Source organism: Rhinoderma darwinii, chromosome 1 (assembly GCF_050947455.1).
Source record: "Rhinoderma darwinii isolate aRhiDar2 chromosome 1, aRhiDar2.hap1, whole genome shotgun sequence".
NCBI lineage: Eukaryota > Metazoa > Chordata > Amphibia > Anura > Rhinodermatidae > Rhinoderma > Rhinoderma darwinii.
The window spans coordinates 342,684,211-342,756,299 of record NC_134687.1 but is presented as its reverse complement, the minus strand read 5'-3'; positions in this window follow the sequence as shown (position 1 = coordinate 342,756,299).

The window sequence follows — 72,089 nt, the reverse complement described above, 5'->3', positions numbered from 1 at the left end:
TGAAATTTACAAATCTCTTTTTTTTTTGTAGAAATTCATTTTTAATCCATTTTTTTTGTAACACAGAAGGTTTTACCAGAGAAACATAAATCAATATTTATTGCCCAGATTCTGGAGTTTTTAGAAATATCCCACATGTGGTCCTAGTGCGCTTATGGACTGAAGCACAGGCCTCAGAAGCAAAGGAGCACCTATTGGATTTTCGGGCCTCCTTTTTATTAGGATATATTTTAGGTACCATGTCAGGTTTGAACAGCTCTTGCGGTGCCAAAACAGTAGAAATCCCCCAAAAGTGACCCCATTTGGGAAACTACACCCCTCCAAGGAAATGATCTAGGGGTATAGTTAGCATTTTTACCCCACAGGGTTTTTGCAGAAATTATTGGAAATAGGCCGTAAAAATGAAAATCTACATTTTTTCAAAGATAATGTAGGTTTAGCTAACTTTTTCTCATTTCCACAAGGACTAAAGGAGGAAGAACACCACAACATTTGTAAAGCAATTTCTCCCGAGTAAAACAATACCCCACATGTGTTCATAAACAACTGTTTGGACACACATCAGGGCTTAGAACGGAAGGAGCGCCATTTGGCTTTTGGAGCTCAAATTTAGCAAGAATGGTTTGCGGATGCCATGTCTATTTGCACAGCCCCTGAGGGACCAAGGATTGATTGATTACTATACTCATATTTATTGATACATTTAATTATGACCCCTCATGGGGGAGGTTCACATGGCACGGAAATGAGAATTATTTGATTCAGTGCGGTACTATAATCCAGTCCGGGATACCATCCTTACAAATATTCTTCATTCATAGTATAATCTATAATAAAAACAAAAAGAAAAAATAATTTATTCAAATATCTAAAAAAATATAAAATAACAGCGTAATGAACCATTTTTCTCAAAATGATTTGTTAGGTCCCAACTTAAGTTACTAAGCACTTTTGGAAACTAAACTACAGCAAACCTCCTGGATTCAGGGAGCTTGGTAACCTTTCTTAGGGATAATCTTTCCGATGTGTTTTGTGCCGCTGAAAAAGGAATGGGGGTGATGTGTGTACATGGGGATGTTAAGGACTATCCCATTGCTCAAGTGATTATAGAGACTGAATGTGGTAATGTCTTTTACAAAGTGGGCATTGTAAAAGACTTAATGCATGCAGTCATAATAGGACGTGATTTTCCTTTTTTCTGGGAGCTGTGGAGTAAATCTCCCAATGTTCCTAATGCTAGCAATGCTAATGTGGGGTCTTCTGTGTATGAACCTGTGAATAATTAAATGCACGCCTGAAATGGTAGAGGAAATCCTCACTGATAATTTTCCCCTTGCTGTTCTGGTAGGAGATGAAGCTGAGACCACAGAGTCTGAACCAGCCCTGGCAGATCTTGAGGTGTCTCGGGTTAATTTTGGGACTGCTCAGTTGCAAGTTCCCACACTAAAAAATGCTTTAGAATATGTGAATGTTCTAAATGGTGTTCCCCAAGGGCCAGGAGCTGACAAACGGTATCCTTATTTTGAAGTTCACAACAATCTGGTTTACCAAAGCTAACAATAAAGTTCTGGAATAATTAGTGGTCCCAGGGGCCTATAGAAAAATAGTGTTAGATATGGCTCATTCTCGTGTTGGGGGGGGGGGTCATCTAGCTACAGATTAGACCAGGGAGCGTATCTTTCAGAGGTTCTATTGGCCTGGTTGCTATAAAGAAATTGAAATTGTCATCGAGATGCCATTTGAGTGGATTGTCATGGATATAGTGGGACCATTAGTCAAATCTGCTAGATGACATGGGTAAATTTTGGTAGTTTGCTAGATTCTGCTACCCGATCATATTGCACAAATGCAGGAAATAATTTCTAAAGTAATGCCAATAGTGAGCGCCCACAAGCTCAAAGAAGTGTATACAATCGCTCTGCTAGAGTTAGGAGGTTCAAGCCAGCCACCATATTACTACTGGTGCCTACCGTTGAGAGCAAGTTCTTGGCTAAGTGGCAGGGACCTTTTGAGATCCTGTAAAAAGTTGAACATGTAAATTATAGAGTGCATCAGCTAGTCAAAAGGAAAGCAGTGCAAATATATCATGTAAACTTGATTAAGCCTTGGAGAGAAAGGGAGTCACTGATCACACTGGTTTGCTCTGCTTCTGTTCCTCACCCAGAATTCCATAAGGTGACAGTTCCTGATATCTTGTCTTGTTCTCAAAAACAGGAGCATAAGTAATTTTTGCAACACAATAAGGACATGTTCTCTAGCTTGCCAGGTTGCATTAATGTTATTGAACATGATATCATTACGGGGCCACAGACAAAAGTGAAGGTAAAACCTTACAGAATTCCAGAAACCCGCAGATGGGCTGTCTCACAAGAAGTCCAGAGAATGTTATCTTTACGAGTAATGGAAAAATCCAAAAGTGAATCTTCTAGCCCAATTGTATTAGTCCCTAAACCAAATGGAAGCTGGTGCTTCTTTAATGATTTTTGGAAAATTAATGAGGTTTCAAAAATGGATGCCTACCCTATGCCCCAGATGGATGAACTAATTGTAAGGTTAGGACCAGCTAGAAACATAACAACTCTGGACCTCACAAATTGGTTTTGGCAAATACTTTTGGCAATAGAGGCACGAGTTAATAAATGCTTTTTCGACTTCTGATGGGTGTTTTCAGTATATCAGGATGCCTTTTGGGTTGAAAGGAGCCTCATCCACGATTTAAAGGGCAATGAATGAAATATTGATTCCACACAAGGAATTTGCAGCGGCCTACTTAGATGACATTGTGATCTTTAGCCTAGATTGGAAAAGCCATTTAAGTAAGATTCAGGTGGAATTACAAAACCTGGGTTTACTGCCAACTCAGAAAAGTGTGCCATTGGCATGGAACATGCTAAGTACTTGGGCTACGTTGTAGGAAGAGCTATGATTAAACCTCAAGTCAATAAGGTAGAGGCAATACAAGATTGGCCACGTCCTCTTACGAAAAAGCTATTGAGGGCTTTCTTGGGCATCATTGCGTATTACCGACAGTTTGTGCCCAACTTTGCCAGTATTGCAGCTCCTTTGTCTGAACTTGTAAAAAGTCTGTAATGATACAATTGTCCGCTGAGGCAGAAAAATCATTTAAAGAGTTGAAAATGGCCTTATGTAGACAGCCAGTGTTGACAGCACCAGACTTTAAGTAAGAGTTTATAATATAAACCGATGCATCAGATGTTGGGCTAAGGGCTGTCATGTCTCAGGAAATCAATGGAGAAGATCACCAGTAATGTACATGAACAGAAAACTCAACTCATGTGTGAAAAATTACTCTATTGTAGAAAGAGAGTGACTGGCAATCAAGTGGGCACTAGACTCTTTAAGATATTAGCTGCTTGGCAAAAAGTTCAAGCTTGTCTCAGACCATGCACCATTGGATGAGTCAAAATAAGGGAAATAATTCTAGGGTAACACGTTGGTTCCTAGCATTACAGGACTTTGATTTTGTGGTGGAACATAGGCAGGGCCGATTCTAGCTTTTCTGCTGCCTGAGGCGAAAATTGAAATGGCGTCCCCCATGTTTTGATTGACAACCCCCTGGCTGTTCTGCATCACTATCAGCCTCCTCAAACTCTTGCACCGTTGCCTTGTAGTACTCCCCTGGCATTCGCGGTGCAGCGATGAAGCCGGCCAGAGTACACCTCGCTGCACAGTGCGTGCCCAATAGTACAAGGCAATGGCGCATCTGAGAAAGTTGTATCAGCCAGGGGGATGTCAATCAAACATGGGAAGGTGGGTTTGGAGGCAGGACTATGTGACTCTTCAGGATAGCGGCACCGCCCCATGACACTTTAATGAGTAATTAGCATAATGCGTGCGTCATTTTCAAAGTTGATTTTATAGATTTTGCTGCATCTGAAAAAAACATACATTTGGAAATATTGTCAGGTCATGGTTGCAGTTCAAGGGGTGAAAACTACCAGAGTTCACATTAAATATACAATGAATTGAAATCAATTCCATCTGCCCTGCAATTTTGTTATTATAAATATATCCTATATAATCACAGCATCAGAACCAAGCTCTGACATATACGGCTCCGTAACCAAGCTCATTACATATATACAACACCAGAACAAAGCTCAGTACATGTATATATATATATATATATATATATATATATATATATATATAACAGCAAAACAAAAGCTCAGTACATACATACAGCAGCAAAACCAAGCTCAGTACATATATACACCACCAGAACAAAGCTCAGTACATCTATACAGCCCCTATAATAAAAAGGTGTATCAGTGTGTTGTGTAACTTTGTAAATACTATTATTAAAAAATATTTTTAACTTTTTTTTAGATACAGCTGCTATTCACTGAATCTGTCAGCCCGCGAAGCTGATGGGTTCAGTTTCGGCGGGAACTGCATGTTTCTGATACGCAGGATCCATATTTAAACTATCACATCTAAGTTATGAACTTAGATGTGATAGTTTACAGGTGGATCCTGTGTGTCAGGGACAAGCGGACCCCATTCCAACCCACTGTCATGCCCATGGCCACAGGCCGTCAGGCTCACTCACCTCCTGACGCCCGCAGTCCTGGATTTGCGAGCGCTGGCCCCAGTCTCCTCCTCCACTTCCGCTCACCTCGGCTGGGTCCCATAGGGTGCGCGCGCTCGTGCCCGCTCTTAAATGGGCAGCGTGCGCACCAGACTTTTATGTTTAATTAGCCCATAGCACCCTGGACTATAAGAAGGGGCCAGCCCCTTCCTCCCACACCTGAGCATTGTTGTCGTACCCTAACTTTGTCTATGAAAATGGTCTCCTAGTGTTACCTAGTTCCCAGTGTTCCCTGTTCCTGTATCCTGTTACCTGTATCCCGTGATATCCTGGTCAAGTGCCGTGCTGAGCTGAAGTCGTACTGTGCTGTACACCACGCCTGTCCTGCTACACCACGCCTGACGTCTACCTGCTGCCTAGTCCCAGCCGAGCCTGCCTTGCTACTGTCCGAGCTGCCACAGGTGCCCTATACAAACTATAGACTGTAACCTGCGCCCTGTTGGCCAGCTGCGATACCGCCAAGGCGGTATGGACCAGTGGGTCCACGAACCCAACGTTACACCCACCCATTACAAAATCCAAATTGAGGCCATAAGGTTTAAGGGTGTTAAGCCTCTCGATCCACTGTAATTCTCTGATCTTGAGTAGTTTGGTCCTATTATCTCCTCTCCTTTGTGGAGGAATATTGTCCGGTATCCAGAATCTCAGTTGTTGCTCATTGTGTCCCATATCAGAAAAATGCTTGGACACTGTTATGTCCAATCTCTTTTTCAATATGGCATAACTGTGTTAGCCTTGTTTTCAAGACGAGTGTAGTTCCTCCAATGTAAATGAGTGCGCGTGGGCACTGTAAAACATACACTACGTAATATGTCATGTAATGTCTGGTAAATCTTTTTTGTCACTGGGCATACAAGGGTAGATCCCTTGTACATAAGTCTACAGTTAACACAACTGACACAAGGGAAACAACCCAATTTCAGTTGTTTGAGGCAAGTTTGCTTACTTACGCTAAAGGAGCCAGTGTCAGCCTTCACAAATATGTCTCTTAGGCTTGCGGACCTGCGATAGGAGAACAGAGGTGGTGTAATCTCGGGGTAGGGAGACAGACAGATGAGCCCTAATCTACCCGCCACTCAGTCCCTGCCTAATTGCACGACCCGTCCTAGGCGACAGCGTACAACTGGGCGACGGTCCCTACGCTTAATACGTGCACGACAGACAAACAGACAAGGGTACACAGAAGCTAAAGGGAAGTGGGGCAGTTGCCCACGGCAACACCGTGAGCAACAAGAGTAGTGAACGAGTCAAACCAGGAGTGTACGAGGTACCAAACGCAGAGCAGGAGCGTAGTCAGTAAAGCCAGGGTCAATGAAGCAAAGGTCAATAGTAATAGCTGGGACAGCAGAGCCAGGAAACAAGATAGAATCACAGGCAAAGGAAGAGCAGGAAATGAAGGTATAAATAGACCGAGGGTGGGAGCTAGCTCCGTCTGGCCAGGCTGTGATAGGTTTTCCCACTCCTCAGCCTACCAGCCTGAGTGTTAGCAGATCGAGTCACTCTATCAGACCTAGGAGCAGATGCAGACTGATTAACCACGGGCGTCGACACAGAAGCTGTGTCTGGCAAATCCTTTACAGGTGGTCTATTAAATTCAGGAACATGGTTCAAACAATTGCCCAGCATGCGCCAATGTTGTTGAATAACAGCTATCAGATAACTAATCTCAGTGTACATGGATATAAAGGGTATATGGTCAGACCTGGGTTTAGGGCCCCTCAGTGTCAGGAACACATCCCTCTTAATATCTGTTACAACCTTTCGATGTATATTCTGAAATTGCGGGGGATATTCACATGTTCTTAACCTCTTTATCATAGTCACAAGGGTCTGTCCTGTCTTGTCAGTGTCACTGACTATCCTCTTTACCCACATCTGTTGACTGGTCGTCAGACTCATTATTTTCCTGGGGTGGTTGCTGCTAAAAAAACGTAAGTTATTACTTACGGTCAGAGTTCAGTTATAAAGTGTCCCTCACTGAGTTTGACTAGGACATCGAGGAACTAGATCTCTGTCTCAGAATGGACCAGTGTGAATTTAACCATCTCATTGATAGAGTTTAGATAAGTGTGAAAGTCAAATAACGTCGTTAAGTAACTTGTCCAAATCAAGAAGACATCATCTATGTACTTCCACCACCTCAGGACATGCCTGAAGTGGTGGAATACAAAGACGCAAGCCTCCTCGGGTGTACACATGTAGATATTGCCGTAAGTGGGCACCATATTGGACCCCATTGCGGTCCCCTGCAATTGGTAATATAAATCATCACCAAACAAGAAATAGTTACACCTCAGGATGACATTAAGAAGCTGTAAAAGAAAAGTGACAATTCTGGGTAAATTCAACCAAATTAAGAAAATGTTCAATATTTAGAGACCCCTTGTATGATTACTAATAGTATAAAGGCTAGTTACATCAAGCAACACCAGTACTGTTTTAACATGTGGGGGTATGGTAACCTCATTGACTTTAGTAAAAAAATAAAAAAATCGGTTGTGTCTCTATTCTAAGAGGTGGCTCCTATCGCCCTAGTATCTGAGAACTTTGTCCAGAAAGATAGAAATATGGCAAAAGATAGTCAGTCCCGGACACAATGGGACGGCCTGTACGATGGATCAATGATTTATGTATTTTTGGTAATACATATATGACAGGGGTCTTGGTTGGTCAACGGTTAGATATTGGCGTAAATCATCGTCGATTATCCCACCTTTTTTGGCCTCATCAAGATTGTTTTTAGTTTTTTTACTTATTTTAAATTTAGGGTCATAGGGAATCTGTTTATACACTTTAGTGTCACTTAGTTGTCTCCTAATCTCATTAACATATGTTGGGGCTGTCCATTACTACAAACGCCCCTCCCTTATTGGCTGGTTTAATAGTTATACTGGTGACATGGGATAATTCACCAAGGGAATCTATTTCTACACTAGTGAGATTGGAATGTGCAGAGCCTGTGTTGGTAGAGTTAAACTTGAGGTGTACCATGTCTCTCTTAACCGCTGTTATTAATACACCTATGACAGGCGTACTTGACAGGGTGCAAATTGACTTTCTTTTGAAAGTCCATACTCCCTATGATCTAGCTCAGAATAATTAGTAGTCTTACTTGGTTGTCATCCTAAGAACCACCACTTCAGCTTGGACTTAATTTACAGTTATAAAGAAGCGAAATGTCATATACTATACGGATATATAAACATCTGCAACAAAAACTATCAATAAAAATAAAAACTACAACTAGTAATGTATAACAACAGATCTTAAAGCAATAGTGGAAGTCAGGGAATACCTCTCAAGAATCAAAATATAGACAACAGTATTTCGAATCAGTTTGACATTTAAAGCCATCTGTATGAAGAGGGTGCAGAGCAGGACCATAATATACAGTAGCGATGCACGATGCATCGAAACTTCGATACTGTTTCGATACTCTGCATCCCCAAACGGTTCGATACCGTTATTTCATGTATTTCGATACTTAGCTGTGCGGCCGCACAGTTCAGTATTGTAACACATGAATGTATGAGAGCGGGGCTGCGGCAGTGTGATACAGTCATTGCCGCGCTCCTGAGTCCTGATAACAAGTGCGCGGGGTCAGGATGATGTGATGCGGCCGGCGCTGCACTAATGAGCGGCGGTACTGAAAACAGAACATGGCGGGGGCACTGCAAAACACCCCCATGTTCTGTCCTCCGTGCCTGAACCCCTGCTCATTAGTGCAGCGCCGGCCGCATCACCTCATCCTGACCGCGCGCGCACTTAATGTCAGGAGCGGGGCAATGACTGTATTACACAGCCGCAGCCCCGCTCTATAACGGCGGAGGTCAGAGAAACCTCTCATCTCCGCCATTATTCCCGTGAATGCTGCCATCAAAGCGGACTGCAGCATTCAGGGGAAAATGAGAAGGGAGGATGCCCCTTGGAAAAGTCACAGGGAATTCCTGTGACGCGATTGAGGGACACACCATATATGGGCAGACAGCCCAGGCTCCATTGAAGGACCCCAGGGCTGTCTTACCATATTTCCTGTTGTTAGGGCATACTGAGGTATGTCCTAACAACTGCCTGTGTACTATCAGTACAGAGGCTAATGTACTGTAATATAGATATATGCCAGTACATTAAAGTTTAAAAAATAAAGTCAAAACATAAAGTTAAGTTAAATACACATACACTTTTTTTTACAATAAACATTAAAATAAGTCTCAATGTAAAGGATCTGCCAGGCACTACGTCTGTGGATACTCCCAGGATTAATCAATCGACACCTGAGGCCAGACCTCTTAGACTGACACCGGCTCCCACCAATCAGGGTGGCAGGCTCAGGAGTGGGAGAGCCTATCGCGGCCTGGTCAGTCGGAGTTAGCTCCGCCCCCTGTCCATTTATACCTGCCGTTTTCTCTTCCTCATTGCTTGTGATTCTTCCTGGTTTCCTGGCCTTGCTACAGCCTGCTTCAGCCTTGCTTCAGCCTTGCTGCAGCTTCCGCTTGTCCTGCTTCGCTCTGCGTTTGTATACTTCATTACATCCTGATCCTGACTGGCTCGTTCACCACTCCGTGTCCTCACGGTGTTCCGTGGGCTACTGCCCCTTCCCTTGCTTGTTCTCTGTTTGTATCCCCTTGCACTTAGTCAGCGTAGGGACCGCCGCCAAGTTGTACCCCGTCGCCTAGGGCGGGTCGTTGCAAGTAGGCAGGGACAGGGCGGTGGGTAGATTAGGGCTCACTTGTTCCCTTCACCTCCTTCCTGCCATTACATAATCACAAGCCCATACCTAGTCTACCATTTCTCCTACGCTGACGCTATCATGGACCCCCTTGAGACCCTGACCCAGCAGATGCAGGGCCTCTCCCTACAGGTCCAGGCCCTGGCTCAGAGGATCAACCAGTCTGACGCTGCCATAGTAGTACCCCTCACCTCACCTCTAGAACCTGACCTCAAGTTACCTGACCGGTTCTCAGGGGACCGTAAGACTTTTCTCTCCTTCCGGGAGAGTTGCAGACTTTACTTCCGTCTAAAACCTCACTCCTCAGGTTTCGAGAACCAGCGGGTGGGAATCATTATATCCCGACTCCAGGAAGGGCCCCAAGAGTGGGCCTTCTCCTTGGCTCCTGACGCCCCTGAACTTTCCTCCGTTGATCGTTTTTTCTCTGCCCTCGGACTCATTTACGACGAGACTGACAGGACTGCCTTAGCCGAGAGTCAGCTGGTGACCTTACGTCAGGGTAGGAGACCTGTTGAGGAATACTGTTCTGATTTTAGAAAGTGGTGTGTAGCTTCTCGGTGGAACGACCCGGCCCTAAGGTGCCAGTTTAGGTTAGGATTATCTGACGCCCTGAAGGATCTGCTTGTTAGCTACCCCTCTTCTGACTCCCTAGACCAGGTTATGGCCCTAGCAGTACGACTTGACCGACGTCTCAGGGAACGTCAGCTTGAACGTTTCAGTGTTTTCCCCTCTGACTTCCCTGCGATTCCCCCCGAGGTCCCGTCTCCTCGCTCTTCCACGGAAGACTCGGAGGTACCTATGCAACTCGGGGCCTCCTTGTCCCCTCGGCAACGTAGAGAGTTCCGCAGGAAGAATGGTCTCTGCTTCTATTGTGGGGATGACAAGCATCAACTGAACACCTGTCCCAGGCGCAAGAATAAGCAGCCGGAAAACTTCCGCGCCTAAGTGATCATCGGGGAGGTCACTTGGGCGCACAGGTATTTCCCGTTAATATGAAACGCAATAAAATTTTGCTTCCCTTTCAGGTCTCGTTTGCTGGCCGGTCTGCCACCTGCAGTGCCTTCGTGGATTCAGGCTCATCTGCTAATATCATATCTGTGGAATTTGCTATGTCTCTAAAAATGCCTTTTATTGATTTGCCTTATCCTGTCCCGGTAGTGGGTATCGACTCCACTCCTCTTGCTAATGGTTATTTTACTCAGCATACTCCTGTTTTTGAACTCCTTGTTGGCTCCATGCATTTGGAGCAGTGCTCTGTACTGTTGATGCAGGGATTATCGTCCGATCTGGTATTAGGTCTTCCCTGGTTGCAGCTGCATAATCCCACGTTTGATTGGAATACTGGGGATCTCACCAAATGGGGTAGTGAATGCCTGACGTCATGTCTTTCGGTTAACTCTATTTCTCCCCGTGAGGAGGTGTAAACGCTACCTGAGTTTGTTCAGGACTTCGCTGATGTTTTTTCTAAGGAGGCCTCCGAGGTGTTGTCCCCTCATAGAGATTACGATTGCGCCATCAATTTGATACCAGGTGCTAAGCTTCCTAAGGGTAGGATATTTAATCTTTCATGTCCTGAACGTGAAGCCATGAGGGAGTATATCCAAGAATGCCTGGCCAAGGGTTTCATTCGCCCCTCGACTTCTCCTGTAGGTGCTGGCTTCTTCTTCGTGGGGAAGAAGGATGGTGGTCTTAGGCCGTGCATTGACTATCGGAACTTGAATAAGGTCACAGTAAGGAACCAGTATCCCCTTCCTTTGATTCCGGATCTTTTTAATCAGGTTCAGGGGGCCCAATGGTTCTCTAAGTTCGATCTACGGGGGGCGTATAACCTTATCCGCATCAAAGAGGGGGATGAGTGGAAGACTGCGTTCAACACGCCTGAAGGTCATTTCGAATACCTGGTCATGCCCTTTGGGTTGTGTAATGCCCCTGCTGTCTTCCAGAATTTTATTAATGAAATTCTGAAAGATTACCTGGGAAATTTTCTTGTAGTGTACCTTGATGACATACTGGTGTTTTCCAAGGACTGGTCCTCCCACGTGGAGCATGTCAGGAAGGTCCTCGAGGTCCTCCGGGAAAATAATCTGTTTGCGAAAACCGAAATATGTGTGTTTGGGGTACAGGAGATACCATTTTTGGGTCAAATCCTCACTCCTCATGAATTCCGCATGGACCCTGCCAAGGTTCAGGCTGTGGCGGAATGGGTCCAACCTGCCTCCCTGAAGGCGCTACAGTGTTTTTTGGGGTTCGCTAACTATTACAGGAGATTTATTGCCAACTTCTCGGTCGTCGCTAAACCTCTTACGGACCTCACTCGCAAGGGTGCTGATGTCCTCACTCCGCCCACGGAGAGTAACTATGATATTGGCAACCGTGAACTTTTAGCCATTAAATGGGCTTTTGAAGAGTGGCGTCACTTCCTGGAGGGGGCCAGACACCAGGTAACGGTCCTTACTGACCACAAGAATCTGGTTTTCCTAGAATCTGCCCGGAGGCTTAATCCTAGACAAGCTCGATGGGCGCTATTCTTTACCAGATTTAACTTCTTGGTTACCTATAGGGCTGGGTCCAAAAATATTAAGGCTGATGCACTGTCACGTAGTTTCATGGCCAATCCTCCTTCTGAGAAGGATCCTGCTTGTATTTTACCCCCTGGTATAATCGTTTCTGCCACTGGTTCTGATTTAGCCTCTGACATTGCGGCTGATCAAGGTTCAGCTCCCGGGAACCTCCCTGGGGACAAGCTGTTTGTCCCCCTGCAATACCGGCTAAGGGTACTCAGGGAAAACCATGACTACGCACTATCTGGTCATCCTGGCATCTTGGGTACCAAACACCTCATTACCAGAAACTATTGGTGGCCTGGGTTGCCTAAGGACGTTAGGGCTTACGTCACCGCTTGTGAGGTTTGTACTAGGTCCAAGACCCCTAGGTCCCGACCTGCGGGCTTACTACGTTCTTTGCCCATTCCCCAGAGACCTTGGACCCATATCTCCATGGATTTTATCACCGATTTGCCTCCATCTCAGGGCAAGTCGGTGGTGTGGGTGGTAGTAGATCGCTTCAGCAAGATGTGCCACTTTGTGCCCCTTAAGAAACTACCTAACGCCAAGACGTTAGCTTCTTTGTTTGTTAAACACATTCTGCGTCTCCATGGGGCCCCAGTCAATATCGTTTCTGACAGAGGGGTACAATTTGTTTCCTTATTTTGGAGAGCTTTTTGTAAAAAGTTGGAGATTGATCTGTCCTTCTCCTCCGCCTTCCATCCCGAAACTAATGGCCAAACGGAAAGGACTAATCAATCCCTGGAACAATATTTAAGGTGTTTCATCTCTGACTGTCAATTTGATTGGGTCTCATTCCTTCCCCTCGCCGAATTTTCCCTGAATAACCGGGTCAGTAACTCGTCAGGGGTCTCCCCGTTTTTCTGTAATTTCGGATTTAATCCACGGTTCTCCTCCGTTTCTCCTGGTTGTTCCAATAATCCCGAGGTAGAGGACGTTCATCGGGAACTGTGCACAGTCTGGACCCAGGTTCAGAAGAACCTAGAGGCGTCCCAGAGCGTACAAAAGATTCAGGCTGATAGAAAACGTTCTGCTAACCCCCGGTTTGTCGTCGGAGATCTGGTGTGGTTGTCGTCTAGGAACTTGCGCCTTAAGGTCCCGTCCAGGAAGTTTGCTCCCCGATTTATTGGGCCTTATAAGGTCATTGAAGTCCTCAACCCTGTATCCTTCCGTCTGGAGCTGCCCCCATCATTTCGCATACACAACGTCTTTCATGCCTCCCTCCTTAAACGCTGCTCCCCGTCCTGGTCCCCCTCGAGGAAACCTCCTGTTCCCGTTCTCACCCCTGAGGGGGTGGAATTCGAGGTGGCCAAGATTGTGGACAGTAGGATGATCCAGGGCTCCCTCCAGTACCTGGTCCATTGGAGAAGATACGGGCCGGAGGAGAGGACTTGGGTACCGGCTCGAGATGTTCACGCTGGGGTATTGGTCAGGAGGTTCCACCTTCTCTTCCCCACTAAACTGGGTCCTCTTAGTAAGGGTCCGGTGGCCCCTCATAAAAGGGGGAGTACTGTAAAGGATCTGCCAGGCACTACGTCTGTGGATACTCCCAGGATTAATCAATCGACACCTAAGGCCAGACCTCTTAGACTGACACCGGCTCCCACCAATCAGGGTGGCAGGCTCAGGAGTGGGAGAGCCTATCGCGGCCCGGTCAGTCGGAGTTAGCTCTGCCCCCTGTCCATTTATACCTGCCGTTTTCTCTTCCTCATTGCTTGTGATTCTTCCTGGTTTCCTGGCCTTGCTACAGCCTTGCTCCAGCCTGCTTCAGCCTTGCTTCAGCCTTGCTGCAGCTTCCGCTTGTCCTGCTTCGCTCTGCGTTTGTATACTTCATTACATCCTGATCCTGACTGGCTCGTTCACCACTCCGTGTCCTCACGGTGTTCCGTGGGCTACTGCCCCTTCCCTTGCTTGTTCCCTGTTTGTATCCCCTTGCACTTAGTCAGCGTAGGGACCGCCGCCAAGTTGTACCCCGTCGCCTAGGGCGGGTCGTTGCAAGTAGGCAGGGACAGGGCGGTGGGTAGATTAGGGCTCACTTGTTCCCTTCACCTCCTTCCTGCCATTACACTCAATACATAAAATATACACACATTCAGTATTGGCGCGGCCGTAATAACTTGCACAACAATTTTTAGCGGCATTTATGATGTGTACGCTGTAAAAAAATAAAATAAAAACTGCTTATTGTGATGAATTTAACCTCCACGTGCCTCACATTAATAGTAATTAACCCCATCATGTACCTCACATATTAACCCATTATGATTGAGAAACATGATGGGGTTAATTACTATTAATGTGAGGCACGTGGAGGTTAAATTCATCATTATTACACCACGCGCCTCACATCAGAAAATGGAAGAACTTTTTTTATTATTACTGTTGGCAAAGTATCGAATTGATATCGAAATCGCAATACTAAACGAAGTATCGGTATCGAAGTCCAAATTCTGGTATCGTGACATCCCTAATATACAGTGACCCAATAGTACAGAACAAAGATCAAATCACAGAGCAATGTGACATAATATGTTAGGTGACTGGGAGGAGGATATCCAGGGCTGCCATATTTTCAAGTATCTTCATAGTAATCACGTTAACTTTTTTATAAATCCTTATGCGGTTAAAGAGGCTCTGTCACCACATTATAAGTGCCATATCTTCTACATAATGTGATCGGCGCTGTAATGTAGATTACAGCAGTGTTTTTTATTTAGAAAAACTATCATTTTTGACTAAGTTATGACCTATTTTAGATTTATGCTAATGACTTTCTTAATGCCCAACTGGGCGTGTTTTTACTTTTTGACCAAGTGGGCGTTGTGGACAGAAGTGTATGATGCTGACCAAACAGCGACCAATCAGCGTCATACACTTCTCCCCATTCATTTACACAGCACATAGTGATCTTGATAGATCATGATGTGCAGACACATACTCACACATTAATGTTTGTCATGTCCATGGCCGCGGGCCGTCAGGGTCACTCACCTCCTGACGGCCGTAGCAATGGGTCTGCGAGCGCTGGCCCCAGTCTCCTCCTCAGGAGACGCCAGCGCTCACCTCGGCCGGGTCCCGTAGGGTGCGCGCGCACGCTCGTGCCCGCTCTTAAAGGGGCAGCCTTAGACCACCCACTGTGTTGCTTAGTTATTGGCTAGTTAAATTTATATAGTTCCTGGGTGGATGACCTGTCGATCGCAATAAATAGGTTGATCACCGACAAGTCCTGAGCAGATTGGGTGTCAGTTGCAAGCGCCGCTTTCAACTTTTTCTGTGTCATTCGGGATGCATTTGAAAACTGCAATGGAACTTGGGAGGCCACAGCCCACTTTAAGCTGACCTACAAAAGGGCAGGTTTCCAGCGTAGGCAGGCGTGATAATGTTAACGTGACTACAGGATGGAGGTGGCCTGTAAATTGGGGTTAGGTGAGTGTTTTATTTGTTACTATGCTTGGCGGGACTATTGCTTTTGGGGGACCTTTGGGGAACCCATGTGGAGCAATATCTGCTGAGCACCAATATTTTTGGTTTGCACTGTGTGGCACTATTACTGACAAGAGAACTATCTGCTTGGTATGGTTATTATTGGGGACACTAATACCGTTGAGGCACTATCTGCCTGGCACCATTAATGTTGGAGGCACTAATTACTGTCATGGGCACTATCTGTGCACAATTATTGGGCGCTATTTATGGCAGTAATTACAGTCAGGGGCACTGTCTGTTCACAATTATTTTGGGGGGCACTATGTCTGCGGCATTAGTTTTTTTGGGGGTAACTAACTTAATAGAAATAATATTTTTGGTGTTAAAATAGTTATGTCACTATCATCTATGCTTTATAGTATTTGGGGGCTCTGGGAAGCACAGCACACACAGTGCTGGAGCTAGCATCAGGCTGACGCAGTTAGGGCAACAGAACAGAGCCTTTATGTTGAGAAGTTGGGATAGATGATGGAAAAGTGTGTGACACTCATGGCCGTGGACCGTCGGGATTACTCACCCACCGACGGCCACAGCCGTGGATCAGTGACCGATCAGTGATCATGCCCGGCCTTAAAGGGCGAGCGCGCACCTGAATAGTAGGTCAAATTAACCCATAATCACCCTGGATTATAGAAAGGCCCTGCCCCTTCCTTCATTGCCTGAGCATTGTTGTGTTTACCCGTGTTAGTCTTTGCAAATGGTCCCGTAGTGTTTTCCAGTTCCCAGTGTTCCTGTACCTGCTACCTGTATCCTGTATCCCATTCTACCTTGTTCCTGTGTCATAGAGAGTTGGAGTCATGTTGTGCCGTACACTACGCCTGCTGTCTTACACCGCACCTGGTGTCTGCCTGCTGCTAAGGTCCTATCCGAGCCTAACCATCGCTACTGTCTGAATTACCACAGGTACCCTTTTTCGAACTATAGACATTTACTTGGTATCCTGTTGGCCAGCTGCTATCCTGCTACGGCGGTACGGCCCAGTGGGTCCACCCACCCATCGTGATAGTGAGGAACCTGACAGCAAAATCTGCAGAGATGGGTCGTGGCTGGATAAAGCGTTCATGGGGGTCTGGGTCAATTGATGAAGATGAGGAAAGAGAACGTCTTCTATCAGAGAAAACGTCACCTGGGACGTATGTAATTGTTGTGTATTGTGACTATGTCTGATGAGTGCTGGATTCTCCTGTATGTTCTGTAGTGCTAGTGTAAGGCTAGGGCTACCACAACAATCATATGATCATACGTTGTTATTTAACTGAAGTTATTGAGCAATCTTATATCCTATTAAATAAAACACGACGGACACAGACAGCAGAGGATCCCTGTGCAAAAACAGTATATGAACCTATTGTTCTAGAATAGCTCATCATAGAGCACCTCGTTTATGTGTCTCCACCAATTCAACAGTAATTGTGAGCCATTAAATTGATTAGCTAAGTCCCTTACAATCTATTAGACAGTAGGAAGCTGCTTTTAAAGTGAAGGTGGGGGGACCCCTTGCCAACTATGCCCTTGTACAGCTGCAGAAGTTGCACATGTATTATGTCTGCCCAAGATTAAAAAGCACTGAGCCATAGTAAAAGTATTTCACCTGATGTCCACCTCAGTGACAGTCTACAGATTTAGTTTTTGCAATCATTATTTACCTCAGTAACATTAGTCCCCATACTCTGTAATGGTTGTTCAATGAGCTCACAATTAAACCACTGCAAATAATCATATAATTTCAGAATTTCCGTTTTATTGAAAAAAAGCAACCTAGAGATCAGAAAAAGTAGGGGCAAAATATTCTATTACTCATATAATATTGCACTGCAATTTGCATTGAGTTAGAGAATACATATAAGCACCACAAGGTAGGCCAGTACAGTAAGGATAATTGTCATACACTGGTATTAGAGGGTAGATTTTCATGGCTTCAGTACCGATCAGTAAACTATATTAGGTCTAATCTTTATTGTAATGTAGAGCATTGTAAGCTTCAGGTTGGCAATTACAGTAAACCGGTGATGTACTGGTCTTAAAGCGCCCCTCCAGTCCCCACAAAAAAACCTAACGACAGTAGAATGAATTTTAACTTAACTGGTGTCCATCCCGTTGGTTCTTCTCTTTTTATGACCTCATTCTGGTCCCCGTTGTCTTCCATCCATTATGGCCACTGCTGTCTCTGACTTGTACAGGGAGCGTAGCCTGAATGTCTGAGACATGCCCCCTCCTCCACTGCCCTCTGAAGTGTCAGTAGGGATGGACCCACGCAGATGTCATCAGCGCTGGTCCATTAGAGGGCAGTGAAAGTGGAGAAGGGAGCGTGTCTCAGACATTCAGACTACGCTCCCTATGAAAGTCAGAGACAGCAGCGGCCATGATGGATGGAAGAGAACATGGACCGAGAACGAGGCAACAGAGAGAGAAGAACCAACTGGATGGACATCAGTTAAATTCATTTTACTATCGTTCATTTATTTTTTTGTGGGGACTGCAGGGTCGCTTTAAGGAATTAGGAAATGCTGACATAAGTGAAGTGAGTTTGCCTGAACCATACATTATTCTATTTCCCCATAAAACATATAGAAGGTCTATGTTTTACTTTAATATGATTGCTTACTGTATTTGATATTACGAACCTTATGAGTGCTGTGAAACTTTAAATCCCTGATTTCCCCATTGTGTTAGATAGAACATTAGAACGGAACCCATTTTAAAACAATGTACAGTACCAGTTTTTTTTTTATTGCTTTTCGTAATCCTCCTTTTTATGCTCTTAGATCTGTGTCTTTACAGCATTCATTAACATATTCTAATACATTCTTCCATCATCTGACTCTTCAGCTGTTCCATTCAAATCTACTTGTGAAATACCCCATTTGATGCCAGTGCTATAAATTGTAGAGCATGACATGTTTATCACACATTCTGCACCAGCCAGATGACTTAAATGAATACTTTGTAAATGCTGATTTTATTCAGCATCAGATGGCTTGGCACTGTTGGCAACTGGAACATTAAACCAGCAGGCTAGCAACTTGTCACCATCATTCTTTTAGATAGAAACACTTTAATATATACTGAAAACCGCTACGTATAACATTAAATTTCTAAGATAATAGAGCATTCATTTATAAGATGGGTTATTAACCCCTTCACGACTGCCATACGGCTATATACGTTCTAACTGCCGAAGCCCTGTGCAGTTAGCGCGTGTATAGATGTCGATGTAACGTCTATGGCCGCGGACCGTCGTCCTGACTTACCCTCTGACGGCCGCGGCCATCGACGTGTGAGTTCTCGGCGGCATTTCCCTCCTGAGAGACACCGGCACTCACTTCCTGGTCAGGACACTGTCTTCCGCAGGGCTCGCGCGCCTGTGCGTGCGCGGCCTTAAAGGGCCAGTGCGCGCACAGTTGCAGAGAATCTGCAATTAGCCCAGAATGCTGCTGGACTGTAAAAAGGGCTCTGCCCTCTTGAGCATTGCCTGAGTGTTGTTTTGTTACCTAAACTTTGTCATTGCAAATGGTCTCCTAGTGTTTTCCAGTTCCCAGTGTTACCCATTTCTGCTGCCTGTACCCTGTAGCCTGTGCTACCGTGCCTCTGTGCCGTCAAGAGTTGGAGTTGTGTTGTGTCTTCTGCTGCTTCTATTGTATCGCACCCCGCTGGGCTATAGACATTGTATTGTACGTGCTTGGCCAGCTTCTATCCCGCTACGCGGTACGGCCCAGTTGGTCCACACCCCACGCCGTGACAGTCGGCAGCCTGGAATGTGTTTACTGTAATGAGTGCAGTGCTGCTTCAGTGTGAAGAGGGAGCCCCCGCCTTCTTTCCATCTCCGCTGTAGATAGTGCCACCCCCTGCAGATAGCAACCCCCCCGCTGTAGATAGCATCGCACCCCCCACTGTAAATAGCGCCACCTGAACTGACTCTTGGAGCGGAATCCCTGGTGTCAGATCGCACTGGCCAGGGATTCCGCTCCTAGAGAGAGCCACTAACGTCACTGTGTAAATGGAGAGTGACGTCAGGGGCTCTGTCTAGAAGCGGAATCCCCGGCCAGTGCGATCTGACACTGGGGATTCCGCTCCTAGTGTCAGTTCAGGTGGCGCTACTTGCAGTGGGGGGTGCGATGCTATCTACAGCGGAGGGTTGCTATCTAGCATCGCAGCCCCCACTGTAAATAGCGCCACCTGAACTGAATCTAGGAGCAGAATCCCCTGTGTCAGATCGCACTGGCCTGGGATTCCGCTTCTAGACAGAGCCCCTGACGTCACTCTCCATTTACACAGTGACGTTAGTGGCTCTCTCTAGGAGCGGAATCCCCGGCCGACACTCTGGCCGGGATACTTCTACTGGAGAAGCCCCTGGTTCACTATCCATATATGGACAATGACATCAGCGGCTCTCCCTAGGAGCGGAATCCCTGGTGTCAGATCGCTCTGTGTCAGGGATTCCGCTACTGGAGAAGCCCCTGGTGTCACTATCCATATATGATCAGTGAGGTCAGGGGCTACTCCTGGAGCGGAATCTCCGCTCTGGCAGGGGAATCCACTTTTAGAGTTAACCCCTGATGTCACTGTCCATATATGGACAGAGACATCTGGGGCTTCCTGTAGGAGCGGAATCTTCGGCCAGAGGGATTCCACTCCTACAGGGAGCTACAGTGGTCCTATTTACAGGAAGGGGGTGCCATTTACTGGGTGGGGGGGGGGGGGGTGGCGCTATCTGCAGCGGGGATATTGCTCAATACAGGGGGATGTTGCTATCTACGGGGGGGTGGCGCTATTTACAGGGGGTGTGTTGCTATCTACAGGAGGTGCTATATACAGGGGGTGTGGCACTATCTAGATGGGTACTGTGGCATTATTTTGGCACTATCTACAGGGGGCACTGTGGCGCTATCTACATGAGCTTTGTGTGTGGCACTAAGTGGGCATTATCTACAGGGAGAACTGTGGCACTATGTGGGCACTGTGGCACTATTTACAGTGGGCACTGGCACTATTTATGTGGGCTATGTGGCACTATCTACAGTGGTATTGCGTCACTATCTACATGGGCACTGTGGTGTTTTCAGGGGGTTGGGACAAAAAGCCCTAACGAATAAAATTCATCCATTTTTTTAACGTCCATGAAAAGCGGATCGCAGATGCCGGTTAAAAACGGTCAGACGACCGGGAAATGGATTAAAATTTTGAGACACATTAATGCAAAACAGACATGAAAAACTGACAGTTGATTAGTTGTTGACTGTCATTTTTTTTCACGGTCGTGTGTATATAGCCCTCTTCACTCTACCCTCACAGTGATCCTGGGTGACGGACAGAGAAGAGGACTAAATGTTACAGAGCTCTACAGTGAATGTATATTTGTGTATATATATATATATATATATATATATATATATATATATATATAACATATAAAGGAACCATAGGACAAAATAACGGCACCAGGACTTCCAGATAGATGACAAAAAGGGTGGATTTATTCACCTCAAGTGAGCAGCGACGTTTCGGTTCGTCACAGAACCTTTCTCAAGCTTGAGAAAGGTTCTGTGACGAACCGAAACGTCGCTGCTCACTTGAGGTGAATAAATCCACCCTTTTTTCATCTATCTGGAAGTCCTGGTGCCGTTATTTTGTCCTATGGTTCTTATGTATTTAAGTTGGGGAACTGATTCATCCTCTGGTAACGTGCACATGGCCTAATATATAGCTGCGTGGAGTGCTGTGTTCATCTATAATTGGACTGTATATATATATATATATATATATATATATATATATATAAACTTACAAAAAAGTGTTTTTTCTTAATTTTTTGGTGATTTGTCTGCTCATAATAACAATTACAAACACTGAATTAATTAAACGAATCTAGAAAATGAAAACATCATAAGTCTTGTATTAAACAAAGTAAAAATAGTTGTGATATTCAAAGCGGTTCCAAAGATGTTATCGTTTAAAGAAGTGCATATCAAAAATTGAAAATTTGAAGGTGCATTTCATGTAACCCATGCATGATCCAGCCTGACACTGCTGATAGGCATGGCTTCATTCACCTTGGAATAGCACTAATCCATGTCTCCCTTTATTTACTCCTTGTTCAGTACAGAAGCCAGGGTTCAAATCCAACATTTCCTACAAAGCATCATGGGTCAGAATTTTTGAACCATGAAAAAAAACATTACTTACGATTACGTGTATCGAAAAATGCTGAATGGGTTTATGTATTGATATAATGTTAGAAAGCACTTACACAGTATATGACTACTAAATTCAATGTGAACTGTGTTATAAGTCTCTGCATGGATCTGCTAGTAATGTCAATGTGTTAGTTGAATCAAGGCCCATGCCAGGAACCAAGCCTACTAACAGAGAAACCCTGAATGTCATATTATTATATATATTTCCTGTTTTTGGTGGGAGAAGGCAAGGATTGATTGCCTAAATCATACGAAAGAAACAAGTGAGGTATCCCAGTCCCCAGCCATAGGAACGGAACAGGACTCTAACAAACTACGGAATGGGTAGGAGGGGTCATTACCCCACAGAGATTTATATTTATCCTTCTGGGAAATAGATCACTCACATGTTTTGAAACAATTTGGAGCATCTTTTACACTCTGCAAAGAAATGATAATATCACCAATATTAAATTGAAATTTTTTGCATGGAGCATTACATCTCCTTCATAATAAGGAAGATTTTTTTGTAAACAGTCTTGTCCTGGTGTGTCATTTGTTTTGCACACTTTTTAAATATGTTACGAGTAAAGGTTACATTTTAAACGAAACTCTAGTCCTATTCCAGTGATTTAATTATAAATTCTTGTAGAGTATACAAAATATCAAGTCCTGCGGTGGAAGGCTTCAAATATACCACTAACACCTCTGTTTTTGGTGTAGAAGTTATATCAGTTTTCCCACCTCTGAAACATAACTGTCACTGACGATGACATTTAAGGCCAGTGTACAAGAAACAATTTTTCAAATCATCGATGAATGATCGGAAGTTTGAAAAAATCGTTTTAAGCATCTGATGGGAATTTTCATCAGAACAATCATCGAGGCCCAGCGAGTAGCACATCGTTGCCAGACAACATGTACGAACCGTATGTATTGTAAATGTTGCTATGAGATACATTTATTGATCCTGCCACTGTAGATGATCGATAAATGAACGAATCCTAATGATAATTGCTCAGTGTATATGGGCCTTTAAAAGCACCGGTCTGTTGTGTTAGTACTTCTTTAGATTGGGGCATAAATTAGGAAAACGATATAAAGTGCTCATGTATACAAGCCGTTATGTGCTTTGCATAATTTGCCCATTAGTCTTAACATATCCCATTGCTACAATTTACTTGACTTGAAATCATTATACGTTTTCAGCAACTTAAAGTGCAGTGCCTGACAGTTTTCAATAATGAAGAACAGAAATGAATTCATTTATGAAAAAGATGACTAAACCATATATATGCTTCCATTTAATGATGGAAGTCCAAGCCTCCGCCTGTGCAGTTTATCTCAATTCCCAAACATGAAACGCCCCAGGTTCTGATTTAATGAAGGATTATGCTGTTCTGTAGCTGATCGCATGTTGTTGCTATCCCTACCAGGTTCTCTTATCTTTGATAAAGATAAATGCAGCCACAACGCTGAAATGTTAGAGAAATTTGCACAAAAAAAAAGAATAAAAAAAAGTATGGTGCTCTGCAAACTACTGGAATTGTAATATGAATATGCGCATAGAAGAATATTGTTTAATAAAACATAGAGCATAATTATTTTCCCTTAGGGCCTGTTCACATCATGTTTGCCTTCCGTTTGGTCATTTCGATCATCTGTTCCATCAGAGGAACAGATGAACGGAAAGACAAACGGAAAGTATCCTTTCTGTTTGCAATACCATTGATTTCATTGGTATTTTTGGGGTTTCAGTTTGCCTCCCTTCCACTAGTTTTCCGTTTTTTTATTGATGGAAAGAACAGCGCAGCACACCACGCTATTAATTTTTCCTTTTCGTTTTTCCATTGTCAAATTATTTTTCTGTCGACAATGTTTTTGTGTGGGCCACATGATAGTTTAAATTCACTATTTAATTGTGTTGACTGTGTGGTAAAATTTGCATGTTAACTTGACTCTGTGGGTCAGTATGATTATGGCGATACCAAATTTATATAGTTTTCTTTATATTTAACTTTTTTTCTGAAAATGTATTTTGTGTTGCCATAACTTATTTTAATGGAGCTATGTGAGGGCTTGTTTTTTTGCGGGGAGAGCTGCACTTTTACTGGAGTATATACAACTTTTTGATCACTTTTTATTCAAATTTGTGGGAGATAAGGTTAACAAAAAAAAAGTAATTCTGGCATTTTTTCCCCTATGACATTCACCCTGTGGTGATATTTAAATAATTTCGACTTTTACGGATGCGGCAATAACAGTTATGTTTATTTTTTTATTGTCTAAATTCTTGTATGTGAAAAATGGGAAAATGCAGATTTCTTGAACTTGCGCCATATTGTTGCAACGCCCATCTGCCTTACATGTACAGCGGATGTTGTTAAGGGCTTAATGGGATTATGGGCTCATGCACACTGGCACAGAACCTCTACGGTAGTGTATGGAGCCTCCTTTTGAACGCAGCCGCACAGCATTTGTGCACTGCCGTACAGGCTCCGTTCAAAAATACCTTGGGTCCGATGGAGCATGCCACGTTTTTTTTGGGGGGATTCCATATGAAAAACCTCTTTATTCCTCCATATGAAATCGGAGGCACACGGAGGTACAGAAGAAGGCTCATGCACTTGTCTATGAAAGCCCTATTATGGCTCCGTACAAAATGAAATCATAATATAGCCGTGTGCATGAGCCCTATGGTTATGAATTTTTGTATCACCGCATATAAAATAAATCTACCTGTGCCTGTTATGGTATGACTAAGTCTATGTTCACATTTGATTTGGAGGCTCCAACGACAATTCCATAGGACTTGCCTTCAGCACTATTCTTGCTGTCAAAGCTAAGTCATTCTAAGTCATTCTAAGTCAACAGGGGCCACCTGGTGCCATTGGGATGCCTTAAACGGATCGTGCCTTCTGTTATAACCCAAAGCCACTAAGCATATGTGAACAGAGCCTAGGTATTACATAGTTCAACATACAAATTGATGCTCCTTTTACGCTCCAAAATATACTTCAAATTCACCATCAAACAGTTTCCCATTGATTTTATTCGGAAATACGCTGTGTAGTTTATATGAGGCAAATTTTTACGTTTCTGAATGAAAAAACGCTTTGTACAAATACGCTTTGTAAAAAGGTAGGGACATGTCACTTCTTGAATCTCTTACAAGCTGATTTTACCCATTTCCCATGGACACTTCAAAAAAGTCTTTGAACATACGCCTCAAAATACACTTAAAAAACGCTTGTAAAAATCAGCTCCAAAAACGCCTTGATTTCAGAGGCTGCTTTCCCTTGAAATCAGCCTTGTATTTTTAAGTCTGAGTATATGCAATGTGAACATAGCCTTATATCTGCTCTTTCTGACTTGAAGGGGGTGAAGAGTTATGCATTATATTTATTCTTCAATCTTGGAAGTGAATTGGATGGTGAAATTGGAGACATTTTAGTAGTTCTATTTATATTAATTCTAGATAATGTCTGATATCAGGGCTGCATGCGTGGTTTAAAGAAAACTGTTGGTGGTGATCATCTTTTAACTACAATTTCTAACATGTCCAGTAATCGTATTTATAAGAACATGCTTGTATGATCATCTGACTATACAAACTGGCTGCAATGGTGCTTGAAGGAGTACATTCTTGGAAAAATTTAAAAATTTAAATAAAAAAACACGCTTGTTTGTTTTTGTTCTTTTACAATAATACAATTAGTTATTACTTATGTTTATAAAATTATTATTCTAAATAAAATTAATAGAATTTTATATTTTTAAAAGTATATTTACTGTACATACATTTAAAGTAACTTGAGATATTATTTGAGGCCTATGCCTCAATATAGTGGAGCCTGGCCCATACTGGTTAATACAACACAGCACTCTGCTAACATTTTTCTCAAAAATCTTCTCTTCAATGCCTTTACCATTGCTGTCCTACTGCCATCTAGTGGTAGACAGTATGCATAAACAAAAATATCTGTCATCAAGTTTCACTCGTTGTAGGTTTCATATACAGTATATGCAGCTATAAAGAGAAACCCAACCATTGCACTCCTTTTTGAAGTTTTTTAATATGTAAAAAAATCCATTGAATTAGGCCTCATGCACACAGCCGTGCCCTTAAAATATCTGTCATCAAGTTTCATTCGGTGTAGGTTTCATATACAGTATATGCAGCTATAAAGAGAAATCCAACCATTGCACTCCTTTTTGAAGTTTTTTAATATGTAAAAAAAATCCATTGAATTAGGCCTCATGCACACGTCCGTGCCCTTAATCACGAGCCGTGATGCGGGCACGGCGGCGGACAGCCACCCGGATTTTTGGCCCGTGCTCCCATACACGTCCCGTATAACGCAAAATATAGGACCCATTCAGTTCTATTGGCCGCGGACACCTTTCCGTATCGCTAGGGATAGGTGACCGTACCGTAGAACTGTATCACAAAAGATAGAACATGTCCTATCTTTTGCGTTTTACGAGCCGTGCTCCCATACTTTGTTTGGGAGCACGGGCCGAAAATCCGGGCGGCTGTCGTGTGCATGAGGCCTAATAGTAGATTTCATTGAATTTATATTGACCTTTCTTATAACACGTTATGGAGTCTTTTTTTGGCTAAATTAAAAACCAAATCTCACAAAGTAAACTACATTCGTAATAATTCTTAAATTCTAAATGATGGAATGCTTTACTGTTGATCCCTCCGATTCATTACTTGAAAGATGTTTATTGCCAGCAATTGTTTGTTTGTTGCCAGCTATTTGTTTGTTGCCATCAATTACAGCATTGAGTCTGTGTGGATAGTTCTTTATGGGGTATGTCCACATAAGGCAGATTTGTTATAAAAAAAATCCATTCTATACACCTGAATGGAGTTGTTTCTGCAGTATGTGTAGGAACTTTTACAAACCCCATTCAGCAGGGGCATAACTATAGGGGGTGCAGACAGGGGTGAGATTACAATTTTTAACAGGTTCCCTGATTTGCTGACAAAGACATACGCGACGTGGGGTGGGGGGGGGGGGGGGTTGCAATTTTTTGCTGTGTAACATGCCATGGAAAATTATTCTAATAATCCCTGTCCAGAAAGTTTTAGTGTGGATTTCCACACTATGTATACAATTACATAAGAATACATACCTACCTACCCACACATTATATTAAACTCACTCATTACGTATAGATCTATATGCGCACATTCAATGTCCTAAGCATGCTCAGCCCATTTAGTTGCACTGTGAGAAGGGTGGAGGACAGTGCGGCGTGCTCAGTAAGCCACGACAAATCTCCCGGCTAATGCACAGATACGGTGCCAGGACCAAGCTCAGTACATAAATGTTGCACCAGAACCAAGCTTATACATATATACAACACCGGAACCAAGCTCAGTACATAAATACAACACCAGAACCAAGCTCAGTACATAAATACAACACCAGAACCAAGCTCAGTACATAAATACAGCACCAGAACAAAGATCAGTACATATATACAACTTCAGAACCAAGCTCAGTACATATACAGTGAAGGAAATAAGTATTTGATCCCTTGCTGATTTTGTAAGTTTGACCACTGTCAAAGACATGAACAGTCTAGAATTTTTAGGCTAGGTTAATTTTACCAGTGAGAGATAGATTATATAAAAAACAAAAAACAGAAAATCACATTGTCAAAATTATAGATATTTATTTGCATTGTGCACAGAGAAATAAGTATTTGATCCCTTTGGCAAACAAGACTTAATACTTGGTGGCAAAACCCTTGTTGGCAAGCACAGCAGTCAGATGTTTTTTGTAGTTGAGGATGAGGTTTGCACACATGTTAGATGCCATTTTGGCCCACTCCTCTTTGTAGATCTTCTGTAAATCATTAAGATTTCGAGCCTGTCGCTTGGCAACTCGGATCTTCAGCTCCCTCCATAAGTTTTCGATGGGATTAAGGTCTGAAGACTGGCTAGGCCACTCCATGACCTTAATGTACTTCTTTTTGAGCCACTCCTTTGTTGCCTTGGCTGTATGTTTCGGGTCATTGTCGTGCTGGAAGACCCAGCCACGAGCCATTTTTAATGTCCTGGTGGAGGGAAGGAGGTTGTCACTCAGGATTTGATGGTACATGGCTCCATCCATTCTCCCATTGATGCGATGAAGTAGTCCTGTGCCCTTAGCAGAGAAACACCCCCAAAACATAATGTTTCCAACTCCATGCTTGACAGTGAGGACGGTGTTCTTTGGGTCATAGGCAGCATTTCTCTTCCTCCAAACACGGCGAGTTGAGTTAATGCCAAAGAGCTCAATTTTAGTCTCATCTGACCACAACACCTTCTCCCAATCACTCTCAGAATCATCCAGATGTTCATTTTCAAACTTCAGACGGGCCTGTACATGTGCCCTCTTGAGCAGAGGGACCTTGCGGGCACTGCAGGATTTTAATCCATTACGGCGTAATGTGTTACCAATGGTTTTCTTGGTGACTGTGGTCCCAGCTGCCTTGAGATCATTAACAAGTTCCCCCCGTGTAGTTTTCGGCTGAGCTCTCACCTTCCTCAGGATCAAGGATACCCCACGAGGTGAGATTTTGCATGGAGCCCTAGATCGATGTCGATTTTCTTACTATTGCACCAACAGTTGTCTCCTTCTCACCCAGCGTCTTACTTTTGGTTTTGTAGCCCATTCCAGCCTTGTGCAGGTCTATGATCTTGTCCCTGACATCCTTAGAAAGCTCTTTGGTCTTGCCCATGTTGTAGAGGTTAGAGTCAGACTGATTAATTGAGTCTGTGGACAGGAGTCTTTTATACAGGTGACCATTTAAGACAGCTGTCTTTAATGCAGGCACCAAGTTGATTTGGAGCGTGTAACTGGTCTGGAGGAGACTGAACTCTTAATGGTTGGTAGGGGATCAAATACTTATTTCTCTGTGCACAATGCAAATAAATATATATAATTTTGACAGCGATTTTCTTTTTTTTTTTTTTTAACCCCTTAAGGACGCAGCCTAGTTTTGGCCTTAAAGGGAATGTGTTGCCAGAAAAACATGTTTTTTTTTTTAAATTAAACATTTAGTGTGTGGGTGATTAAACATTGTTCAAATTTTTTTTTATTTTTTTCACGAGTCAGGAAATATTATAAATTAATTCTAATTTATAGTATTACCCATTTCTGGTCACTAGATGGAGCTATTCCCAAAATTGCAGCATTGCAAAATTGGGTAAAAAGCCCTCGCTCTAGTGAGCTCTCAGCATCCCCCCCTCCTTTATCCTGGCTAGTGCCGGGATAAACTAGGGGTTTGAACGGTGTAACCTCCTACACTGTGTGTCACCATTTTTTGAGCTAACACACAGTGTAGTAGGTTTACAAACAGTAGTAAACACACACAAACACGAACATACATTGAAATCTCTTACCTGCTCCTGCCGCCGCGGCTCCCTCCGGCCCGTCCGCTCCGTCTGCTGCCGCTGGTCCAAGTGCACAAGTCCGGAAGCCGCGACCGGAAGTAGTAATATTACTGTCCGGCCGCGACTTCCGGTCCACAGGAAAATGGCGCCGGACGGCGCCAATTTCAAATTGGACTGTGTGGGAGCGGCGCATGCGCAGTTCCCACACAGATGCCGTACACACAAGTGAATGGGACGGGAGCCGTTCGCAGTCCCTATGGGACTGTGGCTGCCGTATTCCATGTCTGTATGTGTCGTTAATCGACACACACAGAAATGGAACAAAAAATGGCAGCCCCCATAGGGAAGAAAAAGTGTAAAAATAAGAAAAAGTAAAACACAAACACACAAATAAATATAAACGTTTTTAATAAAGCACTAACATCTTTAACATATAAAAAAATAATTTGTGATGACACTGTTCCTTTAAGGCTCAGAGCCCATTTTTCAAATCTGACATATTTCACTTTATGTGGTAATAACGTCGGAATGCTTAAACCTACCCAAGCGATTCTGAGATTGTTTTCTCGTGACACATTGGGCTTCATGTTCGTGGTAAAATTTGGTCGATATATTCATTGTTTATTGGTGAAAAATTGCAAAATGTAGAGAAAATTTTGAAAAAATTGCATTTTTCAGAATTTAAATGCATCTGCTTGTAAAACAGACGGTTATACCACCCAAAATAGTTACTAGTTCACATTTCCCATATGTCTACTTTAGATTGGCATCGTTTTTTGAACATTCTTTTATTTTTCTTGGACGTTACAAGGCTTAGAACATAAACAGCAATTTCTCATATTTTTAAGAAAATTTCAAAAGCCTTTTTTTTAAGGTACCTCTTGAGTTCTGAAGTGGCTTTGTGGGGCCTATGTATTAGAAACCTTGATAAAACACCCCATTTTAAAAACTAGACCCCTCAAAGTATTCAAAACAGCAGTTAGAAAGTTTTTTAACGCTTCAGGCATTTCACAGGAATTAAAGCAAAGTGGAGGTGAAATTTGCAAATTTCATTTTTCTTGCTGAATTTCAATTTTATTCATTTTTTTTTCTGTAACACAGAAGATTTTACCAGAGAAACACTACTAAATATGTATTGTCCAGATTCTGCAGTTTTTAGAAATGTCCCACATGTGGCCCTACTGCGCTCGTGGACTAAAACACAAGCCCTAGAAGCAAAGAAGCACCTAGTGCATTTTGAGTCCTCTTTTTTATTAGAATATATTTTAGGCAGCATGCCAGGTTTGAAGAGGTGTTGAGGTGTCAAAACAGTAGGAATCCCCCAATAGTGACCCCATTTTGGAAACTACACCCCTCAAGGAATTAATTTATGGTTGTTGTTAGCATTTTGAGCACACAGTTTTTTCACAGCACCTATTTCAATTGGGCTGTGACATTAAAAAAATGACATTTTTTCCAATAAGATGTAATTTTTTACCAAAATTTCTTATTTTCACAGGGAACAAAATACTCAATTTTGTTGCCCAATTTCTCCTGAGTGCATCAATACCCCATTTGTGGCAATAAACTGCCGTTTGGGCCCATGGGAGGCCTCAGAAGGGAAGGAGCGCTGTGTGTTCTTTGGAGTACAGATTTTGCTGGTTTGGTTTGCGGGTGCCATGTCGCATTTGCAGTGCCCCAGAGGTATCAAAGCAATGGAAACCCACCAGAAGTGACCCCATTTTGGAAACTACACCCCTCAAGGAATTCATTTATGGGTAATGTGACCATTTAGACTCCATAGTTTCTTCACAGAACTTATTTGAATTGGGCTGGGAATTTAAAAAAAATATATTTTTTCCAATAATATGTCATTTTAGCTCAAAAATTCTTATTTTCACAAGAAATAAAATACTCCATTTTGTTGCCCAATTTGTCCTGAGTGCGGCAATACCCCATTTGTGGTGATAAACTGCCGTTTGGGCCCATGGGAGGGCTCAGAAGGAAAGGAGCGCTGTGTGTTCTTTGGAGTACAGATTTTGCTGGATTGGTTTTCGGGTTCCATGTCGCATTTGCAGAGCCCCAGAGGTATCAAAGCAATAGAAACCCACCATAAATGACCCCATTTTGGAAACTACACCCCTCAAGGAATTCATTTATGGGTGTTGTGACCATTTTGACCCCATAGATTTTTCACAGAACTTATTTGAATTGGGCTGGGAATGAAAACAAAATTATTTTTTTCAAATAGTATGTAGTTTTGGCTGAAAATTTCTTATTTTCACAAGAAACAAAATACCCCATTCTGTTGCGCAATTTGTTCTGAGTGCCGCAATACCCCATTTGTTGTGATAAACTGCCGTTTGGGCCCATGGGAGGGCTCAGAAGGAAAGGACCACCATTTGGCCTACTGGGGATTTTCTAGTGCGAAGTCATGTATGCAGAAGCCCCTGAGGTACCAGTACAGTTGAAACCCGCAAGAAGTGACCCCGTTTTAAAAACTACACCCTTAAGGCATTCATCTAGAGGTGTAGTGAGCATTTTGACCGGAGACATACACCCCATAAACTGTAATGTGGGTTCTCCCGGGTATGGCAATACCCTACATGTGGCTGTTATCAGCTGCCTGGACACACAGCAGGGCCCAGAGGGGAAAGACGAGGGGGGATAAGCTGTGTGGAGTGCATCAGGGTAAGTAAAATTGGGGTAAATTATAAACCAAGGGATGTATGATAAATTTTAAAACACTTTCATACAGAGCTCTGGTTATTCGGGACACGTGTCACATTGATATATTGTGTCATCCATTATCGCCCTCTTATAGCAGACTTTGCACCTCTTTTGACTTTTTCCCTTCTTGCCAGTTTGGGGAACTTCTCCTGGAAAGTGTTGCCCTGGTACGATGCGTGTGGGCTCGCTTCCAGAAGTACTGGGTGCCCCCCCTTCTTGGTCCCTAAAGATTAGGTTCTTGATAATCACCTCTTGAAATTCCAGGAAAGTTCCCGTCTGGCCTGCACATCGACGTAGCATGTACGCATTGTACAATGCCATCTGTATGATGTGCTCGGCCAGCTTCTTATACCACACCGCATGGCGCTGTAGGGCTTCAGGGCTTGATCTTACAAGTCCATCCCTCCCATGTACCTATTGTAGTCCAGGATGCAGTCTGGTTTGGGGGTGGCCTTTCCTTCATATATCCTAAACCTGTAGGTATACCCTGATGCACTCTCACAGCTTATACATCTTCACGCCATACCTTGCCCTCTTACCCGGCAGGTACTGGCGGAATTGAACCCTCCCTTTAAAATGTACCAGGGACTCATCAATAGAAATACACTTCTCGGGGGTGTATGCTTGGGAAAACCGGGCACTGGAACGGTCTAATAGGGGTCTCCGTTTATACAAACGGTCAAAACTGGGGTCATCTCGGGGTGGGCACGGCTCATTATCAGTATAATGTAAGAAGCGAAGTATTGCCTCATTTATTTATTTTTTTAGGTTCCAGTTCAGTTCTGAAGTTGCTTTGAGGGGCCCATATATTAGAAACCCCTATCAAATACCCCATTTTAGAAACTAGACCCCTCAAAGTATTCACAACAGCATTTAGAACGTTTATGAACCCTTTAGGTGTTTCACAAAAATGTAGAGCAAAGTAGAGTTGAAATGTACATTTTTTTTTGTCAGAAAATCCTCTTTATACCATTTTTTTTATAACACAAAAGGATTTATCAGTGAAACGCAACTTAATACTTATTGCCCAGATTCTGCAGTTTTGAGAAATATCCCACATGTGGCCCTCGGGCGGTAATGGACTGAAGCACCGGCCTCCGAAGCAAAGGAGCACTTAGTGGATTTTGAAGCCTCTTTTTTATTAGGCACCATGTCCGGTTTGAAGAGGTCTTGTGGTGCCAAAACATTGGGAACCCCCCAAAAGTGACCCCAATTTGGAAACTAGACCCCTTGAGGAATCCATTGTAGTTTTCTTGGGGTGCATGCGGCTTTTTGATCAGTTTTTATTCTATTTTTAGGTGGCGTGGTGACTAAAAAACAGCAATTGTACGATTGTTTTTTTTTTCGTTTTTTTTACAGCGTTCACCGTGCGCTATAAATGACATATTCACTTTATTCTGAGGGGCGATACGATTACGGCGATACCAGATGTTTATAGTTTTTTTTTATGTCTTATGGCGTTTGCACAATAAAATACGTTTTGTAAACAATCATTAACTTTTTGTGTTACCTTATTCTAAGAGCCAGAACTTTTTTATTTTTCAATCAATAAAGCCGTGCGAGGACTTATTTTTTGCGTAACGAACTGTAGTTTCGATCAGTACCATTTTTAGGTATATGCGACTTTTTGATCTCTTTTTATTCCATTTTTTGGGAGGTGAAGTGACCAAAGAATTGTGATTGTGGTTCGGTTTATTATTATTTTATTTTACGGCGTTCACCGTGCGGGATAAATAATGAAATAATTTTGTAGTTCAGGCCGTTACGGACGCGGCGATACCAATTATGTATAGTTTATTTGTTTGTTTATATATTTTTATTAATAATAAAGGACTGATAAGGGAAAAAGGGGGATTTTTACTTTTAATACTTTTAAATCTTTTATTTTCTTATTTTTACACATCTTTTTTTAACTTTTTTTTTACTTTATTACTTTGTCCCACTAGGGGACATGAGGGCAGGAGGCCCTGATCGCTATTCTAATACACTGCACTACATGTGTAGTGCAGTGTATTAGAACTGTCAGCTACTCACTGACAGCAAGCATAGTGGGTCCTGACGTTGTCAGGATCCACTAGGCTTCCGTCTATAGCATAGCCGGACGCCATTGTTTGGTGTCCGGTTGCCATAGTCACCATCGCCGGCCGCTATCGCGTAGCAGGCCGGCGATGGCAGCTTAACCCCTAAAAAGCCGCGATCTCTATAGAACGCGGCTTTTAAGGGGTTAATCAGCGGGGACACAGCGATCGGTCCCCGCTGTAGGAGCTGTGACAGCTGCTGAACAAGACAGCAGCGTCACAGCTCCTGTATGTGTCGGGAGGACGGCCGAAACGGCCGTTACTCCCGAGACGTACTATTACGGCATGGAGCGCGAACGATACAGCTGCCATGACGTAATAGTACGTCAAGGAGCGGGAAGGGGTTAATATAATCTATCTCTCACTGGTAAAATTAACCTAGCCTAAAAATTCTAGACTGTTCACGTCTTTGACAGTGGGCAAACTTACAAAATCAGCAAGGGATCAAATACTTATTTCCTTCACTGTATATAGCACCAGTACAAAGCTCAGTACATAAATACAGCACCAGAACAAAGCTCAGTACATATATACAGCACCACAACAAAGCTCAGTACATATATACAGCACCACAACAAAGCTCAGTACATGAATACATCCCTAGAACCAAGCTCAGTACATAAATACATCCCCAGAACCAAGCTCAGTACATATATACAGTAACAAAACCAAGCTCAGTACATATATACAGCACCACAAAAGAGCTTAGTACAAAAATGCAGCACCAGAACAAAGCTCAGTACATATATACAGCACCAGAACAAAGCTCAGTACATATATACAGTACCAGAACAAAGGTCCCGAGCTTGGTTGTTATGAGGTATATATAACTCCAGAACCAAGCTCAGTACATATATATATACACTACCGTTCAAAAGTTTGGGGTCACCCAGACAATTTTGTGTTTTCCATGAAAACTCACACGTATCAAACGAGTTGCAAAATGACTAGAAAATATAGTCAAGACATTGACAAGTTTAGAAATAATTATTTTTATTTCAAATAATAATTTTCTCCTTCAAACTTTGCTTTCGTCAAAGAATGCTCCATTTGCCGCAATTACAGCATTGCAGAGCTTTGGCATTCTAGCTGTTAATTTGCTGAGGTAATCGGGAGAAATTTCACCCCATGCTTCCAGAAGCCCCTCCCACAAGTTGGATTGGCACTTCTTGCGTACCATACGGTCAAGCTGCTCCCACAACAGCTCTATGTGGTTGAGATCTGGTGACTGCGCTGGTCACTCCATTACAGATAGAATACCAGCTGCCTGCTTCTTCCCTAAATAGTTCTTGCATAATTTGGAGGTGTGCTTTGGGTCATTGTCCTGTTGTAGGATGAAATTGGCTCCAATCAAGCGCTGTCCACAGGGTATGGCATGGCGTTGCAAAATGGAGTGATAGCCTTCCTTATTCAAAATCCCTTTTGCCTTGTACAAATCTCCCACTTTACCAGCACCAAAGCAACCCCAGACCATCACATTACCTCCACCATGCTTGACAGATGGCGTCAGGCACTCTTCCAGCATCTTTTCAGTTATTCTGCGTCTCACAAATGTTCTTCTGTGTGATCCAAACACATCAAACTTCGATTCGTCTGTCCATAACACTTTTTTCCAATCTTCCTCTGTCCAATGTCTGTGTGCTTTTGCCCATGTTAATCTTTTCCTTTTATTAGCCAGTCTCAGATATGGCTTTTTCTTTGCCACTCTGCCCTGAAGGCCAGCATCCCGGAGTCGCCTCTTCACTGTAGACGTTGACACTGGCGTTTTGCGGGTACTATTTAATGAAGCTGCCAGTTGAGGACCTGTGAGGCGTCTATTTCTCAAACTAGACACTCTAATGTACTTGTCTTGTTGCTCAGTTATGCAGCGGGGCCTCCCACTTCTCTTTCTACTCTGGTTAGAGCCTGTTTGTGCTGTCTTCTGAAGGGAGTAGTACACACCGTTGCAGGAAATGTTCAGTTTCTTGGCAATTTCTCGCATGGAATAGCCTTCATTTCTAAGAACAAGAATAGACTGTCGAGTTTCACATGAAAGCTCTCTTTTTCTAGCCATTTTGAGAGTTTAATCGAACCCACAAATGTAATGCTCCAGATTCTCAACTAGCTCAAAGGAAGGTCAGTTTTATAGCTCCTCTAAACAGCAAAACTGTTTACAGCGGTGCTAACATAATTGCACAAGGGTTTTCAAGTGTTTTCTAATCATCCATTAGCCTTCTAAGGGTATGTGCACATGTGAACTGTCTTTTACATCTGAAAAGACAGACTGTTTTCAGGATGAAAACAGCTGCGTCGTTTCAGATGTAAATGCTGCTCCTCGTATTATGCGAGGCGTCTGTGACGCTCGTAAATCTTGAGCTGCTCTTCATTGACTTCAATGAAGAACGGCTCAAATTACGTTGCAAAGAAGTGCCCTGCACTTCTTTGCCGAGGCAGTCAATTTACACGTCGTCGTTTGACAGCTGTCAAACGACGACACGTAAATGACAGGTCGTCTGCACAGTACGTCGGCAAACCCATTCAAATGAATGGGCAGATGTTTGCAGACGTATTGTAGCCCTATTTTCAGGCGTAAATCGAGGCATAATACGCCTCGTTTACATCTGAAAATAGGTAGTGTGAACCCAGCCTAACACAGTTAGCAAACACAATGTACCATTAGAACACTGGAGTGATGGTTGCTGGAAATGGGCCTCTATACACCTATGTAGATATTGCATTAAAAACCAGACGTTTGCAGCTAGAATAGTCATTTAGCACATTAACAATGTATAGAGTGTATTTCTGATTAATTTAATGTTATCTTCATTGAAAAAAACTGTGCTTTTCTTGCAAAAAGAAGGAAATTTCTAAGTGACCCTAAACTTTTGAACGGTAGTGTATATATATATACACACACATTATATATATATATATATATATATATATATATATATATATATATATAAACACCAAAAAAGGCCATACTTACAAATGGACACAGCCAGGTCAGAAACGCTGATGAAGGATAGCGAGCAGGTGCTTTAAATAATAATAGCCACTCCCACTAGTCTTGAGGGGAGTGGTGTGTGGTGCATGGGATGTGTAGTAAGAAATAATAAATGAATAGTGTATGTGCAAGTGTAATAATATAAGTGAAATATAGGGGGCAGTAATGAGTAAAGTGCCTCAATACAAATAAATGAATAATGGGGTGCAAGTGTGTGAAACATGGAGGGATAGTCTGTAAGTCACATATATACCAAAAAAGGCCATACTTACAAATGGACACAGCCAGGCCATGTTTCACACACTTGCACCCCATTATTCATTTATTTGTACTCATATCCCCGGATATCAGCTGTATCTTACAGCTGACATCCTGCTGTAATGGCGGTGACCTAAGTTAGCTTCGATCCCCGCCATTAACCCCTTAAATGCAGCCGTCAAAAGCGATCGCTGCATTTAAGGTGTTTGCAGCTCATCGACACCCCAGCAATGAAATCGCCGGGGTGTCGGTGGCTGCAATGGCAACTGGAGGCCTAATACTGGCCTCCCGGTGTGCCTAGCACGGAAAACTTCCAGCTCCCGCCCAGAGGCGGGGCGTGAAAGTCTTCAGTAGCTGCCGGCAAGATGGTGCCAGCTCAGGAGATGAGCCGGCGTCATCAGCGGTGGATATCAGCTGTATGTTACAGCTGACATCCACCTGTAATGGCAGGAACCGGAGCTAGCTCCGATCCCTGCCATTAACCACTCCGATTGAGCGATCGGATGCGATCATGCATCTTTGTGGTTGCTAGCAGATCGCCAGCTGTGCCCTGCAATCGCACGACTGCCGACTGCTATTATGACAACAGGAGACCTAACAATGGCCTCCTGGCTGCCATTACGGAAGCCGATTAGGCGCCGCCCGGAGGCAAAGCCTAATTGGCTTGCGGTCAGTGAATGACTGACAGATCTAATACATTGCATTACGTAGGTAGTGCAATGTATTAGAAAAAAATCTGACTGTTGGACCTTCAAGTCGCCTAGTGGGACTAAAGTAAAGTGTAAAAAAAAAAGGGAAAAAAATAATTAAAAATATAATAAATGGTTTAAGTAATAAAATAAGACACAATCGCCCTTTTTCCTGTAATGACGGGGTAGGCAGACAGACCGGTGAGCCCTAATCTACCCGCCACTCAGTCCCTGCCTACTTGCAACGGCCCGTCCTAGGCGACGGCGTACAACTGGGCGACGGTCCCTACGCTCAATAAGTGCATGACAGACAAACAGACAAGGGTACACAGAAGCTAAGGGAAATGGGGCAGTTGCCCACGGCAACACAGTGAGCAACAAGAGTAGTGAATGAGCCGTGTCAAACCAGGAGTGAACGAGGTACTAATCGCAGAGCAGGAGCGTAGTCAGTAACGATACTGTTTCTTGATCTATAGTTTCTTGGGCCATATGTTTGTCTAATATATTAGTGACTTTAGTCATAATTTTACTAGTCGGGTCATGGCTAATGGGTTTATAAACTGTCTTGTCTAAAAGTTGTCTAATCACTTCCTCCATATAGGTGGCCCTATCCATGACAACAATGGCCCCGCCTTTGTCTGCTGGTTTAATAATTAAATCTCTATCTCCTGTAAGGGAGTAAGGCTTGCCTCTCAATATTGTTAAGGTTGGTCTGGCATTTAAAAAGGCCTAGGCCAACAACGCCCACTTGGCCAAAAGTAAAACACGCCCAGTTGTTCATTAAGAAACTCATTAGCATAAAGCTAATATAGGTCATAACTCCGTAAAAAATGATCGTTTTTCTAAATAAAAAACACCGCTGTAATCTACATTACAGCGCCGATCACTTATTTATAATGTGTCATTTATAATGTGGTGACAGAGCCTCTTTAAGCTATCATTCACCGCATGAACATCACATTATGTATCAAATCAAATTCTACAAAGCAACTGGGACTTTCTTGAGCAAGAAGCGAGGAAATCAAGTAAATCTCGGTGACAGCATCTTCTTAGAGGGTCGGCTCATTACAGTCTGGTGTCATGCTGCTACCAGTTTTAACACTGTGTCACTTTCTCTTTCTAAAACCGCAGGTGCCAAGATGAACTTGCTGGAGTCCAAAGGAATGCATTAACTAATCAGTTCTGAGAATCATTTGTCACTGTCTTTAAAGTTAAACGTGAAATCCTCAAACATAACATTGGTCACTTCTATAGAATCAGGTAAATACTTTACAGCAGTGGCATCATGTAATCACAACATACAAAAGCCAAAAACAAAAAATGGCCATTATTCCTACTAAACTTTTACACAGTAGCTGAAGAAATAAAAAAACAAAAACAAAGGTATGACATACTTACTCTGGTATAGAATCAATAAATCTAAATTTGATTTAGCAGCTTCCATGCTGAAACCTATATATATATATATATATATATATATATATATATATATATATATATATATATATACACTACCGTTCAAAAGTTTAGGGTCACTTAGAAATTTCCTTATTTTTGCAAGAAAAGCACAGTTTTTTTCAATGAAGATAACATTAAATTAATCAGAAATACACTCTATATATTGTTAATGTGCTAAATGACTATTCTAGCTGCAAACGTCTGGTTTTTAATGCAGTATCTACATAGGTGTATAGAGGCCCATTTCCAGCAACCATCACTCCAGTGTTCTAATGGTACATTGTGTGTTGCTAACTGTGTTAGAAGGCTAATGGATAATTAGAAAACACTTGAAAACCCTTGTGCAATTATGTTAGCACCGCTGTAAACATTTTTGCCGTTTAGAGGAGCTATAAAAGTGACCTTCCTTTGAGCTAGTTGAGAATCTGGAGCATTACATTTGTGGGTTTGATTAAACTCTCAAAATGGCTAGAAAAAGAGAGCTTTCATGTGAAACTCGAATGTCTATTCTTGTTCTTAGAAATGAAGGCTATTCCATGCGAGAAATTGCCAAGAAACTGAACATTTCCTGCAACGGTGTGTACTACTCCCTTCAGAGGACAGCACAAACAGGCTCTAACCAGGGTAGAAAGAGAAGTGGGAGGCCCCGCTGCACAACTGAGCAACAAGACAAGTACATTAGAGTCTCTAGTTTGAGAAATAGACGCCTCACAGGTCCTCAACTGGCAGCTTCATTAAATAGTACCCGCAAAACGCCAGTGTCAACCTCTACAGTGAAGAGGCGACTCCGGGATGCTGGCCTTCAGGGCAGTGTGGCAAAGAAAAAGCCATATCTGAGACTGGCTAATAAAAGGAAAAGATTAACATGGGCAAAAGCACACAGACATTGGACAGAGGAAGATTGGAAAAAAGTGTTATGGACAGACGAATCGAAGTTTGATGTGTTTGGATCACACAGAAGAACATTTGTGAGACGCAGAACAACTGAAAAGATGCTGGAAGAGTGCCTGACGCCATCTGTCAAGCATGGTGGAGGTAATGTGATGGTCTGGGGTTGCTTTGGTGCTGGTAAAGTGGGAGATTTGTACAAGGCAAAAGGGATTTTGAATAAGGAAGGCTATCACTCCATTTTGCAACGCCATGCCATACCCTGTGGACAGCGCTTTATTTGAGCCAATTTCATCCTACAACAGGACTATGACCCAAAGCACACCTCCAAATTATGCAAGAACTATTTAGGGAAGAAGCAGGCAGCTGGTATTCTATCTGTAATGGAGTGGCCAGCGCAGTCACCAGATCTCAGCCCCATAGAGCTGTTGTGGGAGCAGCTTGACTGTATGGTACGCAAGAAGTGCCCATCAAGCCAATCCAACTTGTGGGAGGGGCTTCTGGAAGCATGGGGTGAAATTTCTCCCGATTACCTCAGCAAATTAACAGCTAGAATGCCAAAGGACTGCAATGCTGTAATTGCTGCAAATGGAGCATTCTTTGACGAAAGCAAAGTTTGAAGGAGAAAATTATTATTTGAAATAAAAATCATCATTTCTAACCTTGTCAATTTCTTGACTATATTTCTAGTCATTTTGCAACTCGTTTGATACGTGTGAGTTTTCATGGACAACACAAAATTGTCTGGGTGACCCCAAACTTTTGAACGATAGTGTATATATATATATATATATATATATATATATATATATATATAAACAAAAGAAATCCCACAGCACTCCGATTGTTCCAAAAAGTATGTGATTTATTCAGTCAACAGCTGCAACGTTTCCGTCCTGCTTTGCGCACAAAGGAAAGTGTCATCATCAACTGCCACGATTTCCTGCTATATAAGAAGGCCCCAAGCCTTCTGATCCTTGCCTGAGCGTTGTTAGTTTTCCCAGTCTGTCTTGCAAATGGTCCCTTTGTATTTCCCGTTCCAGTTGTTACCCGTGCCTTGTTACCTGTTCCTGTTTCCCGTGCTGTGCCTTTAGTATCGAGTCGTGCCACGTCCTGTGTCATCTGCCACGTCCGGAGGAATCCGCCACGTCCTTTGTCATCTGCCACGTCCAGAGGAATCCGCCACATCCTGTGTCTTCTGCCATATCCGGAGGAATCCGCCATGTCTGGCGCAACCTGCGGCACCTGTGTCATCCGCCATGTTTGGCTTTATCTGCTGCACCCATCTCCATCAGTGCCAGAGCTGCGGCCACTGTCTGGACTATCCAGTTACCCTTGTGCGGGACATTGTATTGCTGGGGTTTCCTGTTGTTTGGCCAGCTGCCTCCCCGCTACGGCGGTACGGCCTAGTGGGTCCACTAACCCGCTACATGACAGTATTCTCAGGCCATGGACCCTGCTAGTCAACCTGAGACTTTGACGACACATGCCATGCTGGCCGAGATGGATGATCTCCAGTCACGACAAGACCAACTCCTCCTGTCGGTGAACGCCATTGCCCATCGGCTGCTTGCTCCAACCACAGTCGTCACCGCACCCATTCCTGCTGTTCCTCCTGCTACACTTCCTGTCTGTACTGGTACCAATCCCCTGTGTTTCTTGCAGCTACCTCCACGCTATGACGGAGATCCGAGGTCCTTCAGGGGATTTTTGAATCAGTGCCTGATCCACTTCAGACTACATGACAGGTCCTTCTCTTCGGATGACGTCAGGATCGCCTTCATCATCTCTCTCTTCACTGGCAAAGCCCTGGCATGGGCTAATCCTCTGTGGGAACATCAGGGACCAGAGACCCGTGACTTGCAGTGCTTCTTACAGACCTTCCGCTCGATCTTTGAGGTACCTGGGAGAGTTTCTTCAGCTGCTGCATTCTTGCTGACCCTACATCCGGGAGACCTCTCCGTGGGCGAGTATGCCATTCACTTCCGTATCCTGGCTGCTGAATTGACCTGGAACAACGAGGCTTTGGTGGCCACATTCTGGCAGGGACTGTCTTCAGGGATCAAGGACGAGCTGGCTGCTCGCGATCTGCCATTTACCCTGGACGATCTTATCCTACTCGCCTCCCAGGTTGACATGAGGTTCCGGGAGCATTCCCAAGAGGTTCTCCGGGACAGAGAACTTCCTAGGCTGGATTCTACTTTTCAGCAATCCTCCATCATCGGCAGTTCTCACTGGAAGTGGACTCTTCCTCTGTTGGTGCAGGTGCACTTCTGTTCCAGAGGAGCTCCAAAGGAAAGGCAGTAGTATGTGGCTACTACTCAAGACTTTTTTCTTCTGCTGAGCGCAATTACTCTATTGGAGATCGGGAGCTGCTGGCCATCAAATTGGCTTTGGAGGAGTGGAGACATCTTCTAGATTCTAGAGGGCGCTGCTCTCCCCATCCTGATCTTCACCGACCACAAAAACCTTACCTACCTTCAGTCTGCACAACGACTGAATCCCCGTCAAGCCAGGTGGTCGCTGTTCTTCACCCGTTTCCAGTTTGTGCTCCACTACCTTCCCGTGGACAAGAATGTGAGGGCCGATGCCCTGTCCAAATCGTTTGAGACGGAAGACACGGGGGAGTCCCTTCAGTCTATCATATACCCGTCCTGCATTGTCACTGCTAGTCCTCTGCAGGTTAGAGACATCCCTCTTTGGAGGACTTTTGTTCGGTTGGCAGACAGGAGAAGAATTCTCCGCTGGTGTCTGTAAAACCCGAGACCTGATTGCTCGTCACTTCTGGTTGGCTACGCTACCTAAAGATGTTCTGGACTTTGTCTCTTATGGCATGGTGTGTGCCTCTAACAAAGTTACTCACTCTAAGCCTGCCGGCCTGCTCCAACCTCTGCCTGTACCCAATGCCCCCTGGCAGCACATTGCGATAGACTTTGTCACAGACCTTCTCCCCTCAGCAGGATGCAACACTGTCTGGGGGGTGGTGGACCGATTCTCTAGGCACATTTTATCCCGCTGACCGGCTTACCTTCTGCTCATCGACTGGCGAGTCTCTTCATTCTACACATCTTTCGCGTGCATGGTTTGCCTCTACACATTGTGTCCGACTGGGGGGTTCAGTTTACTTCAAAGATCAACCAGATCATGGAGAATTATCTCCGCCACTTCATCTCTTCACAGCACGATAACTGGGTACAGCTTCTTCCATTGGCCGAGTTCTCATACAACAACCACACAAGTGAATCCACCACTGCCACTCCATTTCACATTGTGTACAGTCAACATCCTAGAGTCCCTCTCCCAGTGTCGACCACATCTCAAGTATCTGCTGCTGACTCGGCTTATGGGGACTTTTTGCAAATCTGGCAACAGATCCGGTTCTCTATTTTACTGGCAGTCGATCGCATGAGGCGAAAAGCAGATACTAGGAGAAGAGAGCCGCCTCAGTATCTTCCGGGGACTAAAGTCTGGCTGTCCTCTCGGAACATTCGCTTGAAGGTACCCTCATACAAGTTTGCTTCCAGGTTCCTTGGTCCTTTCGAGATTCTGCAACAGATAAACCCTGTCTCCTATAAGCTGCGGCTGCCTCCTACCCTCAGAATCCCCAACTCCTTTCATGTGTCCCTCCTGAAGCCAGTGGTCCTGAACCGCTACAGCAAGACTTCTAGTTCCACAGTTGCTCCTAGCAGTTCTTCTGATATATTCGAGGTGAGGGAGATCCTGGACTGCAAGAGGGTAGGAGGAAGGACTTTCTACACTGTGTTCCAAATTATTATGCAAATGTTATTTTTAGCTGATTTTCCTAAATAGTCGATGCAAATGACAGTCAGTATAATCTTCAAGCCATCAACCGTTGGAGTATAATGCAAATTTTATTGAACAAATCTCCTAATGAGAACAGATTTTTTTTTTAAGAAGTAAAAAACTCAAAATGCACTGTTTCAAATTATTATGCACAACAGAGATCAAAACATTTTAAAGGTTGTAAAGAGAACTAAAGTGGTAATTTGTTGAATTTGCAGCATCAGGAGGTACTATTTACAGAAATCAAAAGCTTTTTCTATTCAAAAAAATAACTTAACAGGCCAAGTTACGTTAACATAGGACCCCTTCTTTGATATCACCTTCACAATTCTTGCATCCATTGAATTTGTGAGTATTTGGACAGTTTCTGCTTGAATATCTTTGCAGGATGCCAGAATAGCCTCCCAGAGCTTCTGTTTTGATGTAAACTGCCTCCCACCCTCATAGATATTTTGCTTGAGGATGCTCCAAAGGTTCTCAATAGGGTTGAGGTCAGGGGAACATGGGGGCCACACCATGAGTTTCTCTCCTTTTATGCCCATAGCAGCCAATGACACAGAGGTATTCTTTGCAGCATGAGATGGTGCATTGTCATGCATGAAGATAATTTTGCTACGGAAGGCACGGTTCTTCTTTTTGTACCACGGAAGAAAGTGGTCAGTCATAAACTCTACGTACTTTGCAGAGGTAATTTTTACACCGTCAGGGACCCTAAAGGGGCCTACCAGCTCTCTCCCCTTGATTCCAGCCCAAAACATGACTCCGCCACCTCCTTGCTGACGTCGCAGCCTTGTTGGGACATGGTGGCCATTCACCAACCATCCACTGCTCCATCCATCTGGACCATCCAGGGTTGCACGGCACTCATCAGTAAACAACACGGTTTGAAAATTAGTCTTCATGTATTTCTGAGCCCACTGCAACCGTTTCTGCTTGTGAGCATTGTTTAGTGGTGGCCGAATAATAGCTTTATGCACACTTGCAAACCTCTGGAGGATCCTACACCTTGAGGTTCGCGGGACTCCAGAGGCACCAGCGGCTTCAAATACCTGTTTGCTGCTTTGCAATGGCATTTTAGCAGCTGCTCTCCTAATCCTATTCATTTGTCTGGCAGAAACCTTCCTCATTATGCCTTTATCTGAACGAACCCGTCTGTGCTCTGAATCAGCCACAAATCTTTTCACAGTACGATGATCACGCCTAAGTTTTCTTGAAATGTATAATGTTTTCATACCTTGTCCAAAGTATTGCACTATTTCACGCTTTTTGGCAGCAGAGAGATCCTTTTTCTTTCCCATAGTGCTTGAAACCTGTGGCCTGCTTAATAATGTGGAACGTTCTTCTTAAGTAGTGTTCCTTTGATTGGGCACACCTGGCAAACTAATTATCACAGGTGTCTGAGATTGATTACAATGATCCAAAGAGCCCTAAGACACAATACCATCCATGAGTTTAATTGAAAAACTAATAATTAAATTTTTATGACACTTAAATCCAATGTGCATAATAATTTGGAGCACAGTGTATTTGGTGGACTGGAGAGGGTTTGGTCCTGAGGAGAGGTCCTGGGAGCCAGAAGAGAACCTCAGTGCCCCTACGCTTATTAAGAAATTCCTCTCTCGCTCTGGCCCCAAGAAGAGGGGGGTTAAGAGGGGGGATACTGTAGCGCCCATGGCCGCGGGCCGTCAGGTTTACTCACCTCCCGACGCCCGCAGCCATGGATCCGTGAGCGCTGGCCCCCATATCTTTCCTAGGAGACGCCAGCGCTCACTTCTGCTCCGTTCTCCTGTGTCCCGTAGGGTGTGCGCGCACGCTCGTGCCCGGCCTTAAAGGACCAGCACGCGCACAAAGGAAATCGGCATCATCATCAACTGCCACAATTTCCTGCTCTATAAGAAGGTCCCAGGCCTTCTGATCCTTGCCTAAGCGTTGTTAGTTTTACCAGTCTGTCTTGCAAATGGTCCTTTAGTGTTTCCCGTTCCAGTTGTTACCTGTGCCTTGTTACCTGTTCCTGTTTACCGTGCTGTGCCTTTAGTATCGACTCGTGCCAAGTCCTTTGTCATCTGCCACGTCCGGAGGAATCCGCCACATCCTGTGTCATCTGCCACGTCCAGAGGAATCCGCCACGTCCTGTGTCATCTGCCACATCCAGAGGAATCCGCCACGTTCTGTGTCACCTGCCACGTCCGGTGGAATCCGCCACGTCTGGTGCAACCTGCGGCACCTTTGTCATCCGCCGCGTTTGGCGTTATCTGCTGCACCCATCTCCATCAGTGCCAGAGCTGCGGCCACTGTCTGGACTGTCCAGGTACCCTTGTGCAGGACATTGTATTGCTGGGGTTTCCTGTTGTTTGGCCAGCTGCCTCCCCGCTACGGCGGTACGGCCTAGTGGGTCCACTAACCCACTACGTGACAACCAGGAATTAGTCAAGGATGTCCAGAGGGAATTAAAGGGGTCTGACACCAGAAATTTGCTTCAGAATCAGCGTGTAACGTCCTTGGGCGTGGCCCATCGGATTTACTCACCCCCCGGCGGCCGCAGCCATGGATCGGTGAGTGCTGGCTTGCATGTCCTTCCCAGGAGACGCCAGCGCTCACTTCTGCTCTGGTCCGCTGTGTCCCGTAGGGTGCGCGCGCACGCTTGTGCCCGGTCTTAAAGGGCAAGCGCACGCACAAATCAATCATCGTCATCAACTGCCCATGATTCCCTGGACTATATAAAGGGCTCTGCCCTTCTGATCCTTGCCTGAGCATTGTTAGTATATCCCATGTCAGTCTTGCAAATGGTCCCTTAGGGTTTTCCCGTTCCTGTTGTTACCCGTGTCCTGCTACCTATATCCTGTGTCCCTTGCTGTGTTCTTGTTCCTGAGCCTATTAGTGTTGGAGTCATGTTCTACTGCACCTGCAGTTGTTTGCCACGTCCAGTGTCCTCTGCCACGTCCAGTGTCCTCTGCCTCGTATAGTATTGTCCGCCATGTCTGTCGCAACCTTCTGTACCCACCTCCATCCGTGCTGAAGCCCTTGGCCACTGTCTGGACTATCTCAGGTACCCTTGTGTTAGGAACTGATAGAGACTCTTGTATAGACTGTGACTAGGCCAGCTGCCTCTCCGCTAAGGCAGAGCGGCCTAGTGGGTCCACATACCCTGTGATCGTGACAGTACGCTCAGGCCATGGAACCCGCTGGCCAGCCCAAAACCTCAGTCCAGAAGATACAGACAGAGATGCATGACCTACGCACACGTCAGGATCAACTCCTTGAGTCTGTAAATTCTATCTTTGCCCATCTGGATCAACTTACTGTTCCACCTCCGGTTCTTCCTCCAGAGGATGTTGCTGTGCCTCTGCCCGTTGCTCTCCCTGTTTATTCTGGATCCACTGCCTCTTCCTCCTCGCTATGACGGTGATCCCAGAGCGTGTAGAGGGTTCATCAACCAATGCACGGTTCATTTTAGGTTACGGGCTCATCTCTTCCCCTCCGAGGAGGCCAAAGTAGCGTTTATTATCTCCCTCCTCGCTGGCAAGGCCCTCGCATGGGCGAACATCGAGAACAACAAGGACCTGTATCCTCGGACCTAGCCTTGTTCCTGCAGTCTTTCTGTGCCTTGCTCGAGGAGCCGGGCCGAACATCTTTTGACGCAGCCACTCTGTTGACCCTCAAGCAAGAAGTTTCCACAGTAGGAGAGTATGCTATCTCCTTCCATACCCTGGCAGTAGAGTTGGCATGGAACAATGAGACACTGGTGGCCACCTTTTGGCAAGGACTGTCCTCGCACATCAAGGACGAACTTGCAGCCCGTGACCTTCCTTCTACCTTGGATGCCCTCATCCTGTTAGCCAAGCGGGTTGACATGAGGATCCGGGAGCGCACTCAGGAGGTTCGACAGGAGAGCCGGGGTCACAGACCTGCAACCTGGGTCGAGAGACCACTATTGCCTTCCCCTAGTGCACTACCTGAAGAACTCATGCAGGTAGACAGAGTCCGCTTGTCCGAACAAGAGAAGCAGCACAGACGCTCCTCTTGATTATGTATGTATTGTGGCCTTAAGGGTCATTTTGTACACCAATGTCCACAGAAACCGGGAAACTCCAGCGCCAAGGGGTTGGTTGGAGAGGCAACTCTAGGTGGGACGTCTCCAAACATCAAAACCTCTTCCAAATTTTCGATTTCTGTGGCCATCGAGACGTCACATCCCTCCTCTGCCTATCTTGACTCCAGAGCAGCTGCTAATTTCATCCAGCAGGATCTAGTGCATCGTCTACATCTACCCACAGTTCTTCTGGATAGACCTCTTGCTGTTGCGTCTGTCAATGGTCTACCATTGCCCGATCTAATTGTGTTCATCACGGAACCATTGACACTACAAGTCGGAGCTCTTCACTCAGAACAGATTGCCTTCCTTGTATTACCCGGAGCTATCAATCCTATCCTGCTGGGTCTGTCATGGCTTCGCCTGCATGCTCTGGTTCTTGACTGGAGTTCGGGAGAAGTTCTTCAATGTGGTCCCAGATGCCATAGCCATTGCCTGTCACAACTTTGACCGGTTTTGCCTCCACTGCCTCAGTCACTCTCCAATCCACCTCCTCAGTATGCTAGTAATGCGGGTGTCTTCAGCAAGCGAGAGGCTGAGACGCTGCCTCCACATTGGAATTATGACTGCTCTAATGAACTGGTTCCAAATGTTTCTCTTCCCCGTGTACCGGTATATCCTCTCTCCTTGCCAGAGACTCTATCCATGTCAGCCTAAATCAATGAGAATTTGGAGAGGGGTCTCATACAAAAGTCTTCTTCCCCGGCCGGGGCTGGGTTCTTTTTCATTAAGAAGAGGGACGGATCTCTTCAACCCTGCATTGACTACCGTGGTCTCAACCAGAACACGGTCAAGAACAAATACCTGCTGCCACTTACATCTGAACTAAAACGGCGTTCAACACCCGAGACGGGCACTACGAATACCTGGTGATGCCCTTTGGACTGTGTAACGCTCCCGCAGTTTTTCAGGAATTCATCAATGATATCTTCTGAGATCTCCTCTATGTCTGTGTTGTGGTCTATCTCGATGATATTTCTACTGCGTGGGAGAATCGTTTATATTCCAAGTTGGAGAAGTGCATCTTTGAAAACAATTCTGTGCCCCTCATGGGCTACATCATCTCAGATCAAGGTCTCAAGATGGACCCTGAGAAAGTAAAGTCTGTCCTAGAATGGCCACTTCCTCAAGGCCTATGGGCTATACAGCGTTTCCTGGGATTTTGCCAATTTCTATTGGCAGTTTATCCCAAACTTCTCATCACTGACTGCTCCCATCTCTACCCATACCAAGAAGGGTGTGAACGCCAAGGTGTGGACTCCAGAGGCAGAATCTGCATTTATTAGCTTCAAGAAAGCCTTCAATTCAGCCTCGATCCTCCATCATCCTGACGTGTCTCGGCAGTTCTCTTTGGAGGTGGACGCCTCTTCTGTTGGTGCAGGTGCACTTCTGTTCTAGAGGAGCTCCAAAGGAAAGGCAGGAATATGTGGCTATTACTCGAAACTTTTTTTTCTTCCGCAGAGCGCAACTACTCTATTGGGGATCGGGAGCTACTGGCCATCAAATTGGCTCAGGAGGAGTGGAGACATCTGCTAGAGGGCGCAGTTCACCCCATCCTGATCGACACAGACCACAAGAACCTTACCTATCTCCAGTCGGCCCAACGGCTGAACCCCCGTCAAGCCAGGTGGTCACTGTTCTTCACCCGCTTCCAATTTGTGCTCCACTACCGTCCAGCTGACAAGAATGTGAGGGCTGATGCCCTGTCCAGGTCATTTGAGACGGATGACACGGAGGAGTCCCTTCAAAGTTTCATAGACCCGTCCTGCATTGTTTCTGCCAATCCTTTGCAGGTTAGAGACATCCCTCTGGGGAGGACTTTTGTTCGGTTGGCAGACAGGAGAAGAGTTCTGCGCTGGGGACACAGCTCGAAACTGGCTGGGCATGCTGGTGTTTGTAAGACCCGAGACCTGATTGTTTGTCACTTTTGGTGGTCCACGCCACCCAAAGATGTTGTGGACTTTGTCCCTTCCTGCACGTTGTGTGCTTCTAACAAGGTTGCTCACTTCAAGCCTGCTCCAACCTCAGCCTTTACCCAGTGTCCCCTGGCAGCACTTTGCAATGGACTTTGTCACAGACCTTCCTCCCTCAGCAGGATGCAACACTGTCTGGTTGGTGGAGGATCGGTTTTCGAAGATGGCACATTTTATCCCGCTGACCGGCAGCCTACCTTCTGCTTCCTGACTGGCGAGTCTCTTCATTCAGCACATCTTCCGCTTGCATGGCTTGCCCCTTCACATTGTGTCCGATCGGGGGGTTCAATTTACCTCAAAAGAGGATCAACCAGATCATGGAGAATTATCTCCGCCACTTCATCTCCTTGCAGCATAATAACTGGGTACAGCTTCTTCCATGGGCCGAGTTCTCGTATAACAACCACACAAGTGAGTCCACCACTTCCACACCATTCTACATTGTGTACAGTCAACATCCTAGAGTCCCTCTTCCTGTGTTAACTACATCTCAGGTACCCGCTGCTGACTCTGCATTTGGGGACTTCCTCCCAATCTGGCAACAAATCCAGTCCTCTGTTTTGCTGGCAGTCGATCGAATGAAGCGAAAAGTGGATATAAAGAGAAGAGAGCCGTCTCAGTATCTTCCAGGTACCAAATTATGGCTATCCTCACGGCACATTCGTTTAAAGGTGGCTTCGTAAAAGTTTGCTCTCAGGTTCCTCTGACCTTTTGAGATTTTGCAACAGATAAACCCTGTCTTCTATAAGCTTCGGCTGCCTCCTATCCTCAGAATAGCCAACTCCTTTCATGTGTCCCTCCTGAAACCTGTGGTCCTGAACCGCTACAGTAAGACTCCCAAGTCTTTGAGGTGAGGGAGATCCTGGACTGAAAAAGGGTAGGAGGAAGGACTTTCTATTTGGTGGACTGAATCACTGGAATAGGACTAGAGTTTCGTTTAAAATGTAACTTTTACTTGTAACATATTTAAAAAGTGTGTAAAACAAATGACACACCAGGACAAGACTGTTTACAAAAAAATCTTCCTTATAGTACAGGAGATATAGTGCTCAATGCAAAAAAAAAAGTCAATTCAATATTGGTGATATCATCATTTCTTTGCAGAGTTAAAGAAAAATGCTCCAAATTGTTGCAAAACATGTGAGTGATCTATTTCCCAGGAGGATATATATAAAACTCTGTGGGGTAATGACCCCACCTACCCGTTCCGTAGTGTGTTAAAGTCCTGTTCCGTTCTTATGGCTGGGGACTGGGAAGCCTCACTTGTTTCTTTTATATGATTTTAGGCAATCAATCATTATTTTCTCCCGACGCGTTTCCTTATGGCCAGAATTCCTCAGGGGAGATAAGGCCAGATAACCTCCTTGACAGGGGGCACAAATGAAGTTGGAGCTGTATTGAAGTTTCAATCTTCTGCAGTGGCAGAGATTCCTCATAGCACTTGTTTCCTCGTGCTGGAGTAAACGCTGGTTCCGGCTTGTGACGTCCTCACCCACATGTGTTTTCTATTGCTCTTTATACAGGTTATTCCCTCCCTCATTGTGCACTCCTCCAGTGACGTATCCAGGGGAGTGCCCCATAGTTGAAGCTGATACAGAACGGAATCCAGAGCACCTCCCATTGGGTAGTGTCTGTCAGTGACTCCGTGTTGTCCAGCTCCTTCTACCACAATCACGGACCACTGCCTCTGTGATTGCTGCTGTTGGACATGAACAACTGTCAAAGACAGTTAAATCACCCTCAGCAAACAGCAAGTCAGCTTGCGTTACCGCATGCATTCACAATGTGAATCAGACCCAGTGCTGCCCGAGATTGGGAGAGAGGGGAGGGTGTGTCTGGCTTATCTACTAGTGTAGATGTAGTGTCTGTGGAAACAAATACAGAGAACTGCATACCATTAACCCCTACAAACCCGTTTATAAATTCCAAATTTGAGCTACTAGAGTGGGTTTTTATTCTTATATTTAGATATATTATTATTTAGATATTTTTGGCAGTAAACCATCTGTTTTTTAACATGGTATCTTTTACTTCATACATAAATACTATTTCTTGTGTCAAGAGTTTTATATATTTTTTTCCGCAAAGGTGATCGATAACAATGTATTAGATGACTATTTAAGTTGTTAATAGCCCGTTGATGTGTGTGAATTATTTTATGGGGTTTTCGGATTTATTGAAATATTCATGAACTGTTAGAAAGACTTTGAAGATTTTAAATGAAACAAGAGAAATCTAATTTCTCATTTAATCCATGGGGTGCAGAGCTATCCAATTTAAATATCCATTTAGATTCCCTTTGGAGAACTACTGTGTCTATATCTCCTCCTCTAACTGATGGGTGAATTAATTCAATGGCTGTGAATTTAAGACATTTTGCATCCCCCCCATGGTTTGAATGTACATGTCTAGCCACCGGTTTGTCTCTATCATTTTTAATGTCACCTAGATGTTCCAGGATCCTCCTTCTCCATTCCCTTGTGGTCTTTCCTATATAGTCCCGGGGACAACTGCATGTAATTTTGTAGACTACATTTTTAGAACTACAATTTATGAAGTCCTTGATTTTATAATTTTTTCCTGTGTATGAACTCTTAAATTCTTTGGTATTTTGTACAGCCGCGCAAGCCTTACAGTGTCCGCATTTATAGCACCCACTCGTTTTCCCTCGATCTAACCAACATGGGTCAGGTCTAGAGCTTTTCAAATGACTATGTGTGACTCTGTCTCCTATACTCCTTCCTCGTCTATATGTGACCTGTGCCCAGGGGGATATGACTTCTTTGAGGTCTGGGTCCATTTGTAGGATACCCCAGTGTTTTCTGAGTATTCCTTTAATTTTTTGGTCTGATCTATCATAAGTACCAATTAGGCGTATAGGTTGATTAGTCAATTCTCTTCTTTTTGGGATAAGGAGTTCTTCCCTTTTCTTTTGTATTGCGTGCTGATAAGCTTTTTTAAGGGTTCTCAAAGGATACCCCCTTTCAAGGAATCGAGCTTTAAGATCCCTTGCTTGTTCTATGAATTCTTGTTCATTAGAGCAATTGCGTCTTAGTCTGAGGTACTGTCCTTTTGGTATTCCCTGTTTCAATGGGATGGGGTGGTGACTTTCCCATCTTAAAAGACTATTTGTGGAGGTTGGTTTTCTGTATATAGTTGAAATAAGTCCTCCTTTGTCATCTTTGGAGATATATACATCCAAAAATGGCAAATTTTGATTGTCGGATTCAGATGTAAATCTCAAACCGATAATATTTTCATTCAATTCTTTGCTATATTGAATGAAGTCCCTTTCTAGTCCCCCCCAAAGGACAAACACGTCGTCTATAAAACGTGCCCACATCAGGATCGGACTGTTTAGATGTTGGCGCTCATCTGTAAATACCATGGTTTCCTCCCACCAACCCAGGAGCAAGTTTGCGTATGTCGGTGCACATGAGTTACCCATGGCTGTTCCCCTGAGTTGGTGGTAGATATGACCATTGAAGAGAAAATTATTGTTTGTCAATACAAATCTTAATAGATCTAAAACGAAGGTATTGTGTCGCTGTAGGTGGGTCCCCCTTGTATTCAGGAAATATTCTACCGCTTTTAGACCCATTGTGTGGGGGATTGAGGAGTACAATGCCTCCACATCAATGCTGGCCAGAATGGTGTCATCATCCACCGTGACCTCATTGATTTTTTGTAGAAGATTTGTGGTGTCTTTGGTATAAGAGGGTAAAGCCTCTACGAAGTTTCTCAAGACCTTGTCTATATAGATGCCCACATTTTGTGTTAATCCCCCTATCCCTGATACTATTGGTCGCCCCTTTAATGGGGTGGTCCCCTTGTGGATTTTGGGGAGGGCATAAAATGTGGGGGTCTGTGGTTTATCAATGGCCATGAATTTGAATTCATTTAAATCAATGAGGTTTTCGTTTTTTGCACGGTTTAAAATCTTAAAGAGTTCCTCTTTATCCTTTTGTATGGGATTCTCCTTGAGGATTTCATAACTCTCCTTGTCATTTAGGATGGTTTGACACATATCCATATAATCTTTTCTTGTAAGAACAACTGTGTTCCCCCCCTTATCGGAGGCCTTGATGATTATATTTTCATCCTTTTCCAGCGACAACAGTGCTTCATGTTCTTTTTTATTAAGGTTGGATGGTTTTCTCGAGGTTTCAATTTCTATTAGGTCTTTGACTACCAAGTCCTGGAAGACATCTATAATCGAGACATCACTTGTTGGAGGCATTTTTTTACTTTTCAGTTTGCATTGGGTAAAGGGACCCTCACCCCTTGGTTTTTCATTTTGGGATAATAGAGACGCCAGATTCCTTGCATGCGGTAATTCTGATAATGTTAGTCCCAATTCCATGCATTCTTTTTTATCCTTTATTTTATATAGTTTGTGCCACTTGAGTTTCCTCGTAAATAAGTTGATATACTTTACCCAATTGAAAACCTCATAGGTGGTTGTAGGTACAAACGAAAGGCCTTTATTAAGTACCTGTATTTCTGTGTCAGAAAGGGCTCTATTGGATAAGTTGATAATTCTGTGGTTAGTTTTGTTTATCTCGGATTGTTTGCTCTGTTTCTTAATTGATAGGGTGTCCTCTGCCCTTCTTTCTCTAAAAAAGATGAAGACTCTGTATTCGTATACATCATTTGATTCTGGTAAGGTAAGGTGCTTGGATTCATTTGAGAGGTTTCCCATGTTTGTAGTGGGCTCCTCCCTCTAGAGAAGCCCCGTCCCCTGAACTGTCTTGAGTAATTTCTTCCTTTCGATATTCTACTCCTACTATTGAGATTTTGTTCAGATTCTGTGAAATCCGTATCTGACGAGGATTGGTCCGTTTCAGGTTTATTCTTCCCTTTCCTTTCTTCAAAGCAATATGCCTTATTTTCTCTGAAATCTTGCAAATCCCGGGTAAATTGGTGATGTTTCCTTTCTATAAGGTTGTATTGGAATTTTTCAAATGCATTTTGTAGATGTATTTCCTTCCCAATGTACTCCGAGTCAGATTTGAATTTCAGGGTCACCTCTATTTGTTCTTTAAGTTTTTTTGTTGCTATTTCCAGAATACGTTTTTCTTCGTCCAGTATAATTTGCATGAATTTCAGGGAGCTAGTTGTTGCTTCCGTTTCCCACCTACGCATCAGTTCTGGACTTTGTAATCTGGTAGCTGGTATTAGTGTTATTCTTAGTCCTCTGGGGACTATACTGTGTTTTATGTAATTTTCAAATGCTTGCACCTCCCACCAAGATATTGCTTGTTCTTTGTAACATTTATTAAGCTCATTGAATGCCGTTTTGAGTGACGGTGTATACTTTTTCTGTAAAAATTCTTTTTCCGAAAATACTTCCTTTGCCTGGTTTATCCAGGTTTCTAAATTTGACGTATTTGTGATGAAGCCTGCCATATCCCAAGTATTTCAGTGTAAGGTGTTAGTGGTATATTTGAAGCCTTCCACCGCAGGACTTGATATTTTGTATACTCTACAATAATTAATAATTGAATCACTGGAATAGGACTAGAGTTTCGTTTAAAATGTAACTTTTACTTGTAACATATTTAAAAAGTGTGTAAAACAAATGACACACCAGGACAAGACTGTTTACAAAAAAATCTTCCTTATAGTACAGGAGATATAGTGCTCAATGCAAAAAAAAAAAAAAGTCAATTCAATATTGGTGATATCATCATTTCTTTGCAGAGTTAAAGAAAAATGCTCCAAATTGTTGCAAAACATGTGAGTGATCTATTTCCCAGGAGGATATATATAAAACTCTGTGGGGTAATGACCCCTCCTACCCGTTCCGTAGTGTGTTAAAGTCCTGTTCCGTTCTTATGGCTGGGGACTGGGAAGCCTCACTTGTTTCTTTTATATGATTTTAGGCAATCAATCATTATTTTCTCCCGACGCGTTTCCTTATGGCCAGAATTCCTCAGGGGAGATAAGGCCAGATAACCTCCTTGACAGGGGGCACAAATGAAGTTGGAGCTGTATTGAAGTTTCAATCTTCTGCAGTGGCAGAGATTCCTCATAGCACTTGTTTCCTCGTGCTGGAGTAAACGCTGGTTCCGGCGTGTGACGTCCTCACCCACATGTGTTTTCTATTGCTCTTTATACAGGTTATTCCCTCCCTCATTGTGCACTCCTCCAGTGACGTATCCAGGGGAGTGCCCCATAGTTGAAGCTGATACAGAACGGAATCCAGAGCACCTCCCATTGGGTAGTGTCTGTCAGTGACTCCGTGTTGTCCAGCTCCTTCTACCACAATCACGGACCACTGCCTCTGTGATTGCTGCTGCTGGACATGAACAACTGTCAAAGACAGTTAAATCACCCTCAGCAAACAGCAAGTCAGCTTGCGTTACCGCATGCATTCACAATGTGAATCAGACCCAGTGCTGCCCGAGATTGGGAGATGACACCATTCTGGCCAGCATTGATGTGGAGGCATTGTACTCCTCAATCCCCCACACAATGGGTCTAAAAGCGGTAGAATATTTCCTGAATACAAGGGGGACCCACCTACAGCGACACAATACCTTCGTTTTAGATCTATTAAGATTTGTATTGACAAACAATAATTTTCTCTTCAATGGTCATATCTACCACCAACTCAGGGGAACAGCCATGGGTAACTCATGTGCACCGACATACGCAAACTTGCTCCTGGGTTGGTGGGAGGAAACCATGGTATTTACAGATGAGCGCCAACATCTAAACAGTCCGATCCTGATGTGGGCACGTTTTATAGACGACGTGTTTGTCCTTTGGGGGGGACTAGAAAGGGACTTCATTCAATATAGCAAAGAATTGAATGAAAATATTATCGGTTTGAGATTTACATCTGAATCCGACAATCAAAATTTGCCATTTTTGGATGTATATATCTCCAAAGATGACAAAGGAGGACTTATTTCAACTATATACAGAAAACCAACCTCCACAAATAGTCTTTTAAGATGGGAAAGTCACCACCCCATCCCATTGAAACAGGGAATACCAAAAGGACAGTACCTCAGACTAAGACGCAATTGCTCTAATGAACAAGAATTCATAGAACAAGCAAGGGATCTTAAAGCTCGATTCCTTGAAAGGGGGTATCCTTTGAGAACCCTTAAAAAAGCTTATCAGCACGCAATACAAAAGAAAAGGGAAGAACTCCTTATCCCAAAAAGAAGAGAATTGACTAATCAACCTATACGCCTAATTGGTACTTATGATAGATCAGACCAAAAAATTAAAGGAATACTCAGAAAACACTGGGGTATCCTACAAATGGACCCAGACCTCAAAGAAGTCATATCCCCCTGGGCACAGGTCACATATAGACGAGGAAGGAGTATAGGAGACAGAGTCACACATAGTCATTTGAAAAGCTCTAGACCTGACCCATGTTGGTTAGATCGAGGGAAAACGAGTGGGTGCTATAAATGCGGACACTGTAAGGCTTGCGCGGCTGTACAAAATACCAAAGAATTTAAGAGTTCATACACAGGAAAAAATTATAAAATCAAGGACTTCATAAATTGTAGTTCTAAAAATGTAGTCTACAAAATTACATGCAGTTGTCCCCGGGACTATATAGGAAAGACCACAAGGGAATGGAGAAGGAGGATCCTGGAACATCTAGGTGACATTAAAAATGATAGAGACAAACCGGTGGCTAGACATGTACATTCAAACCATGGGGGGGATGCAAAATGTCTTAAATTCACAGCCATTGAATTAATTCACCCATCAGTTAGAGGAGGAGATATAGACACAGTAGTTCTCCAAAGGGAATCTAAATGGATATTTAAATTGGATAGCTCTGCACCCCATGGATTAAATGAGAAATTAGATTTCTCTTGTTTCATTTAAAATCTTCAAAGTCTTTCTAACAGTTCATGAATATTTCAATAAATCCGAAAACCCCATAAAATAATTCACACACATCAACGGGCTATTAACAACTTAAATAGTCATCTAATACATTGTTATCGATCACCTTTGCGGAAAAAAATATATAAAACTCTTGACACAAGAAATAGTATTTATGTATGAAGTAAAAGATACCATGTTAAAAAACAGATGGTTTACTGCCAAAAATATCTAAATAATAATATATCTAAATATAAGAATAAAAACCCACTCTAGTAGCTCAAATTTGGAATTTATAAACGGGTTTGTAGGGGTTAATGGTATGCAGTTCTCTGTATTTGTTTCCACAGACACTACATCTACACTAGTAGATAAGCCAGACACACCCTCCCCTCTCTCCCAATCTCGGGCAGCACTGGGTCTGATTCACATTGTGAATGCATGCGGTAACGCAAGCTGACTTGCTGTTTGCTGAGGGTGATTTAACTGTCTTTGACAGTTGTTCATGTCCAGCAGCAGCAATCACAGAGGCAGTGGTCCGTGATTGTGGTAGAAGGAGCTGGACAACACGGAGTCACTGACAGACACTACCCAATGGGAGGTGCTCTGGATTCCGTTCTGTATCAGCTTCAACTATGGGGCACTCCCCTGGATACGTCACTGGAGGAGTGCACAATGAGGGAGGGAATAACCTGTATAAAGAGCAATAGAAAACACATGTGGGTGAGGACGTCACACGCCGGAACCAGCGTTTACTCCAGCACGAGGAAACAAGTGCTATGAGGAATCTCTGCCACTGCAGAAGATTGAAACTTCAATACAGCTCCAACTTCATTTGTGCCCCCTGTCAAGGAGGTTATCTGGCCTTATCTCCCCTGAGGAATTCTGGCCATAAGGAAACGCGTCGGGAGAAAATAATGATTGATTGCCTAAAATCATATAAAAGAAACAAGTGAGGCTTCCCAGTCCCCAGCCATAAGAACGGAACAGGACTTTAACACACTACGGAACGGGTAGGAGGGGTCATTACCCCACAGAGTTTTATATATATGCTCCTGGGAAATAGATCACTCACATGTTTTGCAACAATTTGGAGCATTTTTCTTTAACTCTGCAAAGAAATGATGATATCACCAATATTGAATTGACTTTTTTTTTTTGCATTGAGCACTATATCTCCTGTACTATAAGGAAGATTTTTTTGTAAACAGTCTTGTCCTGGTGTGTCATTTGTTTTACACACTTTTTAAATATGTTACAAGTAAAAGTTACATTTTAAACGAAACTCTAGTCCTATTCCAGTGATTCAATTATTAATTATTGTAGAGTATACAAAATATCAAGTCCTGCGGTGGAAGGCTTCAAATATACCACTAACACCTTACACTGAAATACTTGGGATATGGCAGGCTTCATCACAAATACGTCAAATTTAGAAACCTGGATAAACCAGGCAAAGGAAGTATTTTCGGAAAAAGAATTTTTACAGAAAAAGTATACACCGTCACTCAAAACGGCATTCAATGAGCTTAATAAATGTTACAAAGAACAAGCAATATCTTGGTGGGAGGTGCAAGCATTTGAAAATTACATAAAACACAGTATAGTCCCCAGAGGACTAAGAATAACACTAATACCAGCTACCAGATTACAAAGTCCAGAACTGATGCGTAGGTGGGAAACGGAAGCAACAACTAGCTCCCTGAAATTCATGCAAATTATACTGGACGAAGAAAAACGTATTCTGGAAATAGCAACAAAAAAACTTAAAGAACAAATAGAGGTGACCCTGAAATTCAAATCTGACTCGGAGTACATTGGGAAGGAAATACATCTACAAAATGCATTTGAAAAATTCCAATACAACCTTATAGAAAGGAAACATCACCAATTTACCCGGGATTTGCAAGATTTCAGAGAAAATAAGGCATATTGCTTTGAAGAAAGGAAAGGGAAGAATAAACCTGAAACGGACCAATCCTCGTCAGATACGGATTTCACAGAATCTGAACAAAATCTCAATAGTAGGAGTAGAATATCGAAAGGAAGAAATTACTCAAGACAGTTCAGGGGACGGGGCTTCTCTAGAGGGAGGAGCCCACTACAAACATGGGAAACCTCTCAAATGAATCCAAGCACCTTACCTTACCAGAATCAAATGATGTATACGAATACAGAGTCTTCATCTTTTTTAGAGAAAGAAGGGCAGAGGACACCCTATCAATTAAGAAACAGAGCAAACAATCCGAGATAAACAAAACTAACCACAGAATTATCAACTTATCCAATAGAGCCCTTTCTGACACAGAAATACAGGTACTTAATAAAGGCCTTTCGTTTGTACCTACAACCACCTATGAGGTTTTCAATTGGGTAAAGGATATCAACTTATTTACGAGGAAACTCAAGTGGCACAAACTATATAAAATAAAGGATAAAAAAGAATGCATGGAATTGGGACTAACATTATCAGAATTACCGCATGCAAGGAATCTGGCGTCTCTATTATCCCAAAATGAAAAACCAAGGGGTGAGGGTCCCTTTACCCAATGCAAACTGAAAAGTAAAAAAATGCCTCCAACAAGTGATGTCTCGATTATAGATGTCTTCCAGGACTTGGTAGTCAAAGACCTAATAGAAATTGAAACCTCGAGAAAACCATCCAACCTTAATAAAAAAGAACATGAAGCACTGTTGTCGCTGGAAAAGGATGAAAATATAATCATCAAGGCCTCCGATAAGGGGGGGAACACAGTTGTTCTTACAAGAAAAGATTATATGGATATGTGTCAAACCATCCTAAATGACAAGGAGAGTTATGAAATCCTCAAGGAGAATCCCATACAAAAGGATAAAGAGGAACTCTTTAAGATTTTAAACCGTGCAAAAAACGAAAACCTCATTGATTTAAATGAATTCAAATTCATGGCCATTGATAAACCACAGACCCCCACATTTTATGCCCTCCCCAAAATCCACAAGGGGACCACCCCATTAAAGGGGCGACCAATAGTATCAGGGATAGGGGGATTAACACAAAATGTGGGCATCTATATAGACAAGGTCTTGAGAAACTTCGTAGAGGCTTTACCCTCTTATACCAAAGACACCACAAATCTTCTACAAAAAATCAATGAGGTCACGGTGGATGATGACACCATTCTGGCCAGCATTGATGTGGAGGCATTGTACTCCTCAATCCCCCACACAATGGGTCTAAAAGCGGTAGAATATTTCCTGAATACAAGGGGGACCCACCTACAGCGACACAATACCTTCGTTTTAGATCTATTAAGATTTGTATTGACAAACAATAATTTTCTCTTCAATGGTCATATCTACCACCAACTCAGGGGAACAGCCATGGGTAACTCATGTGCACCGACATACGCAAACTTGCTCCTGGGTTGGTGGGAGGAAACCATGGTATTTACAGATGAGCGCCAACATCTAAACAGTCCGATCCTGATGTGGGCACGTTTTATAGACGACGTGTTTGTCCTTTGGGGGGGACTAGAAAGGGACTTCATTCAATATAGCAAAGAATTGAATGAAAATATTATCGGTTTGAGATTTACATCTGAATCCGACAATCAAAATTTGCCATTTTTGGATGTATATATCTCCAAAGATGACAAAGGAGGACTTATTTCAACTATATACAGAAAACCAACCTCCACAAATAGTCTTTTAAGATGGGAAAGTCACCACCCCATCCCATTGAAACAGGGAATACCAAAAGGACAGTACCTCAGACTAAGACGCAATTGCTCTAATGAACAAGAATTCATAGAACAAGCAAGGGATCTTAAAGCTCGATTCCTTGAAAGGGGGTATCCTTTGAGAACCCTTAAAAAAGCTTATCAGCACGCAATACAAAAGAAAAGGGAAGAACTCCTTATCCCAAAAAGAAGAGAATTGACTAATCAACCTATACGCCTAATTGGTACTTATGATAGATCAGACCAAAAAATTAAAGGAATACTCAGAAAACACTGGGGTATCCTACAAATGGACCCAGACCTCAAAGAAGTCATATCCCCCTGGGCACAGGTCACATATAGACGAGGAAGGAGTATAGGAGACAGAGTCACACATAGTCATTTGAAAAGCTCTAGACCTGACCCATGTTGGTTAGATCGAGGGAAAACGAGTGGGTGCTATAAATGCGGACACTGTAAGGCTTGCGCGGCTGTACAAAATACCAAAGAATTTAAGAGTTCATACACAGGAAAAAATTATAAAATCAAGGACTTCATAAATTGTAGTTCTAAAAATGTAGTCTACAAAATTACATGCAGTTGTCCCCGGGACTATATAGGAAAGACCACAAGGGAATGGAGAAGGAGGATCCTGGAACATCTAGGTGACATTAAAAATGATAGAGACAAACCGGTGGCTAGACATGTACATTCAAACCATGGGGGGGATGCAAAATGTCTTAAATTCACAGCCATTGAATTAATTCACCCATCAGTTAGAGGAGGAGATATAGACACAGTAGTTCTCCAAAGGGAATCTAAATGGATATTTAAATTGGATAGCTCTGCACCCCATGGATTAAATGAGAAATTAGATTTCTCTTGTTTCATTTAAAATCTTCAAAGTCTTTCTAACAGTTCATGAATATTTCAATAAATCCGAAAACCCCATAAAATAATTCACACACATCAACGGGCTATTAACAACTTAAATAGTCATCTAATACATTGTTATCGATCACCTTTGCGGAAAAAAATATATAAAACTCTTGACACAAGAAATAGTATTTATGTATGAAGTAAAAGATACCATGTTAAAAAACAGATGGTTTACTGCCAAAAATATCTAAATAATAATATATCTAAATATAAGAATAAAAACCCACTCTAGTAGCTCAAATTTGGAATTTATAAACGGGTTTGTAGGGGTTAATGGTATGCAGTTCTCTGTATTTGTTTCCACAGACACTACATCTACACTAGTAGATAAGCCAGACACACCCTCCCCTCTCTCCCAATCTCGGGCAGCACTGGGTCTGATTCACATTGTGAATGCATGCGGTAACGCAAGCTGACTTGCTGTTTGCTGAGGGTGATTTAACTGTCTTTGACAGTTGTTCATGTCCAGCAGCAGCAATCACAGAGGCAGTGGTCCGTGATTGTGGTAGAAGGAGCTGGACAACACGGAGTCACTGACAGACACTACCCAATGGGAGGTGCTCTGGATTCCGTTCTGTATCAGCTTCAACTATGGGGCACTCCCCTGGATACGTCACTGGAGGAGTGCACAATGAGGGAGGGAATAACCTGTATAAAGAGCAATAGAAAACACATGTGGGTGAGGACGTCACACGCCGGAACCAGCGTTTACTCCAGCACGAGGAAACAAGTGCTATGAGGAATCTCTGCCACTGCAGAAGATTGAAACTTCAATACAGCTCCAACTTCATTTGTGCCCCCTGTCAAGGAGGTTATCTGGCCTTATCTCCCCTGAGGAATTCTGGCCATAAGGAAACGCGTCGGGAGAAAATAATGATTGATTGCCTAAAATCATATAAAAGAAGCAAGTGAGGCTTCCCAGTCCCCAGCCATAAGAACGGAACAGGACTTTAACACACTACGGAACGGGTAGGAGGGGTCATTACCCCACAGAGTTTTATATATATCCTCCTGGGAAATAGATCACTCACATGTTTTGCAACAATTTGGAGCATTTTTCTTTAACTCTGCAAAGAAATGATGATATCACCAATATTGAATTGACTTTTTTTTTTGCATTGAGCACTATATCTCCTGTACTATAAGGAAGATTTTTTTGTAAACAGTCTTGTCCTGGTGTGTCATTTGTTTTACACACTTTTTAAATATGTTACAAGTAAAAGTTACATTTTAAACGAAACTCTAGTCCTATTCCAGTGATTCAATTATTAATTATTGTAGAGTATACAAAATATCAAGTCCTGCGGTGGAAGGCTTCAAATATACCACTAACACCTTATTTGGTGGACTGGAGAGGGTTTGGTCCTGAGAGGTCCTGGGAGCCGGAAGAGAACCTCAGTGCCCCTGCTCTCATTAAGAAGTACCTCTGTAATGTCAGGATAGGGAGACAGACAGGTGAGCCCTAATCTACCCGCCACTCAGTCCCTGCCTACTTGCACAGCCCATCCTAGGTGACGGCGTACAACTGGGGGACGGTCCCTACGCTCAATATGTGCACGACAGACAAACAAGACAAGGGTACACAAAAGCAAAGGGAAGTGGGGTAGTTGCCCACGGCACCACTGTGAGCAACATAGTAGTGGACGAGCAGAGTCAAACCAGGAGTGTACGTGGTAACAAAAGCAGAGCAGGAGAATAGTCAGTCAAGCCAGGGTCAATATGAAGCAGAGGTTAATGGTAACAGCGGGAACAGCAGAGCCAGGAAACAAGAGAATCACACGCAAAGGACAAGCAGCAAATGAAGGTATAAGTAGACCAAGGGCAGGAGCTAGAACCGTCTGGCCAGGCTGCGATAGGCTCTCCCACTCCTCAGCCTACCAGCCTGAGTGGTAGCAGATCGAGTCACTCTAGCAGATCTAGGAACAGATGCAGGCTGATTAACCACGGGCGTCAACAGAGAAGCTGTGTCAGGCAAATCCTTTACAACCTCTCTCGCTCTGGCTCCAAGAACAGGGGGGATACTGTAACATCCATGGCCGCGGACCGTCGGGTTTACTCACCACCCGGCGGCCGCAGCCATGGATCTGCGATCGCTGGCTTGCATCTTCTTCCCAGGAGATGCCAGCGCTCACTTCCGCTCCGGTCCGCTGTGTCCCATAGGGTGCGCGCACACTCTCGTGCTCGGTATTAAAGGACCAGCGCGCGCACAAATCAATCATCATCATCAACTCCTCATGATTCTCTGGACTATAAAATGGGCCCTGCCCTTCTGATCCTTGCTTGAACATTGTTAGTATATCCCATGTCAGTCTTGCAAATGGTCCCTTAGTGTTTTCCAGTTCCTGTTGTTACTCGTACCCTGCGCCTGCGCAGGGATCCAATGCCTGTGTTCTATAGGTTGCAAGGAATAGCGAACAAGTTCGCTATTCCCTGCAGCTCCGTCATTGTATTCATTTGTACCCAGGGGCGTAGCTAAAGGCTCATGGGCCCCCCCAAACTTCTCAGGGCCGATGGCCGCAGCTTTCAGCTGCATCGCTGGGTCTCCTAAGTGATCCAACAATGCACCACTAGCAGCCAGGGGCGTCACTAAGGACTTAAAACATCAGGGGGAATAGCCCCAATACATATGTAACCCCCCCAAAAAAACGTGTGCGTGTATTAATATGTGCATATATATATATGAGACAGCATATCTATAGCACTACGACCCTAAAGCTATTGGTAAGATTCAGCGGCTTAGCAGACAGTAGCACACATTATAGGATTAGATACAGTGGCTCAACAAACAGTATCACACATGATAAGATTAGACACAGTGGCTCAGCAGACAGTATCACACATGATAGCAGTGGCGTAGCTATAGGGGTCGCAGCAGTTGCAGTTGCAACCGGGCCCCTAAGCCTGGGGGGCCCACGGGCCAACATTGCCAACAGGTGCTAACTGTAGAATAGATTTTTTAAACTTTTACTTGCAGTGACGCCGGCACTAGGCAGTGCCCTAACGTGACGTCGCGATCACATGGTACACTCAGTGTACCATGTGACATCACATAAGGGGCGTTCCAGGCATTCAGGAAGAGAAGGCAGCGTGGTGCAAACGGAGGAAGAGAGCCTGGATGTACTGGAAGTTGGAGCCGATCATCCGACTCCTCAGAAAACAACAATACCTGGTTAGGGGGCCCGTAGTGTAATGTAATGTGATATGTAATGTGATGTATTGTATCGTGCTGTCTGTGTTTGCGGTGGACAGAGGACAGCACAATACAATATATTACAAACTGTGGGTTGCGACTCCCTAGGGGCGTCGTGTGAAGACCTCCGGAGGGTCGTGAGCCACTTTACGAGGTTCCTGTTCCAACTGTATCTGTGTCGTCAGGACACAGATACAATTGAATTCAATGCTGGAGCAAGAAGCTGATGGCCCCTTGCTCCAGAATTCACTGTGCCTTGAGCCATGAACGCCGCAGCCAGGCGCAATGTAGTGACGTCATCGCGCCTGGCTGCACTGAGTCACTCACAGCACAGTGGATGAGAAAAGATCTCCACTCGTCGGGGGAACGAGGCTAGGTAAGTAGTTTTCTACTCGGCACATATGGGGCATTATACTGGGTATGGGAGCGGGGCTGTCTGCTATGGGGGAGCATTATACAGGGGGCTGTCTGCTATGGTGGTGCATTATACTGTGGGGGGAGCTATGGAGGTGCATTATACAGGGGCGCTGTCTGCTATGGGGGTGCATTATACTGTGCGGGCAGCTATGGAGATGCATTATACTGTGGGGGTGCATTATACAGGAGGGATGTCTGCTATGGGGGAGCATTATGCGGGGGGGCTGTCTGCTATGGGGGTGCAGTATACTGTGGGGGGAGCTATGGAGGTGAATTATACTGTGGGGGAGCAATATACAGGGGGGCTGTCTCCTATGGGAGTGCATTATACTGTGGGGGCAGCTATGGGGGAGCATTATAGCGTGTGGGGGTAGCTATGGCTGGCATTATACTGTGTGGGGGCAGCTATGGCTGGCATTACACTGTGTGGGGGCAGCTATGGCTGGCATTATACTGTGTGGAGGCAGCTATGGCTGGCATTATACTGTGTGGAGGCGGCTATGGCTGGCATTATACTGTGTGGGGCCAGCTATGGCTGGCATTATACTCTGTGGGAGCAGCTATAGGGGCATTATACTGTGTGGGGGCAGCTATGGTTGGCATTATATGGAGTGGAGGCAGCTATGGCTGGCATTATACTGTGTCGGGCAGCTATGGCTGGCATTATACTGTGTGGAGGCAGCTATGGCTGGCATTATACTGTGTGGGGCAGCTATGGCTGGTATTATACTCAGTGGGGACAGCTATGGCTGGTATCATACTGTGTGGGGGCAGCTATGGCTGGCATTATACTGTGTTGAGGCAGCTATGACTGGCATTATACTGTGTGGAGGCAGCTATGGCTGGCATTATACTGTGTGGGGACAACTATGGCTGGCATTATACTCTGTGGGGGCAGCTATGGCTGGCATTATACTCTGTGGGGGCAGCTATGGCTGGAATTATACTGTGTGGAGGCAGCTATGACTGGCATTATACTGTGTGGAAGCAGCTATGGCTGGCATTATACTGTGTGGGGGCAGCTATGGCTGGCATTATACTCTGTGGGGGCAGCTATGCCTGGCATTATACTGTGTGTAGGCAGCTATTGCTGGCATTATACTGTGTGGAGGCAGCTATGGCTGGCATTATACTGTGTGGGGGCAGCTATGGCTGGCATTATACTGTGTGGAGGCAGCTATAGCTGGCATTATACTGTGTGGAGGCAGCTATAGCTGGCATTATACTGTGGGGGGGGGGGGCAGCTATGTGGGGCATTATACTCTGTGGGGGCAGCTATGTGGGATATTCTATTGTGTGGGGGAAGCTATTTTTCCTTCTTATAGGTCTGCCACAGTGTGTCCTCCCAGTACCCGGGCCTCTACATTTTTATCTTCAGATTTTTTTATTTTTCAATAAAAAAAAATTATTATTTACTACTATGAGATGTCATCCCTATTATTATTATTATAATGTATTCAGCGAATAAGATTTTGGTCCTGCCGTTGGGCAAGGAGACTGCGTATAGGCGCGAGCAGGGTCTGTTTGCTGAGGGGTAGGGGGCCCAAGTTGAATTCTTGCACCAGGGCCCATCAGCCTTTAGCTATGCCCCTGCATGATAGGATTAGATATAGGGCCCAACAGACAGTATCACACATTATAGGATTAGATATAGGGCCCAGCTCGCTGACATTGCAGCTCCAGCGCTGGACCCAGGAAAGGTAAGAATAATAATTATTTTCCTTTTTGACGTGTTGCTAATTATTTTTGCGTGTTTGTGTTTTTTTACAAGTTCGGTTGTTGGACTACTTCAGATTCGAGGACTACTTCGAGAACTGCGTTTTTTTTTATTCTCAATAAAATGCATAACGATGGTTGTGTGGAATTTTTATTTCAATAAAATATTTTATCTATGTCTTTGTATTTGTTTCAACTTTATAACTACCGCCCTAGTAATTATCACTGGCTGATTCACAACTCCCATTACTAAGGGGGGGACTTAATGTTAGACATGAAGAGGTTAACACTAATCCCCATTATTACCCTGGTACCCAGCGCCACCAGGAAGAGCCGGGTACGATCTAGTACCTGACCATCTGTAGTGACAGAGGGGCACTGGGGCGGCCACAGTCTGGTATTATTATCCTGGGAAAGGCCAAAAACTGTGACCCTTCCCACCCTGGTAATGCTAGGCTGCTGCTGCTATATTGTATCTGGCTGCTTATAAAAATGGGGGAACCCCACATCCTGCTGTCCAATTATTTATTTTTAAAAAAATGACGTGGGGACCCCCCATCTTTTATAACCAGCCAGATACAACACAGCAGCAGCAGGCTAGCATTACCAGGGTGGGAAGGGCCACTGTTTTTGGCCTTTCCCAGCCTAATAATACCAGCCTGCGGTCACCCCAGTGCCCGACCATCACTACAGATGGTCGGGTACTGGATCGTACCCGGCTCTTCCTAGCACCCCTGGAAGCAGTGGATTCCGGGGTAATAATTGGGGTTAGTGTTAGCCTTTTCACCGGCTAACACTAAGCCCTGCCTTAGTAATGGACACTGTCAATCTGTCAGCGGTCATTAGTATGTTGGTAGCGATTAAAGTTGAAAAAAAAATACAGAGACATAGAAAAAATATATTTATTGAAATAAAACACCCCCACACAATCCTCATTAACCATTTTATTTAGAATAAAAAAGCCGTCATCTAAGTAGTCCTCGAATCCGACGTAGTCCAACAACCGAACATGTAAAAAAACACAAAAAAAAACATTATAAGGGCCTGTTCACATCACCGCTGCTCTTCCGTTGATGGGTTCCGTTGGGTTAACCCCTCAACAGAAAGGCAAACTGAAACCTCCATTTCAGTTTCCCTCACCATTGATCTCGATGGTGATGGAAACGTTGCTAAAGATTTCAGTTTCTCACCGTTGTGGCAGGGTTCCGTTGTTTTGCATTGTCGACTGCGCTATTCCGCCAAAACAACGGAACCCGTTCACAACGGTGACAAACGGAAACCATTAGCAAAGTTTCCATCACCATTGAGATCAATGGTGATGCAAACGGAAGCTAAGGTTTCCGTTTGCCTTTACGTTGAGGGGTTAACCAGATGGACAGAACCCCTCAACGGAAGGGCAGCGGTGATGTGAACAGGGCCCATGTTCATGTGTGGTACTGTTTGTTGGACCCTGTATCTAAGCCTAATGTAGGCTTAGATACAGTGTCCAGTAGACAGTATTCTTATGCAGTACAAGCTGGGGCCCTGTATCTAAGTCTAACACATGGTAGGCTTTAAAGGTTGTCCAGTCCCTAAACATTGATGGCCTATCCTCAGTATAGGCCATAAATAGCTGATGGGTCGGGGTCAGACTCCTGGGACCTCCGCCAATCAGCTGTCTTGTAAGGGGTGCATAGCTCGTACAAGTGCTGCTTCCCCTTCATTTCCCTTACTTGCTCACACTGTGAATCACTGACACGTCCGTGTCGGCGATTCAGTGTGAGAAAGTAACCAGAATGAAGGGGAAGTATCGCTCGTACGATCGGTTGCAACCCCTTCAAAACAGCTGATTGGCGGGTGTCCCTGGTGTCGGAACCCGACCCATCAGCAAGACAATAAAATTAAACTTACCTCCTCTTCGGCCACAGGTCCTCACTCAATCAAGTGTCGGGATGCTGTGCACAGCGCATAGTGTCGTGACGTTATGCGCTGCGCATAGCGCTGTGACGTCAGAACCTCTGATGCGCTCCAGGAAGAGGAGGGGTAAGTACTGTCAGTTACTATAGTAACAGGGACCCGTGTAGTTTATTACATAGGCCCCAGTTACTATAGTAACTTTTCATTGATGTGGTGCGGGGGGCCGTGTGCCCCCCTGGCTTCTGGGCCCGGTCGCAGTTACGCCACTGTTTGTACCTGCATCCTGAGAATGTAGGTACAATTGAATATGGAAGTCGACGGGGCCGGGGCCCCCCTGAGCGAGCAGGAACGCGGGGCCCGGAGCTGGAGCTCCAAGAGCACCAATGGTAATCCGGCCCTGCTTATAATCACTTATATGTCAAAACAGACTGCCCAACTGCGCCTAACCAACAGCTGGGGGGCCCGCACAGTTTGGGAAGCACTGTTAAAAAGAGTTAAATTCGATCTAGTTACCGCCTTTTATTTAGGTACGACTTTAATAAAACAGTGACCCTTTAAACAAGAGCATCTAGAGCACCAACAACTACTGCATGGTCCTCTGAAATAGAGTCTGGGGATGCGGCACACCACTTCCACAGTCCTTCATAACAGATGGGTGACTGACACAATGAGAGGAGGGCTGTCAGTCAGCATGTCTCCTTCAATCAATGTTGCTGGAAAGAGAAGATAGACTAGTGGTGACAGATTCAATGTTACAATGTTTGGGTAGGTAATGGAATGATAGAATTGCAATCATCAATATATGGTGATTAATAATTAATCTGGCTGCAATGTAAAAGATTATTTTCTACAATTATCACTTTGGCAGAGATGTAATAGATTTTCCTGGTATAATTAACACAGACAAAGGGAGGTAAATGACCTACTTTTACGTCTACAGGGAACAAAAGATTTATTGCTCCTGGTAAAATAGAAAAAAGAAAATTAGACACAATATATTTTTTCTGTACAATTGCATTGATATAGTTACAGAATCCTAATTCATATTTCCTTTTGTAAATAAATTATACTTAGCAATGTGTTTGGTCTATGTAGGTTTTATAACATATATTTGTGCTATTGCGTATGTCCTCCTTTTTGTAACCCTTCTCCAGTTATGTGACAGGAAGACTGACTATAGTCCATAACTTTAATAACAGGGAGCGGCTGCAGCACTCCAGTTGAAAAAAAAAGTGCTCTTATTTATTCACCAAACATGACCTTGGAACGTTTCAACCCAAATAGGGTCTTTTTCAAGCTTCAGAAAGACCCTATTCAGGTTGGAATGTTGCAAGGTCATGTTTGGTGAATAAATAAGAACACTTTTTTTTCAACTGGAGTTTTGCAGTCGTTCTCTGTTATTATGTATGTGTAAGTTAAAGCTGGAATTATTTGGCTGCCTGCACCACCCTACGTTGGGGATTTTTCTTTATGCTGGTAGTCAGGGGTGAACCTAGCCCGTCTGCCGCCTGAGGCGAACTATAAAAAGGCGCCCCCCCCCCCCTCAAATCTATCGGAGTTTTCTCATTCCTAGCTTTACACATCAAACACGCAATATATAAATTTTTTAAATAGGAAAACATTTGATGTTTATTTGTTAGGCCCTGTTTACACGGAGTATTTTGACGAGTTCTTGGGCGCGGAAACCACTCCGCAAAACTCGTCAAAAACTGGCCTAAAATGCCTCCCGAGAAAGAAGGGACATGCCCTATCTTCGCACGTTTACACCTCTGACCTCCTATTGACATCAATGGGAGGCAGAGAAAGCGTATTTCGCTGAGTTTTTGCCCGTAGCACTCAATGGCCGTGAGCGAAAAATGCTGTGAAAATCGCGGCAAACGACGTGCAGGAAGGACAAAATCTGCCTCAAAATCCCAAACAGAATTTTGAGGCAGAATTTTCCTCCTGCAAAAAACTCAGTGTGAACATAGCCTTAAAGTGCTGTTTGAAGTATGGAAAATATTTAAAGAATTATTCTTACTGCCAATCAGTGCAGTGCAAATAGTACAGTCTGCACTGCCCCATATCTCTCCTCGGCAGCCAGTCTCATTTGCGGCGTCACACTCTGGAATTACATTCAGGCCAGTCCAGGACGGATCACATTTAGCGCTGTTTTGAAGCGGCACGTCCTGGGCTGGTTTCTTTGCTCTACCTGCTATATTGTTGTGGTCTGCCTGTGCTGGCTCAATGACAGTGGTGGATTAATATGATCTTAGGCCCTGGGCTGTACACAAGTTATGGGCCCACACTCTTCACGTAAGTCTCACCTACATGTCAAAGTACATCACATGCCACTCTGCAGACTGTCTCTTAGCCTGATCATCTGCTGCCACACTCACACTTCCCCACAGCCCCCACCACAGTAATGTACAAAGATTGTAAGACCAACAGTATAATAATACCGCCATACTGCTACTGTATAATACCTCCATACT